This window comes from Neomonachus schauinslandi, chromosome 1, assembly GCF_002201575.2.
Source record: "Neomonachus schauinslandi chromosome 1, ASM220157v2, whole genome shotgun sequence".
NCBI lineage: Eukaryota > Metazoa > Chordata > Mammalia > Carnivora > Phocidae > Neomonachus > Neomonachus schauinslandi.
The window spans coordinates 70,794,077-70,865,423 of NC_058403.1; the positions used below are offsets into that span (position 1 = coordinate 70,794,077).

The 71,347-nt window shown below is 48.7% G+C and overlaps 1 protein-coding gene across 1 annotated transcript; it reads right to left on the reverse strand.

Moving 5' to 3' along the window:
- Window positions 1-19,951: 19,951 nt before the first annotated feature.
- On the reverse strand, window positions 19,952-59,041 carry BDH1 (3-hydroxybutyrate dehydrogenase 1). The gene is made up of 7 exons (XM_021692394.1): window positions 58,825-59,041; window positions 51,625-51,751; window positions 38,802-38,874; window positions 38,026-38,136; window positions 28,283-28,424; window positions 21,949-22,101; window positions 19,952-20,757 (listed from the first exon to the last, which is right to left on the reverse strand). The coding sequence occupies exons 2-7, from the start codon at window positions 51,705-51,707 to the stop codon at window positions 20,288-20,290; spliced, it is 1,032 nt and encodes a 343-aa protein (XP_021548069.1). The 5' UTR covers window positions 51,708-51,751; window positions 58,825-59,041; the 3' UTR covers window positions 19,952-20,287.
- Between the last annotated feature and the right edge of the window lie 12,306 nt (window positions 59,042-71,347).

Below are 71,347 nucleotides of genomic sequence, written 5' to 3' on the forward strand. Positions count from 1 at the left end.
TCAGGCTGCTCTATCAAAGTACCACAGCCCGGGTGGCTTACAAACAGCAGAAATTTATTGCTCACATTCCAGAGGCTGAAAGTCCCAGATCATGGTGCTAGCATGGTCTGGCGATCCACACATGGTGGAAGGGGCAAGGGAGCTCAGGTGGGATCTCTCTTCTAAGAGCACTAATCCCATACATGAAGACTCTACCCTCAGGGATCGAATCACCTGTCGAAGCTCCACCTACCAATACATACCCTTTGGGGGTTAGGATTTCAACATATGAATGGGGGGGGGCACAAATGTTCAGATGATAACAAACCCTCACCTCACTCTCCTGCCTTTTCCTGGGGCCTGACAAACCAAAGCTAGGCCAACTCAAGGGGGAGAAAGAGCAGAGATCCATAAGCACATCAATACACAGGATATACCAAGGAGGCCAGCTTGGCCAAGAGCAAGCTCAGCTCATCTTACAGAACCCATGGCCTGTTTCTCCAGCCCAGGCAGAGCAGAACCCAAGGTGACCAAATGCTGCCCTATCTTAGAGGCTGAGGATGGAGGTGGGATCTGGGAGTGGGAGCAGTGGGGTAAAACAGTCAGAAGGAGCAGGATTTGGGGAAGGGGTGCTGAAGGTCAAGTGGGAGGAGCCCCCAGTCTACCTTGGTCTAGCTCCAAGGACCAAGGGCCGAGGAGGACCCAGGGACTATCCCCAGGAGTAAAAGAGTCACTTCTGAGCCCCAACCTCACAGCTTCTGACTGGTTTAGAAGAGACAACTCACTCTTGAAGGGCTGTTTTGGACATTCTTTGGATCCATGGTACATGGATAGGCTAAGAGTAAAATCTAAAACTGAAAACTGCTCTTCCCTTCCACTCTTCAGGGAAAAGCTCCAGTTTTGTTTTGTTTTGTTTTGTTTTTTAAGATTTTATTTATTTATTTGAGAGAGAGAGAGAGAGTAAGCAGAGGGAGAGGGAGAGAGAATCAAGCAGACTCTGTGCTGAGCGCAGAGCCTGATGCAGGGCTTGATTCCACAACCCTGAGATCATGACCTGAACCGAAATCAAGAGTCAGACACTTAACCGACTGAGCCACCCAGGGGCCCCTCTAGGTTTGTTTTATACGCATTTTCCCTTAGTTCTCATACAATAAAAGGAATCATATTGTCATCAGTTTTCTAAAGGCAGTACCCAACTTCCTCTAATTTTCCTGTGTCTGATGGGGGCCAGCCAGTCTCAGGGACCTCACCACACAAGCAGGTAGAACTTTCCAAATGGACATTTATGAAGCCCTGGGTGCTGGCTGGGCAGGGCAGCTCACAGAAATGCAAAGCATCCCAGGCATCAGGCCGGAATTTACTCCCACCCTCTCCTCTGCCCACAGAACAGCACCTCCAGGCCTCAGCCTCCTCTACTTGGAGCTGAAGGCACCCTGAGACCTCTCATGGAGATTTACCCTGTTGGCCCAAGTGGAAAGAGGGGGAAGAGGCCCAGGTCCGAGGGAATGCCTACTGAGTCACCATGCAGAAGGAAAGAGCAGAATTTGAACAGCTGCCTCTGCTGGAAAGGTCCAGAGAAAAGGCCTTTCCAGACCTGTGAGTTAGGTGGACAAGCAAGCAAGAGGAGGGCCCACGCAGTGGGGATAAAATTCCTGGAAAGTGGGCTGACTCGAGGGCTGGCTGGAGGGGCCGGGCCGGGGGTGCTCTCCCTTTAGCCTGACACCCTCCGTGGAGGCAGGATAAGAAGGAGGAATGAGAATGGGGATGAAGGATTAAAATAGGTTTCGGTGGGGGCGGGGGGGGGGGGGGAGGGCGCGTTCTAGCCTGAGGAGAGGAAACACATGAGAAAAAACACATATACCCTGGGAGACAGCCCCGCATATTCCAAGAAGAGGAGGCTTGGGGGCGAGGAAGCTTAGGACAAGCAGTTCTTTTGCAAACCTGGAACGGAGCAGGGAAAGGGCACCTACAGGGTATCCACTTGGCTAGCGAATGGCACGCCACCAAGTGTGGTCACAGCCAACACGCCCCAAAATAGGACCACAGGCTGGACAGCAGTGTTGCTGTCGCGCCCCGCCTATTTTACGGATGAGAACACTGAGATCCGTGCCCGCTCTTGCCTGCGGGGCTGCACCTCAGAGCAAGGGCAGGAGCCGACTGCTTGCCCACGAGGCCACTGAGGGCTTCACGGTGAGCGTTTTTACTTCAATGCCACACATTTGTTGTAATACGCCTTTAAAAATATAACTAAAACCATCAAACCTGTGGTTTCAGGGATACTGTTGCTTAAGAGGATGCGATGTTTCAAAAGTGAGTTTATTTAAAGTTCATTTAAACGAAGTATCAAATAGGGGCGCCTGGGTGGCTCAGTCGTTAAGCGTTTGCCTTCGGCTCAGGTCGTGGTCCGGGGGTCCTGGGATCGAGCCCCGCATCGGGCTCCCTGCTCCGCGGGAAGCCTGCTTCTCCCTCTCTCACTCCCCCTGCTTGTGTTCCCTCTCTCGCTGTGTCTCTCTCTGTCAAATAAATAAATAAAATCTTTAAAAAAAAAAACAAAAACGAAGTATCAAATAAATAATACTACATATGGCGCTGGGTTTTGCTTTCTTTAAAAAAAAAAAAAAAAGCAAAGGTGGGAAACCAAGTACTGATGATGAGGAGGATGAGGATGACCAGGATAGCTACTCATTTTATAACGCTCACTATGTTCATACATGAAGTCATTTATTCTCGAGACGGCTCCCTGGGGCTGGCACAGTTATTCTGGTTTTCCACAGGGGACTGGGAGAGACCCTGAAAGGCCCCCCCGGGGTCAGGATCAGACTGCCTCTGGGTTCTGAGACCGCAGAACTGAGCTCAGCACAGAGGGACTGGCTGGGGCCTCTGGGGGGGCGGGGTTTGAGATCGCCTGCGGGGGTGGGGGGTGGGGTCACATGTCCGCCCCGCTTCGGATGCAGAACTTTAGGAGACAGAATTTCACAGCAGCCTGCCCTCCTGATGCAAATGAGGACAAGCCAGTGACAACACACAGCGAGTCGAGCCGATTTCATTAGCAGCTCCAGGGCGGCCTGTTTTTTGCATCGATTTCATTACCAGCTCCAGGGCGGCCTGTTTTTTGCATCGAGCAGTGATTACGTTGCAGTTGACATGAGGGCCTCGGGCAAAATCCCTGCTAACTCAATTTCAGGTTGGCCTTCCTGCCTGCCTGCTAAACTCTTCCAGATGATTCTGGTGCTGGATTTGCGAGGCTTTACCAGACAGGTTGTCTCTGCGTTAGACGAGAGGAGGGACATCTGGAAAATGGCTGGGGAGAGGAAAGGAGAGCTCTGAGTTCAAAGGCTCACCTTGGCGGGGACCAGGACGGGGAGAGAAAATCAGAGGCTAATAGGTCCTAGGATCCCTCGGCTGAGAGCATCAAAGACAGTTGTGCTTCTTACTTTTAACACGGTTCGTTAAAAATCTTCCAGGACATCCTCCAGGTCAGCCTGTTTAAGAGCAAGAGCGTTGGAATCTCAGATTCAGCTCTCATTAGCCAGATGGCCTTGTCTCTGGCCATTTAACCTCTCTGGGCCTTAGTTTCTGCATCTGCAGGGTGGGAATAAAAAAAAAGTAGGGACGATTCAGTGAGATCATGTTAGCACAGTATAGGAGGGGTGTTAAGTGCTCAGAAAGGGTACTTGTTACTGTTAAAATCCTCCAGAATGGGGTGAAGGTTTACACCTCTCTGAGGAGACTTAGCTCACATTTTAAGTCCGGGCTGAGCTACCCACAGCCAAGTAAAATTTTAGAAATCCTTGTTTTGACGTAGTTCATGTCCCAAGATAATACTAATTTAAAAAGAGGCACGTGGGTAAGTACAGATTTAGTAGAACATTTTAGCCAAAGTTAAGAAATCAAAGTGGCTGGGAAAGGGGTCCAAAGCTGAATTCATGATCTCTCACTCAAAACCTACTGTTCCTTCAGTGTTCCCTACCTCAGGAAATACACCTCTCATTGCTGGGGCTTTGGTGTGGAGGGACTCCATTGTCAGGGCAGAACCATGGTTTGAGGCTGGCTGAACTGGTTATGTCAGCCTGAACTGAACGTGCGTCCCAGAATTCGGGCTTCTACCTGTGGGGCAGAGCCGGCCCCACGAAGCTCACTGCAGGGCTCAGAGAACACACTGAATCACACCTGTCTGTGGCAGGTAGAAGTGACCAGAAAACCCAGAAGGCTCTGAGTCACACTAGCCCAGTCCCTCCTCCCTAATATAGAAGGAGGGCCAACAAGACTAAGCCCAGGAGTGTTACTCTAATAGAAGTCCCTCCACATGGAAACATGAGTAGAGAACACGTGTTCCCCTAACACCATCCACCTGGTTGCATTAGTCACAAGCCTTGAATCTGTTCGCTTTGTTCCATTCCATAGCCACCATTCAGTAGGCCAGGACATGATTATTTCTCACCTGGATCCTCACAAGCCCCCTTATCCACCTTTGCCCTCTCCAATCTGTTCTCCACTCTGCGGGCCCCAACTCCTCCTTACATTTTTTTTTTAAAACCATTCCTTATTGCTCTTTGTAAAAACTAAAATCCATGATGTGAGTCCAATGTTCTGCTGGTCTGGCCCATGCCTACCTCTCCAGTCTCGGGGGGCATGACTCGCCCCCTTGCAGTAGGAGCTCCAACCACCCTGCTTCCTTTAACTTCTGGGAGGAGATAAGTTTCATTCTGCCTCAGAATCCTTGCCCATGCTATTCCCTCTACGTAGAATGCCCTTCATTCCTCCCTTCCCCCTTCCTTTCCCTTCCTCTGGCTAGCTCTTGCTCATCCTTTACATCTTAACTCAAATGTCACCTTTCCATGGAAGCATCCCAGACCAGAGCAGGTCGCCTACTAACATATTCAAGGTTTTGGTGAGCTTTCCCTTCCTAGTATTTATCCCAGTCGGTAATAAGATATTGTATGACTCTTTGATTAATGCCTGTGTCCTGCACTATAAGCTCCACGAAGACAGGGTTGTCCTATTCCTCAGCACCCAGCACGGTCATTGGCACATATAGGTACCTGGTAAACATCACTGATTGGCTGGATGAGGGAGAAAAGTGATTGGAGAAAAAGGTACGATCCTAGCAGATGGTTTTGGAGATCAGATGCCCTTCCTCTGGGACAGTGGGGCAGACCAAGGAGACATGGGATAGGGTGTTTGTGCATGAGTGTTTGGGCAGGTGGACAAGGGTTGATCTGGAATGAGAGACCAGAAGCTAGCAGCTCCAATAGTTGAGTGTGGAAAACATGACAATAGCATCATAATGAATAAATAGGGTAGAGCGAAGGAGAGGATTCCTGGTAGGACCCTTCTCAGATGGGATGCACATGGGACTCTGAAACTTCACTAGAAGAATAGGAAACGCAATTATTGGCACCAGCCACAGCAAAAATCACCAACGTTTCCTTGGCTGTAGAGTCTTTCCGGCTGCTCCGTCTACAGGTGAGTAGAGAACTTGTCATTTTGTGGGGTGCACAGCGTCTAAATCCCCTCTTTGGTTTTGGGGAATCCCCACAGGATGAGTCTTTATGGGAGGCAGTCAGATTTGTTTCTACCTGTTTTCCAAGTCTGGCTCTCTAGCCTTGCTGGTGAGTCCCAATGCTTCCCACTATCCTTAAATAAATTCCCTCTCAGCTTAAGTCAGCTGGGATTGGTTTCTGTTGTTTTCAGCCAAGAACCATAACTGGTATAGTCTGGGGCCAGCAGGGCAATGACATCTAGCCTCTCCATGAAACCATGCATGCAGATGCCAAGCATGCAGACACTCCAGCAGTGGGCGGGCTGGAAGTGAGAGGCTCCTCAGGAACAGGGAGGGAAGGTGGCCATTTTGGGCCAGACAGAGCCCTTGGATGGAATCAGAATTCCCGTAAATCTGTGGGTAAAGGCCACATCACAGAACTCATCCTGTTGTTGGGATATGCCCATGGGGTAGGTCATCTAATACATCCCAGGCTGGTGGCCTGGGAAACACCTGATAGGTGGAGGTCCAGAGAACCCACAGCTGGCTCAGGGCCTCATGGGAATGCAAAGTCCTGCCTCTCCTGGGCCTTCTCGTATTTGTTGTATTTTTCCTGAAGAGGCTGTACTCTGGTAATCTGTTCAAGATATTTTCCACTTCTAGGACCCTGAGTCCACTATAAAGAATAAAACATGGAAGGAAATAAGCAGAGAGTCAAAGTGCACTTACCACACTTCCTGATGCCTCAAATAATAGGATGTCAGAGACCTCCTATAATACGGACCATCTAGTCTTGTGGTCTCAGACATCAGTGGGCCTCACAATCATCCAGGGAACTAGTTAACACTGTGGATTCCCACAGATTTCTCCATTCCTACAGCTGATACACTAGGTCTAGGTAAAACCCCAAGATCTGGGTTTTGGACAAACTTTCCCAGGTGATCCTAATATGAATTGTTTGAGAATAGTGATTCCAGTCTTTCATCCCATCTTACAGGGGGAAAAACTGAGACTGAAAAAGAAAAGCCCTCATGACCAAGGCCCCCAGAGAGTCAGCTGTTGAGCCAGACCCCACACCCAGGCCTCCTGACTCCCACACCCCCAGGCTGGTGGGGACTAGGACAGGGCATGGAAAGTGCCTATTTCCAAAGCCAGTTACAAGATTTTTGACCCCTAACAAGGCCCTCCCTTTTCTGACTGTAAGAGGTGCAGCTTGTCGTGGGCAAGTGCTGGAAAAAAAGATCGATCTGCTCCAGTCTCTGCCAGAGAGGCTACGGTGGTCTTCGCCGAGTAGGAAGCCCCACAGGCAAAACCAGGAATTGCCACAGCAAGGCCGTCAGCCTGACACAGCAGCAGCCCAGGTTCTAGTTCTGGGTCTTCCAATGCTATGCGTGAGCTTAGGTAAGTCACTCCCCTCCTGAGTCTCTGTTTTGTCCGGTTCATAAAATGGGGATAAATGTGCTCTCTGCTGTCCACCCTGCCTGCCTCCCTGGCCTCTGGTGTGAATGCGCTTTGTGAGCTCCCACGTGCTGCCCAAGCAGGAGGGATTACAGACTCTGGAGATGTGACTAGAATCCTGATTTCCACTCAGGGTCCCTTGAGGACGTGCTGGGCTCATCTTAGAAACAGCAGAGGAAGCTAAGAAGCTGCCAGCAATGCTCAAGGGAAGATTCTCAGAGCCTTGTGGGCTGGCTGGCAAGGAGGTCCCTTCTGCTCACACAGCACTCCTGTGTCAGGGAACCTACCATGGATGAGGACCCCTCTCACTGCCAGGTGCATGTGTGGGGGTGGGGATCACCAGATCAGGGTCTTCCTATCTCTGGTCTGGTTCTGCCGGAAACCTTGTCCATCTCTCAAAGTGTCCTGGCTCAGGAGCCCTAGGAAGTGTTCGGAGGACCCCGGGGGACCAAGAGAAGTCACACCCCACCCTTTCGGGCCACAGCCTGTTAGAGCAGGTTCAAGAGGGTGGATTCGCTCAGACCGTATCTTTCCATCTTGCCGCATCACACTTCTCAGAGCCATTTCCCCAGCCGGCAGGAGTCCTGGCTCACCTGAAGTAATCAGAACGCCAGCATTCTGACACCATTCTGCTCAAAATTTGCTTTTTCACCTTGCTCAATCCCCTCCTCTTTGACCCTGTTTTCTCATCTGTAAAATGGGGGAACTAATTCCTGTCCCTCCCTCCGTTATAGGTTTGCTGTGTCAAATGAGAGCAGAGTGTGGGAAGGCTTTGTTGTCGTTACCTTGTAGGAAAAGACAGAAGCCTGGAAAGGGAGGGAGAGGAGGTGGGCACAGAAATGACCTGCAACTCCAGGAAGCAGGAGAGCTCTGCAGAAGGACTGAATTCCTGTCTCTCCTTGGGGCTACCCTGCGTCAGCAAGTCCTTTGTTGTATGATGCTCTTCATCCCTTCATTTTTCTCATCTCAATATTTATAGTGCATTTAACCAAATTATCACAATCATTACCTGATCCTCAAAGTGCGTCTTCACATTAGTAATACTTTACATCCTAAGAAGCCCCATCTAGCAGCCCCAGGTCATGAAAACTGGCATAGCTGCGTTTGACGAGCCAGTCCAACTTAGTACACAGACATGACCAGCCGTCCAGTTCACTTGGCATTTTTGTGCCTCATTCCCCAATAAGAACTTTCTATCGCATGACTATCAAGCACAAAGCATTCACTATCACATGCCAGACCTAGGGACCTCACAGTGATTAAGGCTAAGAAAGGTCTCCAGTCAGAAACTCAAGCAGACAATTCCTTGACGCAGGTATGAGGTCATCTAGGTCGGTGGTTTTCAAGCCCCCCCCCCCTTTTTTAAAGCAGAATACTTTCTTCACAAGATCTTAAAGCAAACCCCTCATCAGCTACTTCTGAAGAATCGCTGAGACTCGAGGAAGCACCACTGATTTATTGCGCAGATGTGGAAAATGAAGCTCTCGGCACACAACAAACTAGTGGGGGAAAAAAACCAACCTAAAAAACTGGTGCGGGAGTCGGGTTCTTGAGCTCACAATAGATAACGAGGCTGGACCCAAAAATCAAAGGTACAAGCAAGGGTTTACTTAGTTTACAGTTCAAGCTATGGGTAGATACAACACCGACAAACAGCAATTACATTACCCTACCGAGACAGCGGGGAGACCCTGCTTATATAGAGAAAGTTCCAGCTCAGGTTCCCATTGGGTCCAATATACTAATGAGGGAAAGGGAGGAAAAGAATGCCTCATCCTGATTGGTTCGAAGGGCCGCGTCCTGATTGGTCGATATCAGAGGCAACTCTCGCAGCTCATTGGTGTTTTTTGGAGCCGGGGTCCTCTGGTTTAAGTCTGGCTTGTATACGGGCGATATCCTGGCCGCATCCTGGTTCTGCTCTGTTAAGACTAGTGGTTTAAATGTTTAAAGATAACAGCCAAAGGCACCTGGGTGGCTCAGTTGACTAAGTGGCCAGCTCCACACTGGGTATGGAGGCTACTTATTAAAAAAAAAAAAAGATAACAGCCAACAGAAAGTGCCCTAGGTGCACAATGTTTTTCATTTGGGGCTTGGTCCCATGGTCCCATGGTCCCTAACTGTCTCAAAACCACCTTCAGCTCTAACCCGCAGCGCAGGTGTCTCCAGCTCAGTGTGGCATCAAAGAGAAACAGAAAGTTTCCTTCATCCCAAGGCCATTTACACAGCCTGAGGAAAGAGGCTCATAAAGGGGGTATGGCTTGTAAACGGAGGAGGGGATGTATTGACACGGCTATAATAAACAAATCTGGCTGGGAAGCAAGGGACTCGCCATCTCCTTTGAAAACAAGAATGTTTGGCAGGACGTTTCTGAGGCCCTGAGCCCCTTGCTGAAATAAAGCAGAAGCAGGCCTGGCGAGAATGGACAAATGGAAATTCCTTCCAGCTGCCCTGGCTCAGCCTTCTCCATGGTTCCCTGGAGCACTGGCAGCCAGGCGTTGCCAGTGGCCAGCCTGAGACTGACCCACCTGCAGAAAGGCCCCTGGTGTCTCCTACCAAGGGTCCACAGGGCACTTGCATGAGCCATGAGCCGGAGAGTGACTTTTTGGTGGGCCTTTGCGGTTGGCTTCCTGCCAAGGGGAGCTGACAGCCTGGGGGTGGGGAGTGAGCAGAGTCAGACACGCAAATCACCCCACCGTGTTAATATGGCAAAGGGGCTTGAAGGGAGGTGCACTCCACACAGGGGAGGGAAGGGCCGACAAGGACTGAAGGCCAGGCTCACGGCTCTGTCGCTAAGAGGTTGGCGAGACTTGACCCAGGTCCCACCGTCATGAACCGAGCGGGGGCAGGGCGCGGCCTCCGATTTGTCTGACTCCCAGCGGCCCAGCTGCTCAGCCAGGAGCTGGGGAGGATAGCGACTGCGAAGCTTCAGGGGGGCACGCGTGGAGCCCGGCCGGGCGGCTGGCCCGCGGGCCGCACCGCCTTCGGCGCCCGGCGAGTCCCGAGTCCCGAGTGCCGGGAGTGGCGCTGAGGACGCGGCGGGGGAGCGGCGCCCCGGGTGGCAGGAATGCGCCCCGGGGCCGGCGCGACGCCGGGGAGAGGGCGGGGACGGCGGCGCCTGCCCGGGACGAGCGGCTGCCGAGGCTCTGTCCGAAGGACGTCGCTGCCTGCGTTCCGCCGCTCCCGGGAGGAGGTGCTGCGAGTAGTTTGAAGCGGAGTTGCTTTCTGCAAGGAGCCGAGGTCAAGCAAGAAGCCCGGGGCCCCCAGTTCTCACCCGGAAAATAGGCCATTTGGTGGGGGGCGGGGGGATTCATCATCGTGCAGGCGGACTCCCAGGCAAGTTAAGATCAAGCCCTTAGTCCCAGGCCGAGCAGGGATGGCAGGGCCCCACGTGCTCTGTTCAGGGCCTTCCAAACCCCAGAGACCCCCGTCACCAGAGACTCTCAGGATGTTCCAACTGGAGAGCCCTTAGAGAGTTTGGTGGCTTTCACACTGTTCTAGAGCGCAGGGGAGGCCAAGGGGTGAGAGTTTAGCCCCGCCCCCATTCTACCCAAGACCCCCACTTTCTTCTTGACTGCATGAGATGTCATTTAAACCAGAGACTGTTACTGAGTTCCTCTTTCAAGTCGGTTGTTCACATTTTCACTTTGTTGTGCTGACCTTGGGCAACTGGAAACCCTCTGTGTCCCAGGTTCTTCACCTGTAACATGAGAATAGTAATATAATATGCCTCCTTCGTGGGGCTGTTATGTGGATTAAGTGAATTAATGCATGTAAATGCACTTAGAACATGTTGTGCCTGAGTCACAGTAAAAAAAAAAAAAAAGTGGTAAGATTGTTTTTGTTATCGTTAAGATTGTTGTTTTTGTTATCATTACTATTATTTTAAGATGAGGAGAGAGGCCCAGAGAGGAGAGGGACTTGCCCAGGTGACAAAGGAACTTGGTAGTAGAGTGGGGGGTAGTATCAAGGTTTCCTGTCTAGATGAGTCCTTTATGTCTTAGGCATTTTGTGGTTGATGCTCCCTGGAAATATTAGCAGATAAACAAAAGCCCACCTGGAAGAGACCATGCTGTATAAGGGCCCTCTGGTACAACCTCCATGAACCTCAGGAAATGGAGCTGGGGGAGGGAGTTTGGAGAGAAAGAGAGAGAAGAGAGGAGGAAGGAGAGGGAAAGGAAGGTGGGGAGAGTAGGAAGAGGTGGAGGAAGAGAGGTCTTGAGCCCTCTTAGCTCAGCCATTCAACAGGAGATGGTGTCTTCATCAGCTTGGGCTGTTATAACAAGAGAGCACAGACTGGGTAGCTGATAAAAAACAGAAATGTAATTCTCATGGTTCTGGAGGCTGGAAGTCCAAGATCAAAGCACCAGCAGAGTCCAATAAGGGCCCTCTTCCTGGTTCATAACTGGCACCTCTCACTACTGGGTCCTTCCATGCTGGAAGGGGGTTAGGGATCTCTCCAGAGCCTCTTTCATAAGGCATGAATCTCATTCCTGAGGCCTCCACTCTCATGACTTAAGCACCAAAGTTGGGCTGCCCAGGATCTCAGCATGATTTATGGTCAAGTTCAACGCAGTCACAACTTTATGAATCTCTCTCTCAATCTAAGTTGAGCCACAGGTCCCAGTGGCCCAGGGGAGGTCAGGGAGGCTGCCGTCAGCTTGGCAGGGACCCTCATCATTGCCTGAGAAATAGTCAGTGCTTGCACCGAGCAGTTAAAGGGAGTCTGGTTCTGAATCCTGTCACTTTCTGACTGACTGGGCAAGGTATTTAAACCTAAGCTTCAGTTTAATCATCTATAAAATTGGGATTATAAATCTTGCCTCATAGTATCACTGGGAGGATCAAATGGGATAATGCATATAAAGTCCTTAACCCAGGGCCTGGCAGTTAGGAAGTGTTCAATAAGTGCTCATCACTATTACCAAATGTGGCTTCCTGCCCCCATGTGTCACAATAGCTTCCCTATCTTCTGTCCATCAAGGACCTACATTAGTTAAGATTTGGTTTGCCTGCAAAGAAATAATCCCAAAATAGTGGTAATGCAGAAAAGATAGAAGTTTATTTCTTCTCTCATAAAATCTGAATGGGTGGCTAAGGGAGGAAAGTGGTTCCCCAGTGTCTGGCCTTGACCTCATGATTCAAGATGGCAGCATCCAGGTTCCCACCAGACAGTCAAGTGAAGGGATAAAGGAGCCAAAGAGTGCCTATTAGTCAATCTCTTAAGGAAGGTTCCTGAAAGCTGTTGTACTACCATTGGCCAGAACATAGTCACATGACCACTTCTAACTGCAAAGGAAGATGGAAAATGAAGTCTTTATTTTTTTAATTTAATTTTATTATGTTATGTTAGTCACCATACATTACATCATTACACCATACACTACACTTTTGATGTAGTGTTCCATGATTCATTGTCTGCGTATAACACGCAGTGCTCCATTCAATACGTGCCGTCTTTAATACCCATCACCAGGCTAACCCATGCCCCCACCCCCTCCCCTCTGAAACCCTCAGTTTGTTTCTCAGAGTCCATAGTCTCTCATGGTTCGTCTCCCCCTCCGATTTCCCTCCCTTCAGGAAATGAAGTCTTTATTATAGGCAGCCACGTGCCCAGCTAAACATTGATGGATATATTCCTATAGAAGGGGAGAATGGATATCAGAGACTTATCACAGTCTCTGCTCCAAACCTCTCGGTTTGTCCAGGCCAGCTAGGCAGCTGGGAGCCAGGTTCCTAAGCACTAAAACACAGGAATGGGAGCGTGCTGCTTTTCCTCAGCCACTCCCCGTGGCTCAGTCTGCCCCTGAGAACCTGGAACTGGAACTTAGCCCTCCTGCCACGGGTCAGAGAAAGTCCTGTCCTGTTTAATGACTTCCCACACCCTCCCTGGCCTCAACTGGAAAGGCAGGAAGGCTCCAGGAGAGGCAGCTGACTGCCCCCTCCTGGCTAAGGGGGGGGACACTGAGCAAAGCAGAGGTTCTGAGGGGCAAAGTGGCATAGCAAGCAGGTGGGCCTGTCCCACGCGTCTCCCCTAGATGTGAATGCCCAGCCAAGTTCCCTGCCTCCTGATCCTGCCAAAATCCTCTTCACACAACCTCTTTCAGGAAGCACCTGTAACCTGCCCTGTCAGAAGTCCCCTGTCCCTTTCCTGGGCTCCCACACGTGGTTGAACACCCAGTGTAGCACGGGCTGTCCTGAGTGATGGTCAGCTTCCCTAGATTGGTGCACAGCCCACCTGCCCCCCAACAGCTGGGAGCACCTCCAGGCTAGGAATGAAATCTTACCACAGATCCCTTGCGGCCTGATTCTAGATAGCACTTAACCCTCAGAACTTGGATGCCGAGAAAGAAAAGACGGGAAGGAAGCCAGGCCTGGCTAAGGCGTAACTGAGAGGCAACAGGAAGAGCCCAAACCCAGGCAGCTGGGGGCAGGAGGAACTGGACCGTCCTCCTCCCTTAAACCGAAAGATTGGGATGATCCCCCCCGGGCAGTTGCAAGAGTTGGTGCTTCAGAAAATACCCCCTTCTCTGCCTGGGATGCACTTGTTGCCTGTACTTTCGGGCAGAAGCCCTTCTGGCCAATAATTCCTTAATCCACCTAGCATCCCCTTCAGGGATTTCTGGCAAGGAGGTGATACAGGGCTGTTGAGTTTGTTCTGTGTTTAGCAATCAGAAGTTTCCTCCTTTGCCCCAGGCCCCCGGAAGGAGCAGGGTGAGCAGGAAGGTGGGCTCTGGTCGCTGTGGTTCAGCCTTGAGTGTTTCCCGATTTCTGTCTCTGGCCCTGAAACACCCATGGACGAAGGCCTATGCATTTCTCAGAAAGGCCAAGGTGGGGTGGGTGGGGATGGGAGAAGGTTATTTAGGCCCCGGCTACGCTAACTGGCGTGCCTCCTGAGTCTCTCCCCTGGTGCCAGGCGCTGGGCTGCGGAGGTTCCACACTCACCCCATCTATGTAACAGCCCTGCAGGAGACCCACTATCACCCCATGTAAGACAGAAAGAGCCCGAAGCTGGGAGAGGCTAGATTACTTGACAACATTGTACAATTGAATGATTGCAGAACAGGATTCAAAGTCAGGTCTGTCTGGCTCCAAAACTTGTGTTCTTTCTACCCAACCTTGCCCAGAATGAAATTTCCAACAAGGCCTTTTCTTTCCCATCCTCTGACTGTAGGGTCTCTGAGGTCCTTCCATCTCCAATGGGACACCACCAGCAGGCTCCCTTCCCCAGGAGTTGTCAGCTCCAGGACCGCCAGATTTACTCCTTCTCTCTTTGCTTTCCCAACAGCATCTCTCTAGTGTCCTATTGTATTTTGTTGTACACTTAGCTTCACAGAAGATAAACACTCAAAGCTGAAAACTCCAATTTGTCACATTCCTCCAGGTGGTGTCCCCTCTTCCATGTCAGTGCTCAGCCTGAGCATCTGATCCGGTTCGGTCTTCAGCCTCCAGATCATGTGCCCAGCCCTGTGTGTCCGAGCCCCCTGCCTGGCCATTCTCCAAGTGGTTCCAGCACTGTTGGCTTGGCTACCTTATGTTTTTGGCATTTGGACAAGGCCCAGCCATGCTTTTCCAGGGACATTCACTTCTATGTTTCCTTTGAGAAAGTTGGGGACTCCCCAAGTAGGGAAGGATCCCTGTCCTTTCATGCCCACCCCCCATCTGCTGTTGCCTGGGGCTCCAAAGTCATGCAAGGAAGAAGCCAAATTAGGTTGTGTGTGGATTGAAAATGGCTATACTTTTATTCATTTCTGGTAGAATAAAGCATTTCAATTCCTCCTCCAAATCATGGCACCTGTCACCCTGGGTTACAGTTTCAGGCTTCGTGGGCTAGCCTGGGAGCTCTGGGAGGGCAGTGGGCTGCCTGCCATTGGACACTGTGTGCCCAGTACAGGGCCTGGCACAAAGAAGAGGCTCGATTATTACAGGGGGCACTGACCATGGGGCTGATCCTCTGAATATGGGAACACGAGGGGCATTTGGGTGATAACCAGCAATTGCTCCCCCATTCCCACCAAAGTCCCCTGGAATCACATCATGCCTTCCGCCAGTTCCTTCCATTGGAACCAGTCTGTCGATCCTGCCAGCAGCAGGGAAGTTTTCGCTGCCCTTCATTCCATCACTAGTGTCCCGGGCGTGACCTGCTGCTCTTCACCCTATTTCCTCGAAGGTGCCTGCAGAGCCTCACAGAGCGCATGCATTCTCATCCATCCAGCGCCACGCTCTTTCTTCGTTTCTCATGGCAAATCCCACACCACTTGGTAGACCTTTGGTCAGATATGATGAACCAAAACCTCTGGCCAGAACACAACAGAAGCCGGAGGGAGAGAGGCCCCAGCAGTGTAAACAACCCAATAATGGACCGGGAGGCTGGATGGCCCACAGAGAAGGGTGCCCAGAGCTGTCCGCCAAGCCCACTGCCATTGTCGGGCAGCAGAGTTGAGCCACACTGAGGCCCTGAGAATGAGCAGCTCCTCCGGAAACCGGGGTGGCTGCAGCGGACGCTGAGAGGGGCGGCCCACCCACTGCTCTTTCCGAAGGAGCCTGGTGTGGTTACTCAGTGTGCTGGAATTAAGCTCATCTGTAACTTGATAAGTGGGAGCAGCCTCACATTTTACGGAGTAATTAAGTCTGAGAGAGCAGAACAAGGTGTTTCTGGGCCCCAAGATGCCCTGAGGTGGGTCCCCATTCACTCTCTCTCTCCTCTAACACATGTCCCTCGGTGCTGAGGCAGAACGGTCCTCACCACGGTCCCGGGAACGCCGCCTGGCCCTGCTGTCTCCAACCCTCAGGCCTTCCCCCAGGGCCCAGGCCACTGGCCGAGCCCACAGACACAACAGCCACAGCTCCAGGGAGACGCAAGGCCCAGCCTCCCCTCCACGCTGCTCTCTGTAAAACTGTGGGCTAGGAGAAAGTTGAGTTCAGCGCTCCCCTCATCACTCCCTCACCGGCTACATGGCCGGCCTCTGAGTGGGCTCCAGCCCAGCTCAGGGGCCCTGATGGGGAGACTGAGGCAGCCTAGGAGTAAAGGAAGGGACCCCAAGGCTGGAAGCCAGGCTCTCCCACTTCCTGGCCCTGTGATCTTGGGCGAATCACTCACCACCCCGAGGCTCAGTTTCTCTATCTGTAAAATGGCAGTAGTGGTCCCGCCTAACTCATAAGCTGTTTGTGAGGAGCAGATGAAAGACGAGTCATGAGTGCACTTAGTAGTGAGGGGGCCCATGTGTGAGAAGTTGTCAGCATTTCCCCGAAGGTATTAAAACCTGTCTCCAAGTTCTTGCCGCTGGAGGGGACGCAGGTGGTCATTCAGCCTGGTGTGTGTCATTAAGAATGAAAGCTGGGATAACCACAGCTGAAACCTCCTGGGCAGACAGTGAGGAGCATGGAAACCTTGTCAAGTGAGGGACCTGGGCTCTTGCACTTGATCTGGCCATTTTCGAATACCTGATGTTCTGTGCAGTTCTGGATCACAGCCAAGTGCCAAAGGAGTTAGGTTCCAGGTGGTAGATTTCAGCTCAGTCTTTGGATCAATTCTCCCTAACCAAGGACATGCTGTCTCAGGAAGTAATGAGCTCCTTGTCGCTGGAGGGCTTCAAGGCTTGGCCAGCTCCCCGGAGGCTGGGAGTCAGGCTTGGCGGTGGTTGGATCCCCTTTCCCTCTCTGAGGTTCTGGGGCTCCTAGCAGCCTCTCCCGGTCTTAGTCCAAGCCCTGGTCACTGGTCCCTAGCCCGGCAAGGGCTCACCCAGTACGTCTGAAGGGCCACTCACAGACCAGCTGCCTTAGCGCACGCACATACCAGGAGGGCTTTATGATGCTCTGGGCTTGCCTGTTTGGTCTCCAGCAGAGCACCAGGCCCCACAGCTCTCCTTGTTCCACAGCCTTATCTGAGGACCCTCCAGCCTTGTGCTCCTATAGCCCTCAAGCACTTCGGGAGCAGTTATACTCTGTCTCTGCCCAAGGTTGGGTCTTGGTGTTCCTAGAGCCTGCCCTCAGAAAGGCCCCTGATGGGGGGCAGTGTTGGCCCCGGGAAGGCACATTTCCTCCTGTTGGGACACGAACGGGCTCCCCCGGCACCCCCTCTCCCACAGGGGGCTGGGAGGGAGGGGATGGATGGCTCACTCTGTGCTTGTTACTGTGTATATGCTTACAGATTTTTCTCACTGTTACATAATTGAGGTATTTTTTTCCCCTCCTTATTTTAGATCCTGGTGCCATCTGCCCTGCTTTTCATGCATCGCTAGCTCCAGGCTGGAGGTTAGAGCTGGCTTGGCCACCCAGTTCTATCCCTCCCTTGGCAAGAGACTTGGGGTAGTCAGTTTCCTTATGTGTAAAAGGAGATAGTAACCCTCCCCCACCCCGCCTCCCTCCCAGGGCCGCTGCGGGACGCCGGGGAGAGGCAGCGAACTGGCTGTGTAAGGCAGCCAGCACCGCACAGATGTGCCTCTTGTCATCTGGCAGGCTGAGCCTGGTGCCACCCAAGCGGAGGGAGCCTCTGCCTGCTCATGTCTGCCCCTGCAGCAGATGAGCTGCACAGAGCTTTGTAGAGCCAGGCCCTGTGTGAGATACAGGAAGCGAAGAGGCCTCACAAGTGGGGAGTCTGGCAGACCCCCTGCCCCGGGTAGCCGACACACGGCCCCAGGAGCCTGGGGCAGGCAGGGCCAGGCTGGCCTCGCACCTGCTCGCAAGCCTCTTGGCCCCAGGTGGCATGGTAAGCGCCCGCTGTCAGAAGCATCTTGCAGAGAGCTCTCGCCCAGCCTCCAGCCACCAAGGACAGTACCCTAGAGATCATGCTCCAACCCAAGGTGGCAGCTGTGGACACCATTTGTACCCCGCAGAACGGGAGCCCCCTCTCTCCCCTCACCCCCCGATCCCCACCCCAAGAAGGGGCAGCTCTCTGCTGACAGGCAAGCAGGGAGGGTCTGGGTGCCAGGTTAGTTCCCAGGGCTGTTGGGGTGAGGTGATGGTGAACAGCACCGCTCAGACTTTTGTCACAGATCCACTGTGACACTGGGTGAGTCACTTTCCCTCTTTGGGTCTGAGTTATGTCATCTGTAAAATGGGAACAACCACCTCTGTTCTGCCTACTTCCACGTCCCTTGGAAGGATCAGAACTAGACCTGCACCCATGCAGGCTCTAGGCCACCAGAGTGAATTTGGTCATTTAATTAGCATCGAGATTATCTGGAAAGGAGGTGCTCTGGGCTTTGCAGTCACTGGGGTAAAAATAAAACTCAGGGCGGCCTGCGGGCCAGCCTAGCAGTCCTGTCCTACTCCCGGAGACCCCCGCAGAGGAAGATGTGGCTTGTTCAGTGCTCAGGAGCTTGCCCCCCCCCTTCCCTCTAGTTCCCGGATGTCCACACACACGTGTAACTCCAAGTGTTGCATCCGTCCCTCTCTCAAAAAATCAAGCATGGAAACAAAATCTCCCAAGCTGTGGAAATGCGACTCTGAAAGGTCAGCTCTGTGATTCAAAAGGATGTGGCTGTAATGTGAACACGATGGCCATCGGATGTCCGGCTCTAGGCTCTGGAGGGCTTCAGCCCTGCCGGCCCATCCTGTCATCCCCACAGGCCCTCCTGGCCTCACCTTGCAGACAGGTGGCCGGGCAGGGCGCCCCTGATTGAAGACAGAGGGGACCAAAGCCCGTAAGGCAGGCTGAATTTCCTCCTTGTGAGGCCCCCTGTTCCTTGGCAAGGCCTGAGCCCCGAGGCCAGGCCTGGCTGCCCAGCTCTTCTTCTGCCTTCTCCGGGAGCCAGGCTCCACGTTTATGCCAGGCAGCTACTTGCAGAGCAGGGATTCTGTTTCTAAAGGGGTCTTGCTCTTTGTGCCCGGACTGGAAGGTGGGGATCAGGAACCCTCTGAGACCTCAGGCTTGGGTGGAAGCAACCGAGTCGGGAGCAGAGGCCGCTCGGGCCGCAGCAGAGGCAGAGCGCCCTCTAGCGGCAGGCCTGCCCCTTCCGCCAGTTTGGTTTGCAGGGCTGGCGCGCAGGACCGCCTGCAGCCACCTGGGGGCGGGAGTGGTGTCTGGTTTGGGTCCAAACAGCCAGGCTCTGGACAATTGCAGGGAGAGCAGCATTCAAACCCAAACCCAAGAAGGGATAACACAGACTCTACCTACCAGTGACCTGGCTTCTTAATTAAAAATAAGGCCACAGCAGGCAAGCAAGCATACAGTAAAGGCCCCCCTGAGTGTGTGTGTGTGTGTGTGTGTGTGTGTGTACACCACATGAGACAGGCAGGCAACCTGGACCTACCCCAGCTGCAGGCTGTGCCATGGCTCCTGCCAAGGACGCAGCATCAACATGGTCCCACCCCAGGCAAAACTAAGCAGACTCATACCAGAAGCAAATCAACCTCTTAGCCAACAAGCACCTCTACACAAGTCCTAAGAGAGGTTGCAGAAATTGCAAATGGAAATTTCCAGAATGTCCCCACCCCTTGGTATTGCTGGCTCTGGGCCACACACACAGGCACCATGGAAATGCAGAGGGGTGCACAGTGGGCACGCGGTGTGTCTGGCTCAGGTGAGGGTACAGAGCTCATCATAGGATCCTCAGATAACTGGATCCAGAGCAGCCCTGGAACACACACTGTGAAGCATTTCTACAGTGGTGGCAGAAACACATAACCTGGACCATGCATCAACAACAAACGGTTACTCGTGTATCCTCTTTGGGCCACACATTCTTCATATACAAAAGAAAAAAAAATATCTGTCCTTGTCACGCATGAGGCTGGTTTAAGGATCAAATGAGATAAATTTTTGAACAGTTGTTTGGCTTTAAAACGTAAAGGATTGGGGCACCTGGGTGGCTCAGATGGTTAAGCGTCTGCCTTCGGCTCAGGTCATGATCTCAGGGTCCTGGGATCGAGTCCCACATCGGGTTCCCTGCTCAGTGCAGAGCCTGCTTCTCCCTCTCCCTCTGCCACTCCCTCTGCTTGTGCTCTTCTGTCTATCTCTCTGTCAAATAAATAAATAAAATCTTTAAAAAAATAAAATAAATAAATAAAACGTAAAGGATTCATATTGTATTTCATAATAAATCTGTGTTTAATATAAATGTGTCTTCCCAAACTCTTTGTATGAAATCAACTTGAGAAAGATGGATGTATTATGTTTGCCCTGAGGTGTAGGGAGCCTGCCCACCACTCCGTACGCCGACCGAGAAGGCCCAAACCACTCACCGTGCACACAAGTAGGGCTGGGCTATCCCCTCTGGTTAATCCTACAACTGGGTGGTAGGTTCTCCTGGGACTGTGGGTAATGCACAAGGTGGTACTCAAGCGGCGACCACACAAGACCCTCCCTCCCTGCGCCCCTCTCTCTTCCCTTCCCCCAGGGCTCCCCAACAGAGGCCAGTGGGACCGTCTTCAGTGTATGTAGATCCTGTCGGACACTGCTGCGGGCAAGTGGGTCATGACCTGCATTCGAAGCCACCAGTAATAGTCCATGGGGTGGTAGCGCGTGTAGGGGCTGGCAGAGGTCAGAGCATGGGTGACAGCACTGATGACAGGGGATGTGTCCGTGGAGCCACTGTTACAGTAGGTCTCCATCTTGGCGATCTTCTCGTCAAAGTACTTCCTGCCGTAGTCCTGGCGCACCACCTCAGGCAGCTCCTGCCACATCTTATCGGCGATGGCCTGGATGCGCTCAGGGCTGTAGAGGCTGGTGGCGGCGATGAAGTTGCCAGGTTCCACCACGCTGACCTTGACGCCCAGCGGGTGCATCTCGTAGCGCAGGCAGTCAGAGAAGGCCTCCACCCCAAACTTGGTGATGCAGTATGGGGAGCGGGCCGGGTTGGCCATGCGGCCCAGCATGCTGCTGATGTTGACAACACGGCCTACAAAGGAAGACAGCAAACCCCTGCTCAGGAGGCACTGACTGGTCAGGCAGAGGGCCTGGGGCCTGGCAGGCTTCCAGAGGCCCGGCTGGAACCTGGCCTCCTAGCCCTGACACCTGTTTCGATGCCTGAACTACCCAGGGTCAGGGGGCCTTCTAATTCATAATCGAGGCCGGCTCAGGCCCACATGGCCAGATTTTCCCTGACTGTGCCAGGCAGGACAGGGGAAGAGAAATGAGCAGGCCTGCATACCAGGAGGGCAAACTGCTAGGACCCACTAGGGCTCTCGCTGCAAGCCGGCCGAGCCAGGGTTCCGAACCTGATTTCAGGGCTAGAACATGTGGACAGTCTCCGGCACTGGAAGAGAGTGGTGACCTCAAGAGGCTTTCCACAGGCCCGGCCTCAGGTAGTGGGATGGAGGTGGAGCCCTTCCAAGTAAGCCCAAGCGGACCTGGGACCTGCTTGCCCTGGGAGTGCCCTCAGGAAGTGAAGGCACGGCCCCATCCTGGGCGCCACAGGGAGACACCTTTCAGAAACCTCTAAGTTGGAAATCACGGAAGGGTTGGGGTTTTCTTCTGAAATCCTACAGCTGCTCTCTGGGTTCATTCTATCATTGCTGAAACTTTGGGATAGATCGTGTGGATCATCTCCTTTTGCCATCATTGTTTGCTATCTAGGGAGAACATCTAAATCAGTGACTTCTTCGGCTACCTAACATGGTTTGAGAATTTTGTCTGTTCTCTAAATTTCTAATCTTGATTATTATTATTTCTATATTTTACACTTTACCACAACTGTCTTATTTTTTAACTGTGGCATAGTAACCCATAGAATGGATATACTAAAACTGACTTAACCATGCCTCTCTTGATAGTTGATGTATATACACACAGCTCTGTGCACAGGGTGGTTATTTCTCTAGATTAGGTCCCCAGAGTGGGATGACTGCTGTAATCTTTTAGCCTTTGAGACAGCTGACCTCTCAGCTGCCCTCCTTTCTGAAAACCACACATCCCTTCCCATCTGGCTGGCCAAGGCACTTCCACTTGCCACCATCCACAAGACCTGCACAGCCCCCGAGAGTCCTGTGCTCAGCCTAACTGGGTTATGGAGGTTGGCTCTGCTGAGACCTCTTTCCATTCTAAGCAAAGATGAAAAGGTGGGACAGGAGGAAATCCCTTTCCAACTCACCTTTGGCCCTTCGGATGAGGGGGAGAAAGGATTTTGTCATCCTCACTGTGCCCCAAAGGTTCACTTCCGCCACTTCCTTGTAGGTCTCCATGCTGGTGAACTCTACTTCTCCGAAAGTTGAGATGCCCGCATTGTTAACGAGGCCCCACAGGCCTGGACAGGATGGGACAGAACCATGGTCACCACGCACGCTTGGCCTCAGACACCATCAGCCTGCAGCCCATGCCCCTCTTCGCTTTGTCCCTTTTCCCCTTAACTTGCTACTTCTTGTCCAAGGCTCTTGGGACACTTTCTAGAATCACCAAAAATAACAGGAGACAGAGAGGCCTACGGTGCTGGCTGTGACCCTCCCTTAAATCTAAAACGTCCAATTACTATCTCGCTTCTCCCTGCATGGACTCTCTGGGCCCACCATGACCCAGCCCTGCCAGGTGTCCGCAGCCTGGAGTCCCACCTCGGCTCACTCAGTCCCACTGGCTCCGTGCAGTCACCTCCCCTCACCCTGCACTGTGTATTCATTTCTGCCTCTGCACCTTCGCTTGCCTTTGACCTCCAGCCAGAAGCCAGGAGAACCTCAGGAGTCTTCCAGGCCAAGTCTTCTCTGGAGGACCAGGGAGGGGACCCAGTGTCCAAGGTCTCACAGCAGTTAGAGGCTCAGCTAAGACTTGACCTCAGGTCGAGCCCCAGTCCTGATCCATCCTGAGACCCTCCTGACCATGACTCCATTCTCGGATCTTCCCCTCTCTGAAGCATGCACTGTTTGAGGTTATCACTGGTGAGCCCCCACGGCCCATGTGTATACACCTGGTCTCTGCAGGTCGAGAACACCCCTCAGCCTTGTGTGGTCCCGGGTGGGGTACAGAGTTGGAGCAAGCGTACACTGAGTACACTTGGGGGGACTGTTTCCTGTAAGACCAGCTAGGGGACAGCTGGCTTCTGTACCTGTAGACTCAGGGAACACTGGTGCTAGAAGGATCCTCGGAGCTCTCATGACTACTTTGACAGCCAGGGAAGTAGAGGCCCTGAGGAGGAGGATGGTTTCAGCATGCCCAGCAGGTCAGAGGCAGAGCTGAATGAGGGAAGGAGGCCCCGAGGAGGCCACCTTGCTTTGCAGGGCCTCTGAGTTCCATCTGTGGGGTGTGAGGACTGCATGGGCTGCAGCCTCAGGGCAGAGCTGTCCTCCTGCCTGTGGGAACCCTGGCCCCGCTTCACTTTCCAAGTTAATCATGGAAATGAGTTTGTGTAAATGACAGAGTAATTGGTCTCTAGCTGCTTTCCTTCCATGTTACCCAAATTAAAGCTTCAACTGACCTCTGGTGCCTTCTCCTTCAATTACGGAGAATTAAGGACATTTATTAGGGAAGGAAATTGCTGGTTAACAAAGTGCTCGTGAAGCTCTCCCTCTCACTCCCCACGGCGGCTGAGCTGAAGCCGCAGGCCCTCGGGTCTCACCAGTGACCTCGCGGTGACGTGGCCACCACAGCCCCCGCCCTGCAGACCTCCCTGGGGGTCTTCACCCCTCTCTTCTTCCCAGGAAGAGCAGGAGGCCTCCCACCACCTGCCAAGGCTGACACTTCACCCTCCGCCTTCCAAACCATAAGCCATCACTCCTTGTTCCTTTTTTATGCAACTTCAACCCTTTTCTTACCCCTGGCTCCCTCCCTCCAACATTGTACACATTAGATGCTCAATAAATGTTTGTCAGATGAATGTCTACAAATACCATGTCTCAAGATCCTAAAGAACCTCCTCTTTACCATGTTACATCCTCACACCACCGTCTGTTCTCCTTCCCTCCACCACCAGGCTTCTGAGAACACAAGCCACACCCTCCAGACCCCATTTCCCTGCCATTCTGGGTTCCAGCCCTGTTGCTGTCCCACAGTGTCTGGAGTGCGACATCCTAAGGATGCCCCATCATCCCTCCCTCCCATCTTCACTCCTCCCCGGTATGAGCACTACTCATGGTTCTTGACACTCATTCCTTCCTTGGCATTAATGATACCCAAGCATCTCTTCCATCCCTCCCCCACCACCCTTCTTCTGCCTGCCCCCTAAATACAGGCATCCACCAATGTCCTATCCTAGACCACCTTCTCCCAAATTACACTCAATGCCTAGGCAGGCTCGTCTTCTTTATGTTCATGGAAATTTCCAGCTGCTTTGTGTTTGACTCACACGAGACCGTATCACACCTTCAAATACACAGTTGTGTTTTTTTTCCAGCTAAAAACTAATTACATTTGACACTGATATCCAAAAGAGTGTAACTGAACTTGACCTGTGAAAGCACACTGTTCCTGGATTATAGGTCTGCTGACTTGATAAGGAGTAATAGTTTGTGGACCTAGGAGCTCTCTGGAGTCCTCAGCCAACTTCCAAATGAACTCACAGTGAACATTCCTGCTGGTCTGAGGGATGGCTATTTTCCTGCAACAGCCCTGGCACATCCAGACGTCAAGGGTTCCCGTGTACCCCTCGGACTCATGGCTCTCTCCCGACTGCAGTCTCCTCCTGACGGTCACTTTCACCTCAGTGCCCCCAAGGTCGCCCTCCCACAAACCAGCACGGCGCGTTCCAGCAGCCCCAGCCCACGCCTCACTTTCCTCTTCGCTAACAGACCCCTGGACACTCTCGCTTCTCCCCCATCTGATGAGAACTGTTAACACTACTGGTCAAGATCAAAAGGACAGCGGCCAGGCCCTGGGCTCAGCACTCTGCGTGCATTCATTCAGATGCTAAGTTGTCCCAGGTCTGGAGGACGCAGCTGAGGCTCCAGGAGGTTAAGCACCTTGCTCAATGTCACTCAGCTAACAGGGGGACAGGATGGAATTTGGACCCAGGTCTGTGTGAAGACACAGCCATCATGCTCGGCCCTGTGCTGCTGATGGCTTCCTCTGCTGTGTCATAAAATCCGTGTCTTCTTTCCTCTTGCCACAGCATTAGGGTGGGTCCTTGTCATCTCCATCCTGTATCACTGGAGAACTTCTCCCAGGTCTCCCTGTTACAGCCTCTGTCCTCCACCTCCATCCTGGCCGGCCCCTCAGCCAGACTCTCCTCCTCTTTCGGTCACTTCCTGCTCCGGCAATTCCCTCCGCAGGGGTACGTGAGGCCTCCTTTGCCATGCTTCTTGTTCTGCCCTCCGGAAGCCTGAACAACCGGCCACTCCTCTGCCTCGTGGCTTCTCCCGGCTTTGCTCAGCTCCCCATTCCTCAGCCTGAGGACAGCTTTTGCTGATATTCTGCCCATGTTCCTGCAGCGGTCAGATCTAGGTGTGAGCACCGGATGTGTGAGCAGGGCACTTTTCCCACTTCACAGATAGGCAAGCTGAGGCCCACACAGGGGAAGGTACAAGCCCAAGGTCACACTTCTAGTAAGAGGGTGAAGCCCACGGTAAGTGCAGTCTCCTCACTCGCAGACTGAGGGTGTCCCAGATGTAAGGCAGGGTCTTCCTTCTCCATGGCACAATGTCCCCAGTGCTGTAACCGTTCTGAAGAGGTCCTGCCATGAAGCCACCGACTTACATCTGGCTGGTGTCCAACCACAAACTCCTCCTGCCAGGTCATACCTTCACTGGTGCTCAGCACACTCCCAGGCATACAGCAGGTACTCAATAAATATCTCTGGACTGTGAGGTTAAGTGGTGGTTTCAAGATCAGGCCTGCCGCTTGGCTCACTCAGCCCTTCGCTGCGGTGCGGGTAGGCAGTGTCCAGATGTCCATCCAGTCCCTTGGAGCTCTGCTGGCGAGTGCAGGGGCTGGTGGCAGATGGCTCACCTGCTCTGATCAGACAATCCCCTTCATCTCACCCCCCGAGGCTGGCTCCCCTGTTCCACGGAGCCAGGATGAAAGGCACCAAACTCGCCATCAAAACGCGCACTCCACTTGTCTCCTGGAAGGATCCTGCCTGGGTAGAGTGAGCCAGAAGTGGCCACCCCCTTAGGGACCCCAAGCTGGTCAGAAAGCTCTAGAAGGGCGCCACCTGGAGTTCAAAGACAGCATTGCCAGAGAAGGGGGGAATGGCAGCCGCTCTACGGGGAAAACGACAGCCCTTGGTGGGGCAGGGGTGCGGGCCACAGGGAAGAAAGAGAGGTGGAGGGGGAAGTGGGGAGAGAGAGACCTGGACAACCACATGTCTGACAGATTTCTCATCTTTTTCAGACCTAAAAAAAATCTTCAAATCTTTTTCCAGAAAATGCAGCATTGGGTAAATAAGGTCATGCTGTGGTTTATCAACCCTCGCTGGAATGTGTCATGTGGAAAAAGGCAGCAGGAAAAAGTTTATGCATCGGGGTGGGAGTAGGGTTTGAGCTCAGTCCCAGGGCAGGGGGGTGAGCGCCTCCCCCTTGTGGTTCCACTCAAGTGAACTGGCCGGACCAATACAGGGAATGGAGGTGGTTCTATCCTGGCGGCAGGGGACCGGGACCAGGGTCCGGAGCAGCCCCCAGCTCTGGTGCAGCCCCACTCTGTGCTTGGGTCTACAGCGGCGGTTTCCTTCCATGGGCATTTTAAATCACCACAGACCCTCAGGCTGCCACGAGGGGGCTTTATGGCACCGACTGCAGTTGTTTGCCTGCCTCCTGGTTGATGAAGGCGGGCGGGAGGGCCGAGGCAGGCTGTACCTCCTGAGCTGCGAAGCACCCCATGGGACCCATCATGCCTTTCCGTAATGGGACGGGAGCCCTGGCCCTGCGAAACAGATGTCCAGTGAGTGAGGGAACCCACAGGCCTCTCCTCCGAGAGCAGAGCAGCCTGGGAATGGCCGGCTTTGGAGGTGGGGGCAGCCCTGGGCTGACAAGGGGACGTCAGTGACAGGCTGGCAGCCCGAGCACAGCTTCTCGGCACAGGAGCTCTGAGGCAGCCGCTGGGAGATGGCAGCCTCTCTGCCTGGCTCCTAAATGCTCAACAGAGCCCAGCACCGGCCCGGTGGTGCCCTCTCTTCCCCCCTTCCTACTAGTGCCTGAAGTCACCACTCAGGAGAGCTGCCCCGTCCATCTGTGGGGAGGAGACAACCCTCTCTGCCTGGTCTGCCGGGAAGCTCAAAGGTAAACGTCTGAGAGGAAGCAAGTAGCCCAGAATGCACCATGGCTGTGTGCTCCCTGAATGCGGTCTCCTCCCCTCTGTTGAACAGAGCCCCTCCCACCAAGGTCCCTCCATGGGCTGAACTGGGAGAACACCCAAGTCCTTATGTTACTGGAACTTTCTGCAGCATGTGACCCTGTGGGCTACTGGCCCTCAAACTTTCTGTTCCTTCAGCTTCTGGGGGCACAGTACCCAACCTCTCTGCCAGCTGCCTCTCCCCTTCTCCAGCCCCTGATTGCTCACGTTCCCAGGAGGCCCACCTTGCATCTTCCCCACTCTAGCCTCACCTCCAGCCCTGGACGTCTGGTCTCCACTGAGACATTCCCGCAGGGCATCCCATGGGCACTCCGCATCCCTCACCCTGCTCCTCCAGTGGGGGGGGCACCATGTGTCAGGAGAGGCCTCATGCCCCTCCCTCATCCCCCGCGTGCATGCATCACCAAGTCCAGCCAGCCGTGTCTTCCCGGATCTGATCTCTCCTCATCCCCAACACCTGCTGCCCTTGTTCAGGGGTACTCCTGCACTCATGTTCTCCCTCTAAATCCACCTTCCACACTGCTGCCCCAGTCCCCAGACTGACAGGTCATTCCCCTTGGGAAATCTACCATGGCTCCTGGTGCCCTCAGGAGAGCGGCCATGGACCCCAGGCTCTGCCTGACCTCCCTCCTCAACCCCTCAACCCCCACCACCTCCACCAGAGTTGACCACGGACTTGTCCCCCAGCATACCCTGTGTGCTTCCCACCATTGTTCCTTCTCTCCCCCACTCCTGGAATGGCCTTCCTGCACCCTGCCATGATCTGCTCTCACTAACGGGCTCCCCACCCCACCCAGGGCTGGGCTGTGTCCCTCTGTCATGTGCTGCTTCCTGAGAGGGGGTGTGGAGATCATCTGGGTTAGCCCCGCAGTGAACCGTGAGGTCTCTGGGAACAAGGACCGTGTCTTGGCCATCTCTGTGTCCCCAACACTTGGCCCAGAGTGGGCATTCGATGAGCATTGTCTGAACTGACCTGCCCCCATGCTCATCTATTCACCACCCCTAGAGATTTTGAAAGCACCTCTGGCTTTATTTCACATTGCCTTATTGCATGCGTGTGTTTAATTTAGCCCACTTCCTCCCGCTGTGCAAGAAGAGCTTCAACAACAGGGAAAGCGGCCTTTTGACAGGATACCGGCAAATGGGGGGTAGTGTTTAGGAAAGGTGCCCTCGGAACGGCTGGTGCACTAACCCTGCTGCCCCAACGGGCCCCCTACCTTTCTCAGGGTCCTCCAGGCTTGAGCGGACGGTCTCCACCACTTTCTCCACCTCCTCACTTTTGCAGACATTGAGCTGGACAGTTCTCAGTCGATCACTCTTCAAGCTGTCCAGCTCCTTGACTCCAGCGTCTCCTTTGTCCTGGGGAGGAGAGAGTTGCTGGTCAACCACCTCCTTCCCACCCTGCCTCCAGTCGGAGGACCAGGGCCAAGGCCTTGCCAAAGCCTGGGGCTTACTAACAACTAACAACTGCAGGACGGGGTCTCTGGAGACCCACTGGGGCTGCTCAAGCGGCAGGTGGTTCTATTCGACCCCAGGACTGATGACAGATCAAGCCAACCCAAGTGCCACACACACAATTCCCCAAGGCCTCATCGGCGGGAGCCTTTCTCTAAGCAAAGGTTGCGAAGTCAGTACCTATCAGGGCTAGGCATGCAGGTGTCTGACAGGGGGGGGGGGGGGGGGAACTTGGGAATGAAGCACGAGGCTTCCTCTCCCCCCCACTAGCTGCCGTCCGTGTGGCTACGCGTGTAACCCAGGCTCGCCAGATGCTCAGATGTTTAAGCTAGTAATTAGGAGTTCCCAATTTTTTAAGTGTTGGCAACTTACTCACATTTAAAAAAGAAACACGGTGTAGGCCAAAGCGCATCCACAGGCCACATGTGACTAGGGGGCTGCCAGTTTGTCACCTCTGGTCTAAGCCACGGGCCTGTCACCACCAAGGTGGTCAGAAGCCAGAGCAGGCTCTCATTCCAGTCCCGTCACTACCCAGGCTTTGTGCCCTCAGGTGCAACCCTTAACAGGTGCCCAGTTTTTCCAGCTTAGAAATAAGGACATCGCCACCTGTCCTGACCTGCTCAGGTTAATAGAATGACAGAGTCATCTTTATTAAAAACCTGTTAAACTATACAGTGCTACGTAAATCCAGGTGTTATTAAACACGAGAAAGTGTCACTCACTCAGCAAGCATTTCTTGGGCCTCCATTATGTTCCAGCACTGCGCTAAGAACTTGGAGACACAAAAATAAATAACTCATCCCCCGTTCTCAAGGAGGCACGTTTTTGGGAAGGGGGAGGATGCATAAGTGAACAATATGGGCAGTATTTGCAGCATGAAAGCTTGCAGGAGGGGACACGGCCAGGGCAGGCCTTTCAGGAGCAGTGACAGCCAAGGTCATGGACCAGAGGGGCCCTGGGGATGGGACATTTCAGGCAGAGGTAAGGCCTCTGCAGGCAGAGCAGGGGCATAAGGAAGCGGTTGCACAGGAGGCTGGGGAGGTGGGTGGGGGTCTTCTTGGGACGCAGTGGTGAGCTGCTAGAGGGCATGAATAAAAACGAGCATCATTCACTGAGTGTTGACGGTGCTTCCCACTGTGCTAAGCACTTGACATGCATTTCTCATTAGTCTGCACACCGTGAGACAGGTTCTATTACCATATTTCATCCATTCTACTACCCATATCTTTTCCACCTTAGGGATGAGCTACAATGGATGTGAAAATCAAACACCATCAGTTATAATGTAATTGGAAGTGACTTTCTCAGTGGTGCAGGAAACAGGAAGGCATCTAGCAGGAGGACGGCAGGGGCTGCCAGGGGCTGAAGTGAGAGAGAAATGCCTACTCTCAGCCAAGATACAGGTGGTACTGAAGCTAACCTCTCCAGCAAGGCCAAGAGTAGGAAGCACAAGGATGTCCGCATATGTCCACAGTGAAAAGTTCTCTGCGAATTAGGCTGAGCCTGGTGTAAGTGGTCTGAACCAGGAGGACCCCAGGATGAGATGTTTGCATCATGCCATGTGAGAGAGACATAGGAGAGAATGGTGATGGGACTGTGTCAAATGGGGCCCGAGGTGCTGGAGGTAATCACTCTGGAGAGAGACTTGGGGAGAACATGAGAGCGAGGGAGCAGACTGGTCCCATGCCACCCACAAAACAGAAGCAGGGCCAAGAAGTCAAATTCAGCCCAAGATGAGGAGTGACTTTCATCGTCCGGAGATGGCGAGACTGCCTGGGAAGAGTTCAGACGGTGAGGGTGGAGGCCGGGGTTGGGGCAGGGTGGGGGACGTGGTGTGGAGAAAACCCAGGCATCAGACAGAAGGTCAGGCCAATCCCCAGTCCCCCAAGATCTCTTCCACTCCTAAACAGTCATCCTCTACAGGGAGCCTCCGCAGTGGTCCTGAAGAGAAGCAACACGTGTGGCCCTCTGAGTCTCTGCCCCGCCTGACACCAGGCACACTAGCTACACCCGGGGTCCCCTCTGCACAGCCGCCAGGTGTAAGACTCGGTTAGTCCAAGGCTTGGCTCTGAAATCCCTGGAGGTGCCAACCTTCCTGGACAATAGGCAGGTGTTCTATCTACAGGCCTAGAACTCCTGCTGCAGTTCCCCGAGAGGGTCCGCCAGCAAAGAACTCCCAGGGACGACAGCTTCCAGTCCAGAGGAGGGAAGGGCTGGTGCCCACAGACACCAAGAAATCACATTATCTTGTTTGAATGCAGTCTTCATGTCGTGCCCCCTCAAGTGCCCCTCAGGGCAGAGCCCAGGTGGTCTGGCTCCCTGAGCGGGTGCTGATGCCTACTTCCAAGAGGACAGGCACCTGAGCATCCTGTCCTCTTCCTGGCCTTTGTGAACCCTGCCACCACCTTTCAGCAACTCTCGGACTCCACACCAGACCTCTCCTTGAGCTTCTAGCCAGCATGGAGCCCATGCCCCCGAAATCCCCAGGGGAGGCTCTTCATCCAGCTCAGGGGGCCCACGTGAATTCAGTTTGGCAACGTGGCAGCTAAGAACCCTTCCTCAGAGGAAACCAGGGGTTCGTCCCACGGCTCACAGCTTCAGGCTCAGCATTCAGGATCTCAGGAGAGAAACCCACCTCCTCCCTTCCCGACAGATCTCCCCAGGAGTCCTCATTACTCTGAGCAGCCTCCACATCCTGCTCCTGACGGCCACATCAGCGGGGACAGAGACTGTCAGTTTGCCTTCAGCTGTTCAGAGAAAACCTTTCCTGACCACCCTCAGCCCAGGGGCTGCAGAACACAGCAGCTGGCCCCCTTCCAGATCCACCTGTCCTCAGTCCAAGGCTACACCGCCTCCCAGGCTCCAGGGTTTCTGTCCTCGTCTTCATCTGTCTTGCTGCTTGGGGACAAGCTTTCAGTCCTGCTGTGTCAGTGCCTATGGAACTGGTTTACTGATAAACCCACTTCTTTCCTTATCCCTTTACATTTCATCTGTGAGCTCTCTTTTCTACCCCTGGATGAAATTTTAGGCACTTCTTATAGTGTTTCCACACATTCTCAGATAATAGAGAACCTCTTTGTTTGACTTAAAGAGTCCAGTTCAGTCTACTAATCAACTGACTCAAGCCCAGCCTGGTTTGAAAACCCAAGCCCTCCACCTTGTATGCAATTTAAAGCCTGCCCTGACCCAGACCTAGGGGAGTGTGGGAAGCCCATAGGACGCCAGATAGGGGTGAAGACTGCCTTTCTCCCTATTTTCTAGCTCCTTCTCACCTGTTCCTTAATCTCTGACCCTTCCAGGGTTGGATCCAGGGGCTGGCAAATTAGGGGGTAACACTGTAGTCTTCTGAGGCTGGTCCTGTTGTCTGCTGTTGGTGACCTGGTATGGCAGGTGCATGAGAGCTGGCCCTCCCTTCTTGTGCTGCTTTCGTGGGTTCTGCAGAGATCCCTCCACTGGACACCTCCAGCTTAGCCTCTTCTCCCTCAGCCCGGGCTTCAGGGAGGCACCCCTCTGGCTGGGACCACATGGGTGTTCCTAGGAGTGTCACTGGATGGGCATCCTTACAATGACTCCAGGAGCTCTCCCCCTCGTCCACATCAGGTCCAGGCAAGAGTGTCTGGCCCGGGCAGAAGGACAGCCCTTTCCTGGTGCAGCTCTCTCTGTTCTGCTTCCAGATGAGCCACTCCAGCCCCATTCTTGGGCCTCTAGATATCTTTCGGTAAATATTAACACACCGTTCTGTGGCCTCAGACTCCAGGGCATAAATGGTAAGCTCTCTAATAGTTGTTTTTTTTTTTTAAAGTTTTTTTTTTAATTCCAATTAGTTAACATCCAGTGTTAACTAACTCCACCTTCTCCACCTCCATTTCTTACCACACTGAGGCAGGTGACAGACTGAACCTGGCAGCAAGGTTTTATAGACTCTCAGTCTGTCCTGCTAGATGGTCCGGCACCTCAAGGCAGGTTGAGGACACTCAGCATGTGAAATGGGAGCATCTCTCACACACACAAGAAACAGTGAAGAGGAATAAACCTGGGGTCTTGTAATAGTCACAGGATGAGCAGTGAGAGCAGCTAGCAAGGGAGGGGAAGAAAAACCAAGAGAGGGGTGTCCAAAAGTCACGAAACAAAGGGTAACATGCAAGAGTGGTTTGTTCGTTAAAGCTGTGATAGGTTCAGTACGATATGGTCTGAGAAGTGGCCAATCGATCTGGCAACATGGGGGCTGCTGACGTCCTCGATAAAAGCCATGTCAAAGGCACCCTGTGTCCCCCTGGTCCGGCCCTGCCTTCTTTTCCCAGCTGGTCTGCTCTTACTCCATGAGGGCTCTGGGCTTCAGCTTCCTCAGACTAAATATGCCATCACCACCCACCACAAGGAACTCCCGTTTGTCCTTCCAGATGGCAATGAGATGCCACCTTGGCCTATCAAGCCTTCCCTTGCACCCAGAGAGAGGCAATCTGTCCCTTCTATGATGCAAGATCTGCCCCCCAACTCCATTCTCCCCCCTCCCTCCCTCACTGCAGCCACAGAGGCCTCCTGCTGTTCTCTGACACAAAGGTACATGCCCTGCTTGGGGCTCTGGCTTGGCTGACTCTTCTTACCCCTTCTATCTGCAAGACTTGCTCCCTAACCCCTTACCTCCTTCCACTGTCACTTTCTCGGTAAGGTCTTTCTTTCCTCTTTAAAACCCAACACCCCCTCTACCACATTCACCCTCCATCTCCTTTTCCTGCTTTATTTTTCTCCATAGCTTCAACATCCCATAGGAAAGCAATCTACTTATTTATCTATCTCCTTGTGTGTCTCCCCCCTCCCCCATGTAAGCTCCACAAGGGCAAGAACCTTTCATTGAATTAGTATATGCTATATCTCCAAAGCAGAATATTGTTGGCTCTTGTAGGTACTCAAGAGATATTTGTTGGATGAAAGAACAAATAAACAGAGGGGAGGGGCCCAAAGCCCAATCCATGTGGGTTGAAAGAAAAATGGGAAGTAAATAGGTGAAACTATCTAGTACAAACAACCCTCTGGGGGTGCAGAGAAATGAGCTAGTAGTGCACACGGGATGGGAGGTTGTCAGCGTGTGTGTGTGTGTGTGTGTGTGTGTGCGCACGCACGCCAAAATGATCCAGCAGAGAGTGAGGAGTTAATGATGCAGGAGATTACAGACATCTGCTGGAGCCAAGCCCTTGCGCTGGCCCAACGCACTGAGACCTGAGGCACAAGAGGAGGGGTAAGTCTAAGCAAGACCAGTACATCTGGGGTACAGATGTAGCCAGAATCCACCGCGTGGCTTAACATCTCAGAAGCAGGCTGGAAGACTTTATCTGAGGTCGCCAGTGGCTCTGACTGCTTTCTGATTGGCATCATTAACTCAAACCTCTAGTGACCTCTGCCTCCTCTAGCTTTTGACCAGCAAAGACGTCTACACATGACACCAAAACAGGCAGCAAGTAACACCAACAGACACAATCTGGCAGTCACCTGGTCTGGTATTTTAAAGAGAACACCAGCCACTAAGTCAGGATCGTGGCTGTGGGCGTGGGAGGACGTCAGAGCACCCAGTCCAACGCCCTTATTATAAGAAAGGGGCTCGGGGAGGGGAGGTGTCTGCCTAGTCCCTGGGCTAGTGGCCGATACGGGACTAGAATCCACGGCCCTGACTCTCTCTCTCAAAGGCTCCTCCGCACAGCTCTGCACCACGGAGTCGGGACATAGTCCCTGCATCCCTGGACAATCCAGCAGGATGGCACACGCGCTGGAAACATGGAGAAGGAACTTCAAAGGCACGAAATGTTCTGTGGCATCACAGATCCTGCGAGGACTTGTTGAGGCAGGTCCACATGATGCAGAGAACGCGACTCCAAGCATGCCTCACCCATCACCCCCAAATCCGTTTTGGAACAAGTTTTTGCATGCATGTCAGAGGGAGTGGGCATTGGTATAGCTTTTGGGAGCAGCCGTTTGACAGACTTGAATAAAACCTAAAATCTGCACCTTTCTAGCCAGTATTTTCAAATCTAGAAAATTTTCCTAAGAATTACTAATGAAAACCAGCAAAGATATGTGTAAGAATATTCACTGTGGCTTTGATTATATTAGCAAAAGTCATAAATAATGTACACACATACATTTTAGTTGCACTGGGGCAAGAGACTGCAGTAAAAAGACTTTACTTTTTTTACATCATCCACTTCTGTCTGATTTGAATCTATTATAAATATGTATTACTTTCATGATTCAAAAGAAGAAAAATTAAAAGGACAAATAAACCCTCTCTGATCTGAACATATGTTCAAACCGTGGCAATGCAAATTACTTTATTATTTTTGTTTGTTCATATTATTGAAACTTTTACACTGAACAGGTATTATTTTTACAGATATTAAATCTAGTATAAAAATAATTCCTTCTCTGGATTCTTACTGCCTTCAAAATAAAGAAAAATATCTCATCTACAGAGAAGAGGCAGCAAATTGTCCTAAACGCCCATTCTTCCCTTCTTCTATAGCAGTAGAACCCCTGATTTTAAGCAGAGTACATAACGTCTCAGAATAGAACTATATTTCCCAGCTTCCCCAGGGAGGGAAATTTCTGAGTGATGCACTGTGGTGAGGTTGCACAACTCTCCAGACTGGAAGAACCATCCCCTATTCCTTTTGCAGCCTCATGTCCCAGTGCTTCCCCTCAGACACCCTAAATTCCACTTGATGAATCACAAAGGATCCTCAGTCTCTACCTGGGACAGCATTACTCATTCTCCATGACCCAGAACGAATGTCAACTCTGTCACGCCAGGATCATTCCCTTCCTTCTACGCACTCTCATTAAACACTCCACACAATTCTGAGAACCCTCTTCACTCTAACTCTTCCAGGTGATCTGTGCATGACTGTCCTTCACCACTGGACAGTGAGCTCCCTAGATGCAGGGACCAGGTAATATTCTTCTACAGTACCTATCAAAGTGGCAGGCACATCATAAGCATTTGGCAAATGAATGAGTGAATGAATGAATGAACAAAGCTATGAAGAACAAGTGAGACTGAAGTGAAGAGAAAAGGTATGGACTGTTTTAAGCAACAGATGAACCAGCTGTTTGGAAAGCAATTAAAAAACAACTACAAATGCTGGCCCAAGTCCAGGGTAGTCCTGGGATTAAATACTCAGCTTGAAGTAGGATTCTGGGAAGATGGCGGAATAGGAAGCAGCAGGAATCACTTTCCCCACCTAGACAAGTGCACTATTTTGGAACTCTGGAGTCTGTTGAAGAGATGAAAGGCATCCAAATTGGAAAGGAAGAAGGAAAATTATGTTTTCAGATGATAGGATCTTATATGTAGAAAACCTGAAAGATTCCCCCAAGAACTTATTGGAACTAATAAATGAATTCAGCAAAGTAGCAGGATATCAAGTCAACACACAAAAATCAGTTGCATTTTTGTACACAAACAATGCACAACCTGAAAAGGAAATTACAAAATTACAAAAATAATTCTATTTTATTCCATCAAAAAGAATAAAATACTTAGGAATCAACTTAACCAAGGAAGTAAAAGATTTGTACAATGAAACTATGAAACATTTCTGAAAGAAATTAAAGAAGGCAGAAATAAATGGAAACACATCCCACATTCATGGATCAGAAGACTTAATATTGTTAAAACATAGATACGACTGAAAGCAATCTACAGATTGAATCCCATACCTGTCAAAATCTTAATGATGTTTTCTGCAGAAAAACATATCCTAAAATTCATAGGAAATCTCGAGACCCCAAAGAGCCAAAACAATCTTGAAAAAGAAGAACAAATCTGGATGATATAGATTTACTGATTTAAAACTTTCCACAAAGCTACACTAATCAAAATAATCTAGTACTGGCATAAAGACAGACACATGGAACAATGGAATAGAAGAGCAAGCCCAGAAATAAACCTTCACATATATGGTCAAATGATTTTTGACAAGAGTGCCAAGACTATTCAATGGGGAGGAAAGGACAGTATTTTCAACAAATGGTGCTGGGAAAACTGGGTGTCCACATGCAAAAGAAAAAAGTTGGACCCTTACCTAATACCATAGACAAAAATTAATTCCAAATGGATCAAGGGCCTAAGTGTAGGACCCCCAAAAGTAAAATGCTTAGAAGAAAACAGGACAAAAGCGTCACAACTTTGCATTTGGCCATGATTTCTTGGATATGACATCAAAGACACAGGGAACAAAAGAAAAATTGGCAAATTGGACCTTATAAAAATTTTAAAATTTGGTGCATCAAGAGACACTACCCATGGAATAAAAAAGCAACCTGTAGAATGGGAGAAGATATCTGCAAATCTTATATTTGATAAGGAATTAATACCCAGAATATATAAGCCCTAAAATTCAGAACAACAATAACAACAAACAATCCAGTTTAAAACTGGGCAAAGAACTTGAATAGACATTTCTCCAAAGAAGATATATGAATGGCCAATAAGCACGTGAAAAGATGCTCAATATCACTAATCATTAGGGAAATGCAAATCAAAACTACAATGAGATACTACCTGACAGCATTAAGATGGCCACTGTTAAAAAAACAGTATTGGTGAGGATGTGGAAAAATTGGAACCCTTGTGCACTGTTGGTGAGAATGTAAAATGGTGCAGCCACTGTGGAAAACACTATGGCAGTTCCTCAATTAAAAATAGAATTATCATGTGATCTAGCAATTCTACTTCTGAGTATATACCAAGAAGAATTGAAAGCAGGGTCTCAAAAAGATATTTGTACATCCATGTTCGTAGCATCCTTATTCACAATAGCTAAAACCTGGAAGCAACCCAAGTGTCCAACGACAGATGAATGGATAAGCAAAATGTGATATATACATGTAATGGAATATTATTCAGCCTTAAAAAGGAACCATTCTGTAATATGCTACAATAGGGACAAACTTTGAGGACATTATGCCAAGTGAAATAAGCCAGTCACAAAAAGACAAATACTATAAAATTCTACTTATATGAGGTACTTAGAATAGACAAATTCATAAAGACAGAAATTGTAATGGTGGTTGCCACTGGGTGGACAGAGGGGAAAATGGACAGTTATTGGGTATAGAGTTTCAGTTTTCCAAGATGAAAAGTGTTATGGGGATGGATGGGAGTAATGGCTGTATAACAGTGTGAATGTTACACTTAAAAATAGTTAAGATGGTAGGGGTGCCTGGGTGGCTCAGGTGGTTAAGCGTCTGACTCTTGATTTTGGCTCAGGTCATGATCTCAGGGTCATGAGATCGAGCCTGCCATCGGGCTTGCGCTGAGTGTAGAGCTTTCTCAAGATTCTCTCTCTCTCCCTCTGTCCCTCCCCACCCCACACTCCCTCTCCCTCTCTCTTAAAAAAAAAATGGTTAAGGTAAATTTTATGTTATGTGTATTTTACTACAATTTTTAAAACTCTACAAAACAGAAACTATGTGTAAAGGACAATGGTGACAAAGATGATCCATCTCTTACCTTCATCAAGCAGCCGGCAAACACAAGGAAGCCTTTTGAATGCAGATACTTGGCCAAGGAGAACCCAAATCCCGAGTCACAGCCTGTGACCAGGACAGCTTTGCTGCCAACCTGTTTTAGAAGGTCAGACCCCACATTAGGAACCCAGGATCCTAAGAGCATGGTGAGCAAGCCTCCTCTGGGCAGTAACAATTAGTGTTTCCTGAGGGGGCCAGTCCTGGCCCTCCCCACCTGCCTCTAGCTACTAGAGAAGCACCATAGTAGAGTGGAAAGTGCTTGGGACTCAGAATCAGGAGATGAGGTTCTAACCCAAATTCTGCCACCAAATGACAATGTTACCTGGGGAAGTCACTTCTCCCTTCTGGACCTCAGGTTCCTCATCTACAACCCTCATCATCACGACACCCATCATCAAGGTATTTATCATTTCTTACCATATGCAAGGCACTGTGCACACATTTTTCTTATTTAATGCCCACAGTTACTCCACACAGTTAAGTATGATCATTACGCCACATTACAAGTGAGGAAACATATTTCCAAAATGCCCAAGGTAGTCAGTCCGTGGTAGAGCTGGAACTGAAACCAGGACTGAGAGAACCCAGAGTCTAAACTCTTAACCCCCAACTTCATCTGATGGTGGAAGTGGGGTGGTTGAGAGAGTGAGAAAGTGGCTCTGAGCATCCCAGAGGCACTAAAGTCCCACCCTGAGGGTGGCCCAGGGCTGGGGGCCCCTAGGGAAGGGCTGTGACCACCGTAGCTGGGCTGCCACTCACCGGCTTCACCTGATCGGAATAAGCACGACGGCTGATAGGGACCAAAGAGGCGGAGTAAAACATCAGCATGTGCCTGCAGGAGAAAAGGAAGCCATGAGCAAACGCTGTGCTCCTGCCTGGACCTCGTTCCTGGGGCAAACAACTCAGAGGACCCTCAGTCACCAGTGTGCCCCCCCACTGCTCCCCACCCCAAGCCCCTGAGGACAATCTGCTGGTACTGCTGAGGAAGACAGCCTCTTTCCTCCAGGCTTGCTGAGCTGGGACAAAGTCAGCTCGCAGGTGCAGTGGCCATTTTTGCCTCTGTGTAGGAATCGCCCTCCGGGGATACAGCTTTGTTAACAAAGCCTTCTGCAAATTCAATGCCTTCACCCTGAGGTTTTACGCTGCTTCCTGATACTTTTTTTCTTTCCTTTTTTTAAAAGATTTTATTTATTTATTTATTTGAGAGAGAGGAAAAAAAGCATGAATAGGGGGAGGGGCAGACGGAGAGGGAGAAGCAGGCTTCCAGCCGAGCAGGGAGCCCGATGTGGGACTCGATCCCAGGACCCTGGGATCATGACCTGAGCTGAAGGCAGACGCTTAACCCACTGAGCCACCCAGGCGCCCCCTGATAGTTTTGGGTTTTTTTGGGTTTTTTTTTAAGATTTTATTTGACAGAGAGAGAGAGACAGCGAGAGAGGGAACACAAGCAGGGGGAGTGGGAGAGTGAGAAGTAGGCTTCCTGCAGAGTAGGGAGCCTGATGTGGAGCTCGATCCCAGGACCCTGGGATCATGACCTGAGCTGAAGGCAGACGCCCAACGACTGAACCACCCAGGTGCCCCCCTGATAGTTTTTTTTCAATTAAACTTTTATTTTGAAATAATTATGGATTCAAATGCAGTTAAGAAATAACAAAGAGATGTCCTGTAACCTTTTACCCAATTTCCCCCAATGGTAATACTTTGCAAAACTATAGCACCATATCACAACCAGGATATTGACACAGATGCAGTGAAAATACAGAACATTTCCATCACCACAAGGATCCCTCATGTTACCCTTTCATAGTCACACCCACTTCTGTCCCACCCCACATCCTCTTTAACCACTAATCTGCTCTCCATTGCTTTTTTCACTCAACATAATTCTCTGGAGATTCAACCAGATTGTTGCATGTATCGGTAATTTGTTCTTTTTTTAATTGCTAAATTATATTCCACGGCACAGATATACCACAGTTTGTTTAACCATTTAACTATTTTTGTTTGTTTGTTTTTGTTTTTAAGTAGGCTCCATGCCCAGTGTGGGGCTCGAACTCAACCCTGAGCTCAAGAGTCACGTGCTCTCCTGGCTAAGCCCGTCAGGCACCCCTAACCATTCAACTAGTCAAGGGCATCTGTGCTGTTTCCTGTTTGGAGTTATTACAAATACAGCTGCTATCAACATTCCTGTGAAAGTTTTTGTACACATCTGTTCTCTTGAGTAAGTGCCCAGGGGAGCAATTGCTGGGTCATACGGTAGATGCATATTTAGTTTTTAAGAAACTCTCAAACTGCTTTCCAGAGTGGCTGTAGCATTCTACATTCCCAGCAGCAATGGATGAGTGATCCAGTCTCTCCATATCCTCACCAGCATTTGGTGATGTCACATTTTTTAAATTTTAGCCATTCTGATTATGGTGGTTTCAAAGTATATTTCTCAAATGGCTAACGATGTTGAACATCTTTGCATGTGCTTATTTGCCATCTGTATATCCTCTTTGGTAAAATGTCTCTTCGTGTCTTTTGTCCATATTCTTCTTTAAAAAAAAATTTTTTTTATCTTCAAGTAATCTCCACACCCAGTCTGGGGCTCGATCTTAAAAACCTGAGATCAAGAGTCACAGGCTGTCCTATCTGAGCCCACCAGGTGCGCCTCTTTTGTCCATATCCTAATTGTATTGTTCTTTCACTATTGAGTTCTGAGAGTTCTTTACAGGCTTTAGATGCTAGTCCTCTGTTACATATGCAGGATGCAACTATTTTCTCCTATTCTACAAGTTGTCTTTTCTTCCTCTTCACAAGGTCTTTTGCAGAGGGTAATTGTTTCATTTGGATGAAGTCTGATTTATCAATGTTTCCTTTTATGGGTCACGCTTTTGGTGTCAAGTTTTAGAACTCTTTACCTATCCCAGAACCCGAAGATTTTCTCTTGTTTTTTTTCCTAAAAATTTGATAGTGTTATGTTTCACATTTTAAGTCCACAATCTATTTTGAGTTTTGCATACAATGTGAGACTTAGGTCAAAGTTTATTTATTTGCTTATGAATGTCCAATTGCTCCAGGACCTTTTTTTTGGAAATGTTCTCTTTTCTGACTTGAATTGCTTTTGCACCTTTGTCAAACATCAGTCGGGCATATATGTGTGGGTCTATTTCTGGATTCTCTCTCTTTTTTTTTTTTAAAGATTTTATTTATTTATTTGAGACAGAGAGAATGAGAGACAGAGAGCATGAGAGGGAGGAGGGTCAGAGGGAGAAGCAGACTCCCTGCCGAGCAGGGAGCCCGATGCGGGACTCGATCCCGGGACTCCAGGATCATGACCTGAGCCGAAGGCAGTCGCTTAACCAACTGAGCCACCCAGGCGCCCCTGGATTCTCTCTTATGTTTCATTGAGCTATGTGCTCCCATCTTATTTTTCTTTTTCAAAATTGTTTTTGCTATCCTATCTTCCTTGCCTATTCATATAAATTTTAGAACAATCTTGTCCTTATCTACAAAAATCTGACCGTGATTTTGATAGAAATTGTGCTAAACTCCTATATCAATTTGGAGGAAACTGACATTTTTACTTTTTCGAGTTCTTCAATCCCCCCGAACTTAGTATGGGTCTCCATTTATTTAGATCATTGATTTTCTTTCATCAGTACTGTATAGTTTTCTGCATACAAATTCTGTAAATTTTTTTTTTTTTTAAGATTTTACCTACTTATTTGACAGAGAGAGACACAGTGAGAGAGGGAACACAAGTGGGGGAGAGGGAGAAGCAGGCTTCCTGCTGAGCAGGGAGCCCGATGAGGGACTCCATCCCAGGACTCTGGGATCATGACCTGAGCCAAAGGCAGACGCTTAACAACTGAGCCACCCAGGCGCCCCAAATCCTGTACATGTTTATTGTATTTATACCTCTGGTATCTCATTTTTTGAGCATTTTAAATGTTATTGTTTTAAATTTTGATATCCTCAAGTTCACTGCTAGAATATAAAAGTAAACTGATTTTTGTGTGTTATCTCGATTCCTGGAGAAACCTATTTTTTCATGGTTTCTATTTTTATGTATTGCTGAATTCTATTTGCTAAAATTTTAAGAATTTTTGCATTTATATTCATGAGGAATATTGGTGTAAGGTTCTTTTTTTTGTACAGTCTTTGTCTGGCTTGGGAATCAGGGTAATACTACCTTCATAAACTAAACTGGGAAGTTGTTAGTGCGGGGTAGGGATGGGAGTTCCGGCCTTTACTAGGTCTCCACTCCTACTCCCTGGCTGCGAGGGGTTGGAGTGCCTCACTACTGCTCCCCACGTGCATGGGAGCGTGTGGTCTCATTACTGCGGAGAGGCTGGTCAAGTCCTGACTCTCCCAGACTCCTACCCAAGCAGGCAGGGTGTCTGATTACTGCTGGGTGAAAACAAAAGCTTTCTCAGGCACTACCTCTGCTGGAGGGACTGGGGTACCCCCTACAGCCTGGTGATCGTGGAAGTCGAGGCTCAGCACCGGCTTTTGCAGGTGCAGGTAGGGGTGGGGCCACAGTTTTTCCTGTGGTGTTTGGCTGGAGTACAGCAATTACTGTCCCAAGTTTTCTGTCTTGCTAGGCTGGCCTTTGGGCTAGAGAGAGCAGGCTTCTCCTGGGGCTTTTTGTCCTGAGCTCACTGGCATTTCTGGGTTGCTAGCCTCTTCAGCTCCAGGTGTGGGAGAGATGAAGGGCAAAGTAAACCTCAAGAACTCATCACTGTGTTGTTTCTTGGACCCTGAGGTCCCTAGCTGATCCATCTTCTTCTCTCCATCTTCTAGAGCCTTGTTATGCTTGTTTTATATAACCTGGGGGTTTTAGTTGTATCCGATGGGAGGAATAGAGAAAAGTACATCTACTCCATCTTTCCAGAAGGAGAAGTATTGTGAGGTTTTTTAAAATTTTTTTTTTAATTTTATTTATTTATTTGAGAGGAGAGAGAGAGGGAGCAAAAGGGGGTAGGGGCAGAGGCAGAGGGAGAAGCAGACCCCCAGCTGAGCAGGGAGCCCAACATGGGGCTCGATCCCAAGACCTGAGATCGTGACCTGAGCCGAAGGCAGACGCTTAACCGCCTTAGCCATCCAGGTGCTCCAAAGTACTGTTAATTTTTAAATAAATATTAAACCACAAACAATAAATGGAGGTGGTAGAGGCACCTGAGCAGCTGGTAACAGGGGAGAGGAGGTAGGAGATAAACTTGTTTACCGTGTACTATTTTGTACCATTTGAATTTTGTACTATGTGAATATATTACCTATTCAAAACATAAAGTTTTTAAAATATTCATAAAAATGTGTTATCCAGGGGCACCTGGGTGGCTCAGTCGGCCACATTTGAGATGCCACCCCATGCTGGCCCAGCATTAATTCTCGCTTCTTTTCCATCTTACCAGTCTGTGTGTCGTCCATCATGAATCGGCAACAAAAACCAGTAACCCAGCTTTCTGCGGCAAGGAGTCATGATTAAGTAATTTGACAAGCTGACTATAACAAGATGGGGTCTAGGAGGAACAAATGTTATTGACACAGTGCAGCCTGGGAGAAATATGGTCTCACATGGCAGCATATACGAAAACAACGTAGTCTGGTCAACCATGAATCACAAGTGATGTGACTGCCAACAGAATCTGTGTGAGCCAGGGCTGGAAGGGATAAAGGAGCCTCCTCCACTCTGCCCAGATCAGGCTATCCTGGAGTATTACACATCATGCCCAGGCAGGCGGAGCTGAGCACTGGCCTTAAGCCAGCTGGTATGTGCATCCAGGATCCAGGAGGTGGGGAATGCATCAGTAAGTCACCTCTCCTAGGGCAGGGCCAGGGCCTTCTACCAAAGCCAGAAACTCAAAATCCAAGGGCTGTGCAGAGCCAGTAAGCAGGGTGGCTTGTCAGGTCAGAGTCCTTCAGGAGAGCCAGGCTCCATTCCCCCTTCCATGGGATGTGGCCTCTGTGGGAAGGGCCATTTCTTACTCTTTTTCTATGATGTCCTCTACTAGTTGAAGCCCGTTTCCAACCAAGCTTCTGTAGCCCATGGAAATGCTTTTAAGCAAATGGTCCTAAAAGCCTAAATGCATGCTCTCCTAGACAGGCTTATTTATTGGCATTGAAAATGACCATCGATTTTCTAGCTGCTGAGACTTTGCATTTAACCTGACCCTTAATTTCACTCCTCTCAAATATAAAAGAACGGAAAGTGTATTATTTTTTCCTCACTCTGGCTGCAAAAGAAGAAAATGAGGTAACAGAGCACTCTGAATCCCCTTGAAAAAAGCAATTCCAGAAGTTCTCAAAGAAGAGCTCTTGTTTAATTTGTACTTAATGCTTTAATTTGTGCTTAATCACGCAAACCATTCAGGAAAGCCTCAGGACATTTTAATTAACTGCTTTCATGTGTAAGATTTAGAAAGAGCAGTTATCCAGGTGAGCAAAGGATTGAGACACATCAACATTCTATGCCTCCTGGGGCGCCTGGGTGGCTCAGTCGGTTAAGCATCTACCTTTGGCTCAGGTTATGATCCCGAAGTCCTGGGATTGAGCCCCTTGTTGTTGGGCTCTCGGCTCAGCGGGGAGCCTGCTTCTCCCTCTCCCTCTGCCTGCCGCTCTCCCTGCTTGTTCTCTCTCTCTCTCTCTCTGTCAAATAAATAAAATTTTAAAACAAAGCAAAACATTCTATGCCTCCTGATGCAGTGTTCCAAGAGGGGCATCACCTCACTTAGGGGGGATCCTTCCAAACATACACATCTGAATGTACACACAACGAAACACCACACAAACCCAAACTGACAGGCATTCTTCCAAAGTGTCAAGGTTATGAACAACCAAGACTGGAGAACCGTCCCCAGTAGGACGAGACTGAGGAGACATGACAACTAAATGCACTGTGGGAGCCTGGTTTGTACGTGGGACCTGGAAAAGGTCCATTAGTAGGCCATTTGGTGAAATCTGAATCAGGTCTGTAGATTAGTTCACCATATTACCACAGCAGTAATTTCCTGGGTTTGATGATTTCGCTAAGGTTTGTAAAATGTTAACATGCAGGGAAGTGAGGTGAAGGAGAGACAGGAACTCTCTGTACTATTTTTGCAACTTTCACATAAGGGTAGTTATTTCAAAATAAAAAGTTGAAAAACACAAAGCAGGGATGAAAGATCTTCTTCTGCGCCCTGTGAAGGTCTTTTCTTTTGAGGACACCTTTGAGTTTCCTCTGCTGGTAGACAGCAGGTACTGACAGACATCTCTGAGAGTCAGGCCTTCTCACCTCCTGCAGCATCCATGTGTGAGGAGCTCTGTTTTGCCCACAAAGTGTGACCCTCGAGGGCACCTCCACCCTTTTGTTTCTTTTCTTCTTTTTTTTTTTAATGTGTGTGTTTGACCAGCTGCCTCCCTTCCATCCCTCATTGTATAGTTCTGCCCCAGGAATGCAAAAACATTGGTCTAGCAAGATTTTTCTTTTTAAATCTGGCCGGAGCCTCACTAAGGTGCATTAATCTTTAACTGTTTATACATTTTTCTGCTTAGAATATATGCCCTGTGCTTTCATTTCATACGGGGATTCAGGTTTTGCTTCCATATTGATGATGACTTAGGAGCCATATTTTCTTTCTGGGATTTTCTTTTCTTTTTTTTTAATTTAATTTAATTTTATTATGTTATGTTACTCACCATACAATACATCATTAGTTTTTGATGTAGTGATCCACGATTCATTGTTTTTGTATAACACCCAGTGCTCCATGCAGTACGTGCCCTCCTTAATACCCATCACCGGGCTAACCCATCGCTCCCCTCTCAAACCCTCAGTTTCTTTCTCAGAGTCCATAGTCTCTCATGGTTCATCTCCCCCTCCGATTTCCCCCCCTTCCTTTTTCCCTTCCTTCTCCTAATGTCCTCCATGCTATTGCTTATGTTCCACAAATAAGTGAAACCATATGATAATTGACTTTCTCTGCTTATTTCACTTAGCATAATCTCTTCCAGTCCCATCCATGTTGATGTAAAAGTTGGGTATTCATCCTTTCTGATGGCTGAATAATATTCCATTGCATATATGGACCACATCTTCTTTATCCATTCATCTGTTGGAGGGCATCGAGACGCTTTCCACGGTTCGGCTATTGCAGACATTGCTGCTATGAACATTGGGGTGCATATGGCCCTTCTTTTCACTACATCTGTGTCTTTGGGGTAAATACCCAAGACTGCAATTGCTGGGTCATAGGGTAAATCCATTTTTAATTTTTTGAGAAACCTCCACACTGTTTCCCAAAGTGGCTGTACCAACTTGCATTCCCACCAACAGTGTAAGAGGGTTCCCCTTTCTCCACACCCTCTCCAACATTTGTTGTTTCTTGCCTTGTCAATTTTTGCCATTCTAACTGCAGTAAGGTGGTATCTCAATGTGGTTTTGATTTGAATTTCCCTGATGGCTAATGATGATGAACATTTTTTCATGTGTCTGTTAGCCATTTTTATGTCTTCTTTTGAGAAGTGTCTGTTCATGTCTTCTGCCCATTTTCTGACTTGATTATTTGTTTTTTGGGTGTTGAGTTTGATAAGTTCTTTATAGGTCTTGGAAATCAGCGCTTTGTCTGTAGTGTCATTTGCAAATATCTTCTCCCATTCTGTGGGTTGCCTCTCTGTTTTGTTGACTGTTTGCTTTGCTGTGCAGAAGCTTTTTATCTTGATGAAGTCCCAAAAGTTCATTTTTGCTTTTGTTTCACTAGCCTTTGGAGATGTATCTTAAAAGAAGTTGCTGTGGCTGATGTCGAAGAGGTTACTGCTTATGTTCTCCTCTAAGATTTTGATGGATTCCTGTCTCACATTGAGGTCTTTCATCCATTTTGAGTTTATCTTTGTGTATGGTGTTAAAGAATGGTTGAGTTTCATTCTTCTGTATATAGCTGTCCAATTTTCCCAGCACCATTTATTGAAGAGACTGTTTTTATTCCATTCCATCTTTTTTCCTGCTTTGTTGAAGATTATTTGACCATAGAGTTGAGGGTCCATATCTGGGCACTCTATTCTGTTCCGTCGGTCTATATGTCTGTTTTTGTGCCAGTACCATGCTGTCTTGGTGATCATTGCTTTGCAATATAGCTTGAAATCAGGCAACATGATGCCCCCAGCTTTGTTTTTCTTTTTCAACATTTCCTTGGCAATTTGGGGTCTTTTCTGATTCCATACAAATTTTAGGATTGTTTGTTCCAGCACTTTGAAAAATGTCATTGGAACTTTGATTGGGGTGGCGTTGAAGGTATAGATTGCTCTGGGTAGCATAGACATTTTAACAATGTTTATTCTTCTGATCCATGAGCATGGAATGTTTTTCCATCTTTTTGTGTCTTCTTCAATTTCTTTCATGAGTGTTATGTAGTTCCTAGAGTATAGATCCTTTACCTCTTTGGTTAGGTTTATTCCGAGGTATCTTATGGTTTTTGGTACTATTGTAAATGGAATCATTTCTCTAATTTTTCTACAGTTGCAATGTTAGTATATAAGAAAGCAACTGATTTCTGTGCATTGATTTTGTATCCTGCCACATTACTGAATTGCTGTATGAGTTCTAGTAATTTGGGGGTGGAGTCTTTTGGATTTTCCACATAAAGTATCGTGTCATCTGCGAAGAGAGAGAGTTTGACTTCTTCTTTGCCAATTTGAATACCTTTTATTTCTTTTTGTTGTCTGATTGCTATTGCCAGGACTTCTAGTACTATGTTGAACAATAGTGGCAAGAATGGGCATCCTTGACGTGTTCCTGATCTTAAGAGAAAGGCTCTCATCTTTTCCCCATTGAGGATGATATTCGCTGTGGGTTTTTCATAGATGGATTTTATAAACTTGAGGAATGTTCCCTCTATCCCTATACTCTGAAGAGTTTTCATTAGGAAAGGATGCTATATTTTGTCAAATGCTTTTTCTGCATCAACTGAGAGGACCATATAGTTCTTCTCTCTCCTCTTATTAATGTGTTCTATCACACTGATTGATTTGCAAATGTTGAACCACCCCTGCATCCCGGGGATAAATCCCACTTGGTCATGGTGGATGATCCTTTTGATGTATTGTTAGATCCTATTAGCTAGCATTTTGTTGAGAATTTTGGAATCCATATTCATCAGGGATATTGGTCTAAAATTCTCCTTTTTGATGGGGTCTTTGCCTGGTTTGGGGATTAAGGTAATGCTGGCCTCATAGAATGAGTCTGGAAGCTTTCCTTCTCTTTCTATATTTTGAAACAGCTTCAGGAGAATAGATATTATTTCTTCTTTGAATGTTTGGTAGAATTCCCCAGGGAATCCATCAGGCCCTGGACTCTGTTTTTTGGGAGGTTTTTGATCACTGCTTCAATCTCGTTACTGATTATTGGCTTATTCAGGTTGTCAATTTCTTCCCGTTTCAGTCTTGGCAGTTTACAGGTTTCCAGGAAGGCATCCATTCTTCCAGGTTGCTTAATTTATCAGCATATAGTTGTTGATAATAATTTCTAATAATCGTTTCTATTTCCTTGGTGTTAGTGGTGATCTCTCCCCTTTCATTCATAATTTTATTAATTTGGGCCCTTTCTCTTTTCTTTTGGATAAGTCTGGCCAGTGGTTATCAATCTTATTAATTCTTTCAAAGAACCAGCTTCTAGTTTCGTTGATCTGATCTACTGTGTTTCTGGTTTCTAATTCATTGATCTCTGCTCTAATCTTAATTATTTCTCTTCTAATGCGTGGCTTGGGCATCATTTTGTTGCTTTTTCTCTAGTTCTTTAAGGTGTAAAGTTAGGTGGTGAATTTGGGATTTTTCTATTTTTTGAGTAAGGCTTGGATGGCTATGTATTACCCCCTTAGGACTGCCTTTGCAGTATCCCATAGGTTTTGGACCAATGTGTTTTCATTCTCATTGGTTTCCATGAATTGTTTAATTTCTTCTTTGATTTCTTGGTTGACCCAAACATTATTGAGCAGAGTAGTCTTTAGCTTCCAAGTGTTTGAATTTCTCCCAAATTTTCTGTTGTGATTGAGGTCCAGTTTTAAAGCATTATGGTCTGAGAATATGCAGGGCATAATCTCAATCTTTTGGTATCAGTTGAGACCTGATTTGTGACCTACTATGTGGTCAATTCTGGAGAAAATTCCTTGTGCACTCGAGAAGAATGAGTATTCTGTTGTTTTAGGGTAGAATGTTCTGTATATATCTATGAGGTCCATCTGGTCCAGTGTGTCATTCAAAGCTCTTGTTTCTTTGTTGATTTTCTGCTTAGATGATCTGTCTATTGCTGAGAGTGGAGTATTGAGGTCTCCTACAATTAACGTATTGTTATCAATATGGCTGTTTATTTTGGTTAACAGTTGGCTTATGTAGATGGCTGCTCCTATGTTGGGGGCATAGATATTTACAATTGTTAGATCTTCTTGTTGGATAAACCCTTTAAGAATGATAGAGTGTCCTTCTGTGTCTCTAACTACAGTCTTTAGCTTAAAATCTAATTTGTCTGATATAAGAATTGCTACCCCAGCTTTCTTTTGAGGTCCGTTGGCATGGGAAGATGGATCTCCATCCCTTCACTTTAAGTCTGGATATATCTTTAGGTTCAAAATGAGTGTCTTGTAGACAGCATATGGATGGGTCCTATCTTTTTATCCAATCTGCAACCCTGTGCCGTTTTATGGGAGCATTTAGGCCATTCACGTGGAGAGTGATTATTGAAAGATATGAATTTATTGTCATCATGTTGCCTGTGAAGACCCTGTTTCTATAGATTGTCTGTAAATTTCTGTTGTATATCATTCTTGGGGTCTTTCTCCTTTTACAGAACCCCCCTTACTATTTCTTGCAGGGCTGGCTTAGTGGTCACATATTCTTTCAGTTTCTGCCGGTCTTGGAAGCTTTGCATCTCTCCATCCATTCTAAATGACAGCCTTGCCGGATAAAGTATTCTTGGCCACATGTTCTTCTCATTTAGTACCCTGAATATGTCTTTCCAGCCCTTTCTGGCTTGCCAGGTCTCTGTGGATAGGTCTGACGTTATTCTGATGTTCCTCCCTCTGTATGTAAGGAATCTCTTCCCCCTAACTGCCCTTAAGATGGTTTCCTTGGTTCTAAGATTTGCAAGTTTTACTATTACATGCCAGGGCATTGGCCTGTTTTCCTTGATCTTGGGAGGGGTCCTCTCTGCCTCTAGGACAGGAATGTTTGTTTCATTCCCCAGATTAGGGAAGTTCTCAGCTATGATTTGCTCAAATATATCTTCTAGTCCTCTCTCTCTCTCTCCACCCCCTCAGGGATCCCAATAATTCTGACTTTGGAACATTTCATGGTGTCACTTATTTCTCTGATTCTATTTTCATGGATTTTGATTTGTTTTTTCTGGCCTTCTCTTTTTCCTTCTTTTCTATCAATTGGTCTTCTAGATCACTAATTCATTCTTCTGCCTCGCTTACCCTAGCTGTTAGATTATCTAGATTAGATTGGATCTCATTGATAGCATTTTTAAGTTCTGCCAGTTCAGCTTTCATTTCTGCCCTTAGAGACTCTATGTTGCCATTAATCGATTTCTCCATTCTAGCTATTGTCTTCACAACTGCTACCCTGAATTCCATTTCTGACATCTTGGTTATATCTGTATCCATTTGTAAATCTGTGGCAGAAGTCACAGTCTCTAAGTCTTTCCTATTTTGGGGGTTCCTCGTCCTAGACATTCTGTTGAGGGATGGTTGAGGGAATGTACAGAGTCCAAATTATTGACCACAACCCAAGCAAGATGCACCTGTTTTATAGGGACCTTAGGGTTGTTGGCCTCTTGTTCTCCCAGCCTGTCTTCTGGGGGAGGGGCCTGCCACACTGTTACTCAGGCAACCCTGTTTGGACAGAGTTGCCCTGTCCCCTGTGGTGGGGGATGGGCTCAGTGAAAACAGGATTTTGGGGGCTTTTGTTCTCTGACAGCTCTTCCTGGCGGCTTTCCATGTCTCTTCCGAGAGTTAGAGCAGAAGAGATCATTTCCAACCACCTGCCTAAGAGCGGAGAGATCGCAGTCTGTTCTTCAGTGAGCTCTCCAGGCCACACTATCTCTGTTTCTGTCTGTGCTGCTATAAACTGCAGCATTCTGGGTTGTGTGCCCCTCAGCAGCACTCCCAGTCCTCACCTCCAGGTCGGGGCACATCTCTGCCCTTTGTGCTTCTAAAACCACCAGCTGCCCCCAGTTTGCACGTGCGGCCCAGCCGCTCTGGGTTTCAGTCCGGGGGGGGCTGCCCTAAAGTCCTTTCCCGGCCACTACCAGTCTGTGAGTCTGTGCCCTGTCCCCAGTGGGGGAGGCTATCACTCACCGGTGGTGTAGGATCACCACAGCTCCCTCCCTCTGTCGTTTATCTTCCCATATGTGCCTGCGGAATCAGAGCTCCCCACTTCGTACCTTGAAACCAACCACCTGCAATATTGTTTGTAGAGATCCAGATCCATCTTCTTACATCTCAGGCTGATTTTGTGGGTGTTCCGAGTGGTCTGGTAGATATCCAGCTAAATTCTGGGGACTGGTTGGAATAGGGTCCTCTACTCCTCCACCATCTTTTCCTCCTCCCACCCTTTCATTTCTTACCTTGTTCCATTTTCTCTATCGTAGCAACTCAGGGTTCTCCCTGGGAGCTGTGACAGGGGTCTGAAGAGGCGGGCAGTCAGCATGGCGGCCACAAGAGGTAGAATGGTGGGCCTCCTCCTGGTGGGTTCTGAAACACAAAATGCACCCTCAGTGTTGCCTTGTTGCCTCCATGGGTGTACCCTTCAGGGGCTGAGGCAGGAGTGGCCATTTTCGCTCCAGGTTGTAAGAGTCCAACTGGGCTCTGTCTGTCTGGCCCAGGTCTGGTCACGGTACCAGGCAGGGTCTTCCTACACCTCCCTTATCAAGCTGCAGCCTCATCTGATGGAAAGAGTTGGGAGCTGTGTTCTAGTTCTGGCTGTGCCACCAACTCCTTGGGCAACCGTGGCGTGCTGTCACCCATCTGTAACATGAGAAGGTGGGACCAGACTGGTGATCCTATAACCAAGTGAAGTAGCAACCACAGGGGGCAGTTGGGGACGCATCCCCTCAGGGATTCCAACTCATGGGGCTCCATTCTCTTGTCTGTATTCCCCATAGCCAGCAGATCATCAATCTATGGTAACCCAGGGCATCAGCCTGCATGCTGTTTGGCCACATGCCTCCAAGGCAGCTCTTCCAACCCATGGCAAATCACTGGGCTCAACCTTCCACCTCTCTCCCACACCCCACCACACACAGGGTCTGGCTCAGAGGCTCAACTCATCAGTAGCTCTGGTGCATGGAGACTGGAGCTAGAAAGTGAGACACATGTTCATCAGCCTAAATTAAAACACATATAAACACACACACAGAGTCTCTCCCACTCCCCACCCCCCTCTTTTGAAGTCAAATCAATCTTATTGCAACAAGGCCATGTACCACGTGGTGTCACCTTAAGGCTACTCAGCACCAGGACTAGTTGTGTATGATTGACTGTTGATTGCTGTGTGCATTAGCTTTGGCCCAGGGGCAGGAAGAGGAGGCTAGGAGGAGCTGAGCAAGGCAACCACAGCCTGACGAGCTGTTGCTCTTTTCCTGGTGAACCATCCTAGCCTCTCATTTGCACACCTGCCTGTGCTTTGTTATACCATTGTTATCAGGAATGAGGTTGTGCCTGGGAGGCAGCTCCTTCCTGCCCTTGTGCTGCCACCCAAACCTAACTGATGACCAGCCACCCAGGCCACTAGGTCTGGAATCAATTCATTATCTAGCCAACCACTGCATGGTTCACTGTGGGCAGCAAGTGGAGGTATTTAATCTGTTTAATCCTCAAGAAAGGAAAACAAATAGGGATCCCTTGGCTTGTGTGATCTTTCCCTGACTACGCAGCAGGCTCTTGCTTCCCCTCCTGTCCCTACTCACCACACTATTCCCAGCACTGTAGCCAGAAAGATCTTTATAATACCAGTCAAGTGGGGCATGTGGGTGGCTCAGTCAGTTAAATGTCAGCTCAGGTCATGATCTCTGGGTCCTGGAATTGAGCCTCGCATTGGGCTCCCTGCTCAGCGGGGAGTCTGCTTGTCCCTCCCCCTGCTCATGCTCTCTCTCTAATAAAGAAAATCTTTAAAAAAAAAAAAAACACCAGTCAAGTTATGTGACTCCTTTGCCTAAAAGCCTCCTCTCCATGCCTGTTGGGTGTGGGCCTCTGCCTCCCTTCCCAACCTTGTCTGGTACCACCCTCCCCTCTGCTCACTGCTCTATGGCCACATTAACCTTCTAAAAGCTTCTTGTGTGTGTGCCAAGCTCTTTCCTGCTTCTGTGCCCCCTCCCCCCACCCCCCAGCCTTTGCTCTTCCCTCACTCTAGGTGGCTGAGTCCTTCTGACTCTTTGGACTTCAAGGTGGCTGTCCAGATCCCCCATGCGACACACAGAGGTTGCTCTCTGTAAGATCACTCTTCAATCCAAAACCACGGTGTTTCTTTACTTTATCCTCCCCTTTTGGATCACAAGCTCAGTGGGGCCAGGAGCCTTGTCCATCTTATTCACCACTGAACCCCTCATGCCTAGAAGAAGCCTGACACAAAGGAGGCGTTCAGTGAGTCTCTGTGAGTGGGGATGAGCTGCATGTAGAAAGTCAGCCTGCGGCCAACACTGAAGTTGCCATAGCAAGCCCTTGGCAGGCAATAGCAGAATGGAGCCCACACTGGCCCTTCAGAGAAAGCACAAGCCCACGTGGCTCAGAGTCTTCATGGGGGGTGCCCACCGCCCCCAGCCCCCAACCTAGCTGCTGAGCTGGCAGAACACACGCCTCTCTGCCTCTCCTGTCGGGACTAGAGTCTGAGGTCACTGCCACTGGCCGACTCCTAATCCAGTAGTCTATAATTAAAGCCCTTCCTCCCTTCTGCTCAGTGTCTGTGGCAGAGACCATGTCAATGTTATCTCCACACAGAGGGCTGCTTTCAATTTTATTTTCCCTCAAGTCAGCAGTATCGGAAAGTGCTGGAGTAAAAATAGCTTAAAGTACATGAAAACTCGGCCCTTTGAACAACGCACTATTTGTGATGTCATCTCTTACACACAGAATGGGAGGATTTTAGATCTCTTCTTCCTTTTTAAGTTTCTAAAACATGTTGCTTTTTCCACTGCAAACACAGTGCTATAGGCCGTGGGATTCCCATGCAGTCTTCGGGGATGTTTGCCATCTTAGAAGGCAGCTATGCTCGCCACCATACGCCCAGCGCTGCACTGTTTGCCATCTTAATGCCTAGTGCTGGGCTTTCTTCTCTGTAAATATGAAGTTCTCAAACTTGAAAAGCCCTCACTTGCCTTTTGGTTTGGAAACGGGAGATGGCTGTGAGAGGTGGACGCTGCAAGAAGGCGGAGCATCTTTGGTCGGGGGGGGGCAGTCTCCTGGGCCTTGAACTCAGTCAGCTGCCCCAGGGTAACTTGGCACAGAGGACTTGACATCCAGGGACCAAATTTGTAAGATACTGTCACGAAATCAAGATGCTCACATGCCAATCTGGAATCTGGGAGGAACTTTTCTTTTCCGCTCTTTTCTTTTCTTTTTAAAGATTTTTTTTTTATTTGAGAGAGAGAGCACAAGCAGGGGGAGCAGCAGAGGGAGAGGGAGAAGCAGGCTCCCCGCTGAGCAGAGAGCCAGACACGGGGCTCGATCCCAGGACCCCAGGATCATGACCTGAGCTGAAGGCAGATGCTTAACTGACTGAGCCACCAAGTGCCCCAAGGGAGAAACTTTTCTAACATTAAGAACACCTGGGCCTATTCTCGAGGACACCCCTTTCCATTTTCAATGTGTCACCCACGCATAACCTGTGGAATGTACCTTCTTTCCAAAAAAACAGTGTGTGCATCCTCGCCCCGGTGTTGGGCTCCCTTGTGGCATGCTGACAGGACTATCTCACAGAGGACGTAGCTGGTTGCATTCCTGTGGGTTCGGATAAGGTTCTTCTTGCAAGGGACAGACATTCCCCATACTGAAATCCTTGGAAAAAGCAAGGCCACCAGCAGGCAACAGGAACACAGGAGGCAGGCCTTAGGCAGGAAAGAGAAAGTATGTGTTTCTAGCCACGAAGTCTGGATGAGCCTGGGCACTACCACGTGGGAAAGGAAGGACCTATCCGACTGAGGGCAGAATGGGTTTAGGCAGGAAATGTTCCTGTGTAGGGACCCCACACTGAGGAGCTTAAGACCAGTGAGCTTCTGTGTGAGATTCGAAGTTCTGAGAATTGGCAGCCTGCCTCCAATGTGTTCTACCTGGCTGCTTCTGTATGGCCAGCCTAGTGTTTTAAAAGGCAATGTAGGGGCGCCTGGGTGGCTCAGTTGGTTAAGCGACTGCCTTCGGCTCAGGTCATGATCCTGGAGTCCCGGGATCGAGTTCCGCATCAGGCTCCCTGCTCAGCAGAGAGTCTGCTTCTCCCTCTGACCCTCCCCACTCTCGTGCTCTCTCTATCTCATTCTCTCAAATAAATAAATAAAATCTTAAAAACAAAACAAAACAAAACAAAAAACGAAGAGAGATAGGGGATCTCTCCTGAAAAGGAGTAGGGACTGTGATTACATTCTAGCTGAGGAACTGATATGAGTGATGGGGTGAGTGAATTGGAGCGTTAACAATAAGCAATATATCTAGAGCCCTCTGATATCATTTTTGTCTAAGCCATCTTCACTTCTTGCCTGGAATTATTGTAATCGCCACCCAACTTGGCTCCCTGCTTCTACCCTTGCCCCCTTCAGACACTGCTCAACACGGGCTTGCATGATCCTGTGAAATATAACTCAGATCATCTCACTCCTGCACCAAACTCTTGCTTACAGTAAAAGTCAAAATCACTACAGATTGCCCCCCAGACCCTCCACGATCTGGGTCCTCATCCCTCCCCCCACTTCACTGCACCTTGGTTACAATAGCCTTCTTGCTATACTTAGAATATGACAAGTAAGCACCTGCTTCGGAAACTTTGCCCTTACTTTTCCCTCTACTTAGAACATTCTTCCCCCTCACTATCCACAGGGCTCCTTCTCTCACTTCAGTCTTTTACTCAAATGTTTCCTCACTAAGACTTTCCCTGGCTACCCCATCAATCCCACCCCCGCCCTGGCATTTTCTATTCCCCCTTCCCTGCTTCCATTTTCCCCCCTCCTTGACTTACACATTATATCATTATACACATTGTACTTATTTCTCTTATTTGTTATCTTTCAGTCCCATTAGAATGTAAACTCTGAGAGCAGGGGGTTTTGTCTGCTTTGGTCACTGTCATACCCCCAATACCTAACAGTGCCTTCTACCCAGTAGGCACATAATATGTGAATTACTTAAGGGGGTTTTCAGCAGAGGAATACTATGATCAGACTTTTTATTTATTGATTTATTTTTAAAGAGTTAATTTATTTGAGAGAGAGAGAGCATGAGGGGGGGGAGCGTCAGAGGGAGAAGCGGACTCCTTGCTGAGCAGGTAGCCCGATGCGGGACTCGATCCCGGGACTCCAGGATCATGACCTGAGCCAAAGGCAGTGGCTTAACCAACTGGGCCACCCAGGCACCCCAATCAGACTTACATTTAATACAATAAGTCTCACTGGCTTAAGGATAAACTGAGGATGAACAAAAGCAGAAGCAGGGAGACCATTTATATGCTGGGGCAGTAACCCAGGGAAACAATTTATAGCCATGAAGTGCACAACTCCAGTGAAATGTGAAAAGGTACTCTCTGGAGATATACAGAAGGGCTGCCAGACCTGGTGGAAACTATGAAGGTAACTAGAAGTGGTCAGAGTCTGGCTACCTTTTGAAGGTAGAGCCCCATATGATTTAACTGACAAATTTAATGGAGAATGTGCAAGAACGAAAAATCAAAGATACTTCCAAGATTTTGGGTGCAGATGTAAAAAAAAATAATAATAATATCAGCACAACTGACAAATTAAAGAGCCATTCTACTCATAAGTGCTTACCACATTTCAAATCTGGGTATACAAGCGGGGCCTCACTTGGCCCCTCCAAATCACTATACTTTTCTCATCTACTCATTACCACTTACTACCCCATCGCTCAACGAGCCCAGTACTCTCCAATTTCCATGTCTTGCTCATCCCATCCCACATGTGACTTGTTCATATGACCAAGTCCTGATTCAAAGAACACTCCTCCAAGATGCCTTTCCTGATGCCCCAACTTTAAAAAAAAATCAATCTCTCGCCGACACTTCCATTCCATCCCTTCCTTCTGTGCCTCTGTAACAGCACTTAGAACAGCACTTACCTAAGCAAGCAATACTAGATAGAGGTAGCATTCACAGCCCCTATCCACCAATTCCCACCTGGTCTGTGCGCTCCGCACAGATAGGATCCACATGTTATATCGCTGACTTCCGCCTCCTCCAAAATATCTACACTGGTGTCCGACAGGAAACAGACACTATACGCATGTGTATGGAGAGAGTATGAAAGCTACACCCATTCCAAAGGTCAACTTCCACGCTGGCCAGGGGTTCATATAAACCCGTGCACGGCCGGGCTCCAAAGCTCAGGTAGAAATTAGGACAAATGCTGCGTCCTGAAGGATCCTGGCGGCAGGAGGCCTGCGGGCAGCCCTCCGCAATGAAACACGTGCCTCTGCATACTACCCCCAAGCAGGGCTAGCCCATGACGCCGCATCAGCTGACTCGAGGCCGATTTTGGCCGACTGGCTGGAAAAAAAACCCGCAGGGTTCAAGGACGCGAGCAGAGCTCAAGGACGCGAGCAGCGCCAAACCCTCCCCAAAGCGGCTGCGGGCGGACAGCCAAGAAGACACCTTCTCTCGCTCGCTCAGGGACTCGAGCGGAACGGGGGCGGCCTGAGAGGCGCTCGCGCCACCTCGCTCCACACCGCGCGGAAGGCCGCGCAGCCAATGGCAGGGCCGCAGTTCCTTCCCGCCGACGGGAGGCGGGAGCCAAGGGGCTCGGCTCGAGCTGCGCTCCCATTGGCTGGGACGGAACCGCCCAGACAAAGCCGCGCGTGCCCGGGCGTAACACTGCCTCAGCATCCCCACGCTGCCCCCGCGGCGCCTCCACCGTGCTCCCACCCCCCACCCCCCGTCCTCGTCCGGCTGCCTGTCCGGTCCTCCGGCAGCCGCAGGCTCAGCTCGTGCTCCAGGCGGCCGAACCGGCAGCCTAACCACTGTCTACCATCCTGCCCAGGGCGCTGCGGGAGGGGAGGAGCATTCCCCAAGTCCTGAGAACAGGGCTTCGTGAAGGACGCGATGTGGGGCAGGAGGAGGGAGATGCGGTGAAGGGGCGGGTCGAGCCTGGGGCTGGAACGACCGGCTTCGGTACTGGTTCGGCTTCCGACTATGAAATGACCTTGGGCCGCTTCCTTCCCTACTGGGGGGCCGGGGTGGTCTTTTGTAAAATGCGCAGGCAGGGAAGGATGAGTGCCGAGGGTTTCCCCTGGGCGCCTCGGGTCTGCGTGTTCAACCTGGGCCTCCTCCTGCCGAGCACATTATGCCTAATAAACGCCAGGCGGGCTCCCAGAGCGCGGACAGAAGGCCCAGGAAGGCGGTGGGTGAGGGCCACCTGGAACTGACACAGATCTGGACAGGATCCGTCCATCTTCCCACCCTTACCCCGACCGCAGCTGCAGGGCCAGACCTATAGGAATCTGTGCCCCATCCGCATCCTGGAGACTCGGCCAAGGGGTCGCGCAAGGCCAAACCAAACTGAGCAGGGGGCGTCGGCGCATCCCTCCTGAGCTGCCGAGATGCGGACCCCTCCTCTTACCCCAAACCAAATGGGTGGAGGGGCTCCGGCTGCGGAGGGCCCAGCTGGCGCGTTCCCCTGAGACCGACGCTTCGCCGATACCCGCGCTCCTGGCTTGGACGACCGAGGAGGGGCGCTGCAGCCGTTTCCTTCTCGAAGCCCCTCTACACGCTCCCACTAGGGCGGCTTCCTCCTTCGGCTACCGGATGCGGCCGAGCCTAGACAAGGTGGGTGCACGCTGTCTGGCGGCGCGGGGCGGGGCGGGGCGGGGCGGACCGCGGGTGTCGCAGGGGCGGGGAGTGCTCCTGCGCTTTCTCCTTCCTCCTCCCGCGTCTCTCCTGGCCCTCGTCCCGCAGAGGGTACCCCCAATCTAGCTCCCAGCCCGAGATTAATCCCTTGCCGGGCGCTGATCTCCACCGCCAGGCGCGTTCTGGAGAGGCTGGGGCTCGGGCTGGAAGGAGCAGGTGCCGCACCAGGCACTGAGGGAACCTGGTGAGGAATGAGGCTCCTTCCAGCTTCTGTGCGTGTTTTCTGACGTTAGAACTCATCGGAGTTGGTTGGGTGGTTTTTATATTTGTCTTTAGATCGGGTGGAATGCATTTGAAGAATTACTCCTATGAATCTTTAAAAATGTAATTTAAGAATGGCACAGCTCCCAGAGTTTCAACGATAGAACGTCAGGGGCCAATTGGCCACAGATCAGGATGACCAAGCCAACTTTCTGCGATGAAAAACCGCCTGAGCAGAGAAGGAAACTATCCACAAATTAGTGACAGGAGCTATGTTTCCGTCAAATTACAGAAGCGCTGATTGGAAAGGGGCTATGCAGATGAAAACGGGAGGGAAGTGCTTGCCTGGTAGGGCTTTAAAAGAAACTTGTCAGCTCCGTTCCACGAGCTTCTTGAGAGTTACTGTTTCTTCTTTATCCCCAGCTCCTGACACATAGAGTCTTGAAGAATGGGAGGATCAAAAGGCAGGATGCACTTGATTCTCCGTACCCATTTTACAAACTCAAGCCCCGTACTTTCTTCGGTGTTTTGTTTCAGAATACTCACTCTGTACGCCATGCCACAGCGATAACATAAATCGTTACATTGGGTTGCTGGTTACACTTTGAGGGTTATGCATTGCTAGAAAAGCATTTAATTAAAGGAAGAATTCCTGTTTCCACCTAGCAAAACCAGAGGTCCTGACTTTGGACTGAGAATTAAATGGAAACGTAGTTCTATTTATGGAAGGCAGGGAAAGGACATTGCACCTGAAGTTATATCAGACTGCACCTGTGGCTGGCCTCACAGTTTCCCAGCCCATCTTTTTATTCCAGCTTTGCTGCGGCAAGCGACTGCATACAGGTGTTACCTGAGAGCACCTTGCCTTGGCTGCACCTGTTGTCTTCTTGCCTCTGGTCTTCACTGTCACAGCAGCCAGGGACCCCTGCGGGGAAATCCCTGCCCAGTCTGACACATGCACATACCTGCAAATGCAAAAGAACTAACGCTTCTTGGGACAAGCTTTGAGCTGGTGGAGAAATACTCCCCTCTTCCATTCTTCCGGTGGGCAGTTCTGAGGAGCATTCTGTGTAACTAAGAGGATAGAGCCCCAGTTGCCCATGGTGATGCCCAACTTTATCAGTTCAGTACTGCACCCTTGGCTTGCTTTTCTCTGTTCTTCCTTGCTTGCCTGATCTTCCCACCCCTCCACTCCTGTTCCTTGGGATTTGTTCCCAAAATAAACTACCTGTACCGAAATTCTTGCTTAGAGTGTTTTTCCCGGAAACCCGGACTAAGCCAGTCATTAAACCAAAAGAGGCATCTCTGCCCACCTTTCAGGGTCATTCTCAGCAGACCTTTCCCAAGTCTGCTAACAAGGAATCAATTTGTTCAGCCTGAGCTTTTGCTCCTTTTATCTCCCAGTTGCCCTGCCCTCTAGGGCATCACCAGTAAGCTCTCAGAGACAGGCAGGATGCATGGGGACTCCCAAGAGATAGGGCCAGCTGAAGGCCTGGGTCTAAATGAGTCTGACAAAGTCATTCTCAGAACCCCTTAAATTTCTCCCCTGTTTCCGAGGTCCTGGCTGCTGACTTTGAAACTAGAGAAACTCTCAGCTCTGGGGTTGAACATGGAAGTGGAGCTGATGTGGGACCCAATTCACTCCCAGTACAGCATGTGCCAAGATTCTGTCTCCTTTCTGCCCTCTTCTTCCCCTCACCCCCTTGTAACAGCTGTTCCTCCACCCAGATACAAGGTCTCAGGCCAGGATGTGTGGCACATAGCACATTTCATCTCATTTCAACACCAACGGCGCTGTTGCAAATTACGCAGCTAGTCTGGGAGGGAAGCGGCCCTTCGCCTCTGCCTTCAAGGAGGGAAATGAGACCTGTACATAAATTAATGAATCATTAGAAGTCCTATAAGTCTTCTAAAAGAGGGACATGTACGTGTAGTGGGAGTTCCTGGCAAGGCTTCAGGATGGGCTTTGTAGAAGAGGTAGCATCCTGAAAGGAGCCCCCTGAAGAGATCCCACTGCCCCGAGAGCCACAGTGTTGGCTCCCGTCCATATCAGTTCCTAACTGCCTCCTGGCTCACACGCTTCCTGAATCCCAGTCAAGCTAATCATTCCCTCATCTTCCGAGGCCCCAGCCCTCCCCCTCTAGACCTGGCCCTGTCCCACCTCTGAATGCCCTTGGTCTTCTCTGGCCTCAGTGTTAAGTGTTGAATGTCAATTGGCACAGGTTAAATCCTGCCCTTCGCCAGCCACCTCGAAGCCCTCCGGGAGCCCACCTGTGCAGCCCTCTGTGCTGAGCATTGCTGGGAAAGAGAGAACAATAACACCATTTACTATTCCAAACCCTACAGGGCTTCTGTTTGTTTTGATACAATTGAATTTTCTTTAAAAAAAAAAAAATGGGGGTGGGGGGCTAAATATCATGCCCTTAATTCTGCAGAATTTGGAAGTATCAAGCAGCTTTTTTCTAGAATTTACAGTGAAACGAAGAAAAAGCCCAGTGGATTATTCTAAAAGCAGTGGTGCTCAGAATCTAATGCACTGAAAAGAGCCCTTGATCCTGACGTTACTATAATACTGAATTCTGCTCATGACTGAGAAATGGAGGCCCAGCCTTTTCCCTGCAGTGAATGAGCAAGTAAGACAAGAGCTTGGACCTTTCTGGAGAAAGAGGGGCAGTATCAGGCACCCGCATCCGCACCCCCTTTCTGTCTCTTGACTCCGATGTATTTAATTAAAATTTTGGGGTTTTTTTAACCACAGTTTGGTATGAGGAGTAGTTTTTAAATTTTTTTTCTTTTTAAGTGGGCTCTGTGCCCAACAGGGGGCCTGAACTCAGGACCCTGAGATCAAGAGTCACATGCTCTACCAAGTGATCTAGGCAGGTGCCCCAGTAGTTTGGAAATTTAAGCAAAGTTTCTTTGAGGTAATTGGGATCTTTGAAGAGGGAAAGTATAAGAAGGTAAAAAACAGTGCCTCTGCCCATTCACCCCAAGCTAGAGCAACCCATAAGTCTCCTTCCTTCCTTCTTTCAGTTTACATCTGAGCCTTATTATATATCACAGGCATTGTGCTTTGTTCTCAGAATGTAGTGATAACCAAACGCTGGGTCCCTCTCTTCAACAGCACAACTTAGCAGTTAATTGCTATGTACCAGACACTATGCCAAGAGCTTTGTGTGCATTATGTCACTTAATCTCTGTAACAATCTTAAAGGTGACCTGAGATCATCCCCATTTTGCATCTAAGGAAGTTGAGGCCTAGAGAGGTCAGATAACTGCCCACAGCAACACAACTAGCAAGTGACAGAGACAGATGCCACGTGAGTCCATCCTATTCCAAAGACTTTCTATCTTTCTTTTCTTAGAGAGAGAGAATGTACACAAGCCAGGGGCAGGGGGGGCAGGATAGGGAGAGAGAGAATCTCAAGCAGGCTCCATGCTTTGCGCAGAGCCTGACGTGGGGCTCGATCTCACGACCCTGAGATCATGACCTGAGCCGAAATCAAGTTGAACGCTCAATGGACTGAGCCACCCAGGCGCCCTCCAAAGACTTTAAGCCTACCACCAATTGTCCTAAGGTTCTTGCTTAAAAAAAGAATGAAAATTCCAGTTTATAAGGGTATTTGGAATAGAGAATTTTTTATAACCTGTTGGGCATTGTTTCTGTGCATGATCTAACAGAAGCTCAAACGCCTTATTATATGGAAATTTCTTTCAACAAATACAATACAGATGCCAAGATCTGATGCCCTCAACTAGGGAAAGTAATTATAGGTTCTAATTGACCATATAAACTTTGAAAGAGAAAAATATGGGACAAGATTCTCAACCCTTAAATCTGATTTAATTTTCTGACCTTCAAATTCTGTTTTTTCAAAGAATATTTGTTACAGTAAACTCTTAAAAATCAGGATACCAAACCATATGCTTATTTTTATTCATAGCTTTTCAATTTTTTTTCAAATGAATATGTTTTTTTTTTTAATATTTTCTGCTTCTTGCTACCAAGGACAGAGCCTACTATTTCAAAAGGGAAATCAAATTGCCAGGCTGCTGCCTCTCTATTTTCCCAAGGCATATCTGGTCCTCCCCAACTCCCTCCCCCCAACCAGACTCTTCCCAAGACTTGAAGGCTTTCCTTCTGTTGATATTTCTCACATTCAGTGTTCACTCACCTTAGCTGGTGGTGGGGTAACAATCCCCTCAACAAGTGTCCCCTCAGCACTATCAGCAGGCAGGGTACTCTCCAGGTAAGTTACAAGGCAGATACACCTGGAGTCCTCTTAATGCTCAGTTAATAGTGTATAATACACACCCCTGGAAATCTCTTCCAAAATGTATGTGTATTATTTCAATGCTTGCCTCTAGCAGGGAAGGGAAATTCTCACACTCATTTCATAAAACGAACTAATGCTAAAATACAATATTTAGAGTTCTGGATGTTTGTGTGTTTGTCACTAAATAGGCAAAGTTCAGCGTTGTAAATGTTTGTTTTAAGCTTAAAATGTCTGTAGGTTTGGCCCTCTGACAAGCAGAGGGTCAAGAGTAAATGCCACTGATTAGGGATAATTAAGAAAAAATTATGCCAAAAGGCAGCTCCAACTGACTTCATCTTAAGCTCCCCCTACCAGGTATATGTAGACATAAATGAACATAGGAAATGGCCTGAACAGAAGGAAATATCCAGAGAATGCCCTGAGCGTGACCCAGAATCAGGACCTGAGAAAGACTTCAAGATGGCCAAGTAGCTTTAGACAGAGTCAGTTGTGACAAGGTGGGGCCAAAACATACCCCTTGAACATCACGATGGAGGTAAGGAAGAGTATGTCTGGAGTATAGGAGATCCGTTAAGGGTGTTTCTTAGTATTACCATGCCCTGTCATTAAAGTCAGTGGAAAATTACAACAATCAAATTCAGGCAAGATTACTAATGACCTTGATCCTCCATGAATGATGGTTCGGGGCATCCTACCAGGTAAAGAAACACATCAGCCAAGGACAAAGGGAATATGGAATGAAAGTAGGAAAAGGTAATTATAAATATCAGCTACAACCGCATTCCCAGTTACAGAAAACAAGGACTGTAATTGTCATGAGGATTTCTTCCTTATTTTGTGGTGTGTGTGTGTGTGTGTGTTTAATATCTTCGTTTTCTTTCCTCTATTACCCCTTATGTAACATAAGATGTTCTGACTTTATATCATAGTATTGTTAACTTTACAGCATAGTATTTCAGTTATGGGATATCAAGGAGAAGAATAAACATCACCCAAGGGCTTTGCATCCTCTTCTAGGGAAAGGGTTAGTGCATTTTCAATTATATACAAGATAGTCATATCAAGTTAGGTGGAATTATTACCTTATTATTGTCTTTATTTGGAGAGTAAGTGCGGTTTAAGGAGGTATGTATGGATGCCAAGTTGACATGGAATGGCTGTTGATGTTGAATCTTGTATGTCAACTTGGCTAGTCCACAGTGCCCATGTATTTGGTCAAACATTATTCTGAATGTTTTTGTGAATATGTTGTTAGGTGAAATTAATATTTAAATCAGTGGACTTTGAGTAAAGCAGATTATCCTTCATAGCGTGGATGGCCTCATCCAACCAAATGAAGGCCTTAATAGGAAGACTGACCTCTTCGGGAGAGGGAATTCTGCTGGCAGGCCACCTTTGGACTCTTCTCTGGAGCTCTTCCCGGGGTCTCTACCCTGCTGGCCTATGCTGATGATTTTGAACTTGCCAAGCCTCTACAATCATGTGAGCCAATTCCTTAAAATCTTTCTCTCTTTCCCTCTCTCTCCCCCAAACCCTTGCTCTTCCCACCCCTCTCTTCATTTATATACATCCTGTTGATTCTGTTCCTCAGCAGAACCCTAACCTTAATACACCCACTCAGAGTGGTCTGCTTCCCTAATTGGACCCTGAGACAACATTGAAATAGATCCCTCTACTCTGGAATCGGTCCCTCTTTCTGTCTGGGAGGCCAGGACCCCAAAGGCGCAGGGAGGGCCGTTACTGCAAAGGCAGAACTGGCAGTGTGCAGGGAAGTGAGATGTTGGCTGGCATTCAGGTCACAGGTCAGAGGCAGGAGGGCTGCTCTTCAGGCCAAGCGAGGCTGTGGCAAGCCTTGCTTTTCACCCTCTCCTTCTCCCCAGGTCCCTGCCGTCACTGCCCTGCAGGGGCTCACAGCCCAAGGAGAGGGACTGTGGCACTCCAGGGCAGCTTGGGCTCGATGATGTAACAGGCAAAACCATGGGCTCCAGGAGGATGGAAGAGGGAGCTGTTCCTTCAGATTGGGGCCAAGCAGCAGGCTTCACAGAGGAGGTGACTGCCTTGGATTGCAGATTCAAAGATCGATAGAATATTTTTCCTCCAAATTTTTATCTTGAAAAAGTTTAAACTTACAGAAAAGATGAAGAGTATAATGAACACCCATACAGCCATAATCTAAAGTCCCAATTGTTAACAGTTGGTCATGTTTGCCTTCCCTAAACACACATACATACACTTACACTTAGACACTTTGCTGAGTCATTTGAAAGTATGTTGCAGATAGACATTACGACACACCACTCCCAGATATTTCAGAATCTATTTCAAAGGAACAAGGCAATAAGGCAATTCTCCTATACAACCATGATACTATATTGTCACATTCAAGAAATTTAACACTGTTAACAGTAGTAGGATCTGGTTCATCTATACTCAAATTTTTTTCAGTTGTCCCAATAATGTCCTTTTGTAGTTTTGTAGTTTTCTTTTCCCTCGGTCAAGATTCCAACTGAGGATAATGACTTATGTTTACTTATCATGTCTCTTTAGTTTCTCTTAATCTAGAACAGCCCCCTGCCTTTTCTTTTTGGGGACAGGATCTTTCATGATATTGACAGTTTGATGAATCCAGACTAGTTGTGGGCCAAACCAGTGGCCAGACTGGAAGGAAGAGCTGATAGAAATGAAGAGAGTCTAAAGAGATGAGGCTGAGGAGTGGCTGGGCTCAGGTGGGGTTGGGGTGGGGAGCTGGGGAGTTTGAATTCCATGGTGTCTGCAGTGTCCCCTTGACTACTGGCAGATTCAGTGGGTGATAATAGGTGTGTTCTCAAGGTTATACAACCACCAGCAACCTGTCCTTTTTTAGGGGATCCTGGCCAGCCGGGGTATCTCTGGGTTATTCTAGCACAATGTTTCCTCATAATGGAAAACTACTTCAGGCAGACCAAGAGTTTCTGGAACCTCTCCTTACTTCTTCATCCCTCCCATTTCACCAGGTTCTGCAGCCGGCCTCCAGTGCAACTGCCCAGTATTCTCGTTCCTCTCTCCCATCACTGGCTCGGGTATGGGGAGGCAGAGGATGGAAACACAAGTTGGCATCCTAGTGGGTCAATGAGAGTGGAGTCAAAGAGAGCATGGGACATGAGGAGAAGCACAAAGGGCAACGGGGTAAGCTGGACGCAAAAGACCACCAGACTGAGCAGCCCAGTCTTCCAGTCCCGAGCGAGCTGGAAGCAAAGGCAGAACTGGCAGTGTGCAGGGAAGTGAGATGTTTGCTGGCATTCAGGGCACAGCAGGTCATCCTTAGAGGTGTTTCCTCAAATGGCTGCTCATTTTCTTGCATGATGTGAGGCTGCGGCAGCCACAAGAGAGAAGGATGAGAGCCATGCTTGCAGGGAGAGTGTTCTGATAAGTAGAAGCTGGTTCAAGGGATGGGTCCCACTCACACACACAGTAGTAATAGAACTTCACCCATGGTTGAAGGACTTGCAGCAGGAAGTCAGAGGCCTAGTGTCATGTCCCTAAGGAGTGCCAAAGAGACACACTACACCCAGACACTCAATGGCAAGGCTGGAAAGCAAGAAAAGGAAATGAAGTATAAATAAAAGGAGTCAAAACTGCTCTTACTGCAGGCCCTATAATTGCTAATCCAGACTATTCAGGATAGTTAACATCATAGCTATTAGAATAATCATGGAGTTTGGGGACACCTGGGTGGCTCAGTCAGTTGGGCATCTGCCTTTGGCTCAGGTCATGATCCTGGAGTCCTGGGATCGAGTCCTGCATTGGGCTCCTTGCTCAGCAGGGAGCCTGCTTCTCCCTCTCCCTGCTGCTCCCCCTGCTTGTACTCTTGCTCTCTCTCTGACAAACAAATAAATAAAATCTTAAAAAAAAAAAAAAAGAATAGGGGCGCCTGGGTGGCTCAGTCATTAAGCGTCTGCCTTTGGCTCAGGTCATGATCCCAGGGTCCTGGGATCGAGCCCCGCATCGGTCTCCCTGCTCAGCGGGAAGCCTGCTTCTCCCTCTCCTACTCCCCCTGCTTGTGTTCCCTCTCTCGCTGTCTCTCTCTGTCAAATAAATAAATAAAATCTAAAAAAAAGAGAGAGAATATACGGCTTCTTTTATGCCTTAATAAACTTTTTATTTTGAATAATTTTAGATGTACAGAAAAAATCCCATATACTCTTCACCTGATTTCCCCTAATGTGAACATTTTATATAAACATAATATATTTGTCAAAACTGAGAAACTAATATTGACACATCACTATTAACTGAACTCCAGGCTTTATTTGGATTTCACTAGTTTTTTTCACTAATGTCCTTTTTCCATCCTGGGATCTAATCTAAAATACCACATCACATTTAGATGTCATGTCTCCTACTTTCTTTTGATAGCTTCTCAGTCTTGCTTTGATTTTTCAGGACCTTGATAGTTTGAAAGAGTGCGTCAGGTATTCTGTCGACTACTTCTCAATTGTTTGATGTTTTTCTCATGGTTACTGGGATTTGGTCTTGGGGGGAGAATACCACAGAGTTAAAGTGCCTTCCTCATCATATCATATCAAGGATATATATTATCAACATAACTTAACACAGATGACATTAACCTTGACACTTGGCTAAGGAAATGTCTGCCAGATTCCTACCCAGTAAAGTTCCTATTTTTCCATTTCCATATTCATTCTTTGGAGATAAGTCACTAAGTCTAGCTCATGCTCAAGGGGAGGAAATGAAGCTCCTAATCCTGGTGTATTAATTTTAAATTAAGAAGATGTGTGAGAGCAGTGGTGCTGCCCTATGAACTTTTTAAAATTGCCCAATATTCATTGATTTATTCTATAAATATTTATTGAGTCCCTACTATGTGGAATGCTAGCCCCTGGTGTAGTCACTGGATACAGCAAATTCCTACCCTTATGGAACATACCTTCTAGACTAATACTGATGTACAGTAGGTTAAAAAACAAACAACAGATGAAAGCCTCCAAGATCCAAGGAACTAAGATATGGAACCAAAAGTGGAGGTGGGGCATGGGCAAGGCACGGTCCCCAAAGGAGGAAGGGAAAGTAGGAGAAAGGGAGAGAAAGAAGCAACCCTAGAGATGTGGCCAATGCACACGGCGGCGCACTGCAGTATATGGGGATGCCTATCATATGCTGGAACAGGCAAGCTGGACTTAGTTGAAGGGGCTAAGCCAATTGGAAGGAATACAAGGGGATATTATAAGCAGTTCTGGACACATAAAAGGCACTCTATAAGATATTTATTAAATAAATAAATGAAGGAATAACAACATTAAGTAGGCACATTCACCCTTGCTTGCTTCAGCATTAAAACCTCCAGTAAGACTTTCCAAGGTAATCAAAGGGAGAACCCCAACACTCTGGAGTGCAACTGCTGCCCACAGCCCCGGCTCCTGCCTCCAGAGTTCCCTTCGTAGGTATGCCCAAGGCTACTCCCCTTTCCCTTTCCACCCAGGCAGGAGTACAGACTTTTCCCCTAATTCCACTGGGGGCCAAGAGGGCAGAGTTGTCCTGAAACCGGTTCCAATATTTACACAGTCTTAGCCAGAGGCAGAGAACAAAGTGAAAGGAACTTCTCTCATGAGATATCAGGCAACCTGATTCCTGTGATAGCAATGGAGTCACCCAGGAACCCTGTGATAACAGTGTGGGACAGCCATTCACATCTGTGTCCATATTTACTTCATCTTCTGAGTTCTCTCTAGTGTTTGTTTCCTAAGGTTTGGTGGAACAAAACACAAGCGTTTTGCTTTTATTTACCACTTCACCTTTGTCCTGAGGGGAGAGTGCCAAAGGGAAGTCCTGAAAAATGGTGGTGCCCACTCCTGTTCTGGTTTTCCCTGTTCTTAAAGTGCTCTGAGAGACAGGATTTTTAAGAGCAGCCTGCATCAAAATGACAAAGCTAGAAAGAACTCTTTTTCTAGAGTCTAATTATAAATTAGCAGTTCAGCATTCTGAATACTTCTCAAGAATCAAAAAACCAGCATCCAGTTTCTGCCACTATCTTGCCTTGTGACCTTAAAACCTCTCCTCCCTGGGAACAAGACAAGGATGTTCACCTCACCACTTTTATTCTAGGAATAAATAATATTCTAGGAAGTCCTAGCCACAGCAATCAGATAAGAAAAAGGAATAAAAGGCATTCCAATTGGGAAGAAGGAAGTAAAACTTTCACTGCGTACAGATGATATGATGCTATATACAGAAAATCCTAAAGACTACACACACACACACACACACACACAAACTACTAGAACTGATAAATGAATTCAGTAAGGTTGTAAGATACAAAATCAGTATACAGAAATCCATTGCATTTCTATACACTAATAAGGAAGCAACAGAAAGAAATTAATAAAGTGATCCCATTTACAATTACACCAAAAATAATAAAATACCTAGGAATAACTTAACCAAGGAGGCAAAAGACCAGTACTCTGAAAACTATAAAACACTGATTAAAGAAATCGAAGACAACACAAACCAATGGAAAGATATTCCAAGCTCATGGATTGGAAGAACAAATACTGTTAAAATGTCCATACTACCCAAACCAATCTACAGATTTAATGCAATCCCTAGCAAAATATCAACAGCATTTTTCACAGAACTAGAACAAATAATCCTAGAATTTGTATGGAACCACAAAAGACCCCAAACAGACAAAGCAATCTTGAAAAAAGACAAAAACAAAACTAGAAGTATAACAATCCCAGATTTTAAGTTGTATTACAAAGCTGTAGTAATCAAAACAGTATGGTACAGGAAAAAAAAACAGACACATAGATCAATGGAACAGGAGAGAAAGCCCAGATACAAACCCACAATTATATGGTTAATTGATCTTTGACAAAAGAGGCAAGAATATGCAGTAGGAAAAAGACGGTCTCTTCAACAAATGGTGTTAGGAAAACTGGACAGCTACATGCAAAGGAATGAAACTGGACCACTTTCTTACATCACACATATCATACACCATACACAAAAATAAACTCAAAATGGATTAAAGGGGCGCCTGGGTGGCTCAGTCAGTTAAGCGTCCAACTCTTGATTTCGGCTCAGGTCCTGATCTCAGGGTCTTGAGATGGAGGCCCATGTTCGGCTCCATGCTTAGCATGGAGTCTGCTTATTCCTCTGGCTCTGCTCCTCCCCCTGCTCGCACTCTCCTTCTTTCCCTCTTTTTCTCTCTTTCTCAAATAAATAAATAAAATCTTTTTTAAAAATGGATTAAAGACCTAAATGTGAGACCTGAAACCATAAAAATCCTAGAAGAGAGCATAGGCAGTAATTTCTCTGATATCGGCTGTAGCAACATTTTTTCTAGATATGTCTCCTGAGGCAAAGGAAATAAAAGCAAAAATAAACTATTAGGACTACAACAACCTAAAAATCTTCTGCACAGCAAAGGAAACAATTTAAAAAAAAAAAACCTAAAAGGCAACCTACAGAATGGGAGAAGATATTTGCAAATGACATGTCCAATAAAGAGTTAGTATCCAAAATACATAAAGAACGGATACGACTCAACACCCAAAAACCAAATAATCCAATTAATAAATGGGCAGAAGACATGAACAGACATTTCTTCAAAGAAGACATCCAGATGGCCAACAGACACATGAAAAGATGCTCATCATCACTCATCATCAGGGAGATGCAAATCAAAACCACAGTGAGATATTACCTCACACCTGTCAGAATGGCTAAAAACAAAAAGTCAAGAAACAACAAGTGTTG

Bases quoted from the DNA above. Each gene is read 5' to 3' on its own strand.
- BDH1 (XM_021692394.1), bottom strand. From the start codon at position 51,707: ATGCTGACTGCCCGCCTCTTCAGACCCCTGTCACAGCTCCCAGGGAGA. The intron at 38,875-51,624 runs GTAAGAAATGAA...TTTCTCCTGCAG, and splicing joins GATAGAGAAAATGGAACAAG to GCACATGCTGATGTTTTACT. The intron at 28,425-38,025 runs GTAAGAGATGGA...TCTCCTCCCCAG, and splicing joins TTGCCGGCTGCTTGATGAAG to GACAAAGGAGACGCTGGAGT.